The following is a 72089-nucleotide window of genomic DNA, read 5'->3' on the forward strand; positions in this document are numbered from 1 at the left end:
TGATCTAGAATTAGCCTTCATTAGCTTCTCGAGGCTTTCGATCTAATCTCGAGGCCCGTTGTGGAATTTGGCTCATAATGGCCCTTGGTTTTAGGACCCACATTCAAACGTAATGAACTTGTATTAAAAATTTCAATATACCATTATGTTCAGAACATTGAATTTGGTGGGGTAGCATATCTCGTTTGCACGCACGGGGTTTCGAATGAATCTCAAGCACTTCATCGAAGGTTTTGGCATGCTAAGCTTATTTTTACACCAACTTTATCTGGTGCCACTGCTTAAGCAACCCATAGTCGCTAAAGTGAGTGTCGCTTAAGCGGCCAGGAGCTCGCTAAAGTGACCAGCCTTGTTGGGCGAGTATCGCTTAAGCGACATCTCTATCTCTAAAGCGAGGCCCGCCTTTTAGGTAGGTTTCGCTTAAGCGATCCCCGGATGGTCGCTAAAGGGACACCTGAGGGTCATTCTTAAGACTCGATTTTCATATTTTAAGTGAAATTTCAAACTTGGTTTTCTTCTTCAATTCTTGAGCGATTTGGGCGATTCAAAAGGATAACTTGTGTAGATTTTCGAGGGGAATCCATTCATAATTAGGAGTTGAGCCTTCCTTTAAGGTAATTTCCCTATTTTCCTACCTTTCTAAGTTCATAAGCCTTGTAGTTGATCATGAGTGCATTATGATGTGTGGGAATTGTGCTCTCGTGTGGAACATGACCTGGGGTAGTAGTTAGAGCCTATTTTTAGAGTCAAAACCTAGCCTATCTCCAAATTTGATAATTTTAATGTCATAACGACTGTATTAACATTATGATTCTATTATTGTTAGCATGAAAGCATTTGGAGGCAACTCGAAAGGGAAAAGATCTAGTTTTGTGAGTCAGAGCGTGCGTGGTTGGATTTCAAGTAGGGTACAGTTTACCCTTATTAAAATGAGCATGTTTAGGAAATTTTATATAGAATTTTATGAGTTTGGAGGGGTTTGGGTGTGGAGCATTCTAAATTCCTAGATTCCATCCATAGGTGCTTTTTTTTGGGAAATTGTTGGACTGTTTAAGCATGAATCCTGTGGTTGTTGGTTGTTCCTATCCTGTGATGAATATTGTTTCTGTGGTTATACGTTTGGAAGCATGTTGGGCCTTAGTCTAGGATTAGACTAGTGATTTCCATAGATTTTGCTAGTTTGGTACCATTGGGCCTTAGAACTTCTCCGACATCGTTTCAGACAGTTAGCTCCCCGTAGACTGATATAGCAGACTGGAGTCTGATAGTCTGAGCCTTATCTAGGAAGTAACTCAACTTGTGACCTTACCTCCATAATGCCCTATTCTCCTATCGGTCCTGTATCGCTCAATTCTTTATTTTGGAAGTTTCCTCAGCAATTCGGGTTATATTTGGCTTAGGCTAGAGCGGTGCATTGATGACACTCGATTTAGGGGTACTTCCCATGACACATATTTAGTCGCTGATTCTCATTCAAGCCGATCCCTTGGCTATAGATACCCGATCAAATTCCATGGTTTAGCTTACTTGTGTTTGGTTCCTTAGCTACGGATACCTGATCAAAGTTCGTGGTCCAACTTACTTGTGTTCAAGCTTTCTATCTACAGATACCTGGTTAAAGTCCGTGGTATAGCTTACCCGTGCTCGACCTTTGGCTACAGTTAACCAGTTAAAGTCCGTGGTCTAGCCTACTCATGTCGACTAATTAGCAATAGTTACATAATTACAGTCTGTGGTCCATCTTGCACGTGGTTAAATTCCTGATTACCTGATGAATCTTCAGTTTAAGTCGTTATCTACTCTTAGATATGGGTTTAGGTGTTAGAGTTTTGAAATGGTATGGTTCAAGTTCGAGAAATGGTGATATTATTAAAATCCTTTGGTCCCGTTTATTTTTTTAGCTATTCTTGCATCTGTCAGGCTTATGGGAGTCCGTGGAGGTGGTTACTCTTTATTTGTGCACGAGCATACCCGTCGGGTTTATGGGAGCCCGATGGAGTTAGTTAGAATCCTTCTCTTTGTTTGCTAGTATGCTCGTGTATATACCTACATTTACTTCTCGCCTAGTCGTTGGTTGTGATCTTTTAATTGCATTTCAGTTTAGTTTTGCTTATCGTGATCAGTCGGCCTATGATGCCTACTGGATACCTGTTGTTTTGGTACTCATACTACACTTTGAATCTATTTTCATGATGCAGGTCTGAGTGCTAGTTATCGACGTTGATTCGAGCCAGCTACGATCGTGATTGGAGGCAAGGGTGAGCACACAATATTTTGGATTTACCTATCTCCTTCTGTACGTATGATTTTGCCTGTCTTTTGCTTTTTGAGACAACTCTTTTTTGTGGTCCACTTTTGGGACCTATACTCTTTTATTAACAGCTCTGTATATGCGACTTCTAAGTTCTGTGAAGGATCCTTTTATTGTGTGTATATATATATTTAGTTACTTCTACCCGTTCATTGTATGCTTCTATTATTACGTGGCTATTTTAGATTAGGTTGCTAGTCTTCTACCCAAACATCCCATTACTTTTAGTTCTGGAACATAGGTCGGCTTGCCTACTGGTGGGTCATAGTAGGATCCATCATGACCTGAGAAATCGGGTCATGACAGTTCACTCTTATGTATGACTCATGTGGTACTTGTGACTTCTGTTTTGTGATGACTTAACTGGATTTTGGAACTTATTTGAACTGTGTATTATGAACTCTAGGTTGGACTAATTTTCTATGCAGGTTGTAGTTATGGAGGTTTGGCTGGGATAAAAAGTGTTCTCGAATTTTATTAGATTTGCCTAGTGTAACTAGTTGACTTGTTGGGTACCGTGTTGTTGTTACTCACTCCTTGCTTCTAGCCTTGTGTAGTTTTTGGGTCTAAACCGTGAGTTTCAATTATCCCTTATCCTCCAAGGTTTCGAGGTGACTTTGAGAGGTAGATGATTGACGTTCGACGATCTCCCTTGTCCTTTTTCATTTATGCTTTGTTCTATTTGAGATACAAAGACATTTGAGACTTGTATTTATCTTTATTTCATATTTATTAGTATCTTGTATATGTAACAACCAGATGTTGGGGGTTATTCGAGATTATTTAAAACATTCACTTTTGTTTGTTTGATTTATTTAGTATTTCTGCATTATTTTTCATAGTTGTTGGGTTTAGGCTGACTTTCTCTGGTGGGATATGATGAGTGCCATCACATACAGTTTTGGGTCGGGACAGGGGGTAAAAGAAAATTTTATACCAAAATTTAAATTTTGGGCTTAAGAAAATGATAAAGTTAAAGACTTAAGTTAATTAAAATTTAACAAAATATTTATATCTTATTTATGTATAATATATAAATAATTATGAAATTTATATATGTAATTTCTCGATTCGATTTGGTTATTTTTATGGCTTTTTTAGTAAAAGAAAAACCAAAATAAAAAATATCAATTTTAAAAATTTAAAATCAAACCAAACCAAACAAAACCATTCCTATCTTTAACTCTAAAATTACTTTGTCTCCTATTCTAGTAATTTTAATGTTGACCATAATAGTATTGTGTACCAATATTTTGGTAGCGTGGTAGCGTTTAGAGGCCATTCGGAATGGGAAGGCTCTAGTCTAGCTAATTTGGAGAATGCGTGATTGGCTACTACGTAGGCTACATTTTCCCCTCTTTAGAATAAGTTTGAGAATGTGATTGCATTTTTATTAGATGGAATTTGGGTTGGGTAATAGTGAATCATGCTTAGACGTTTAAAAATCATATTTAGACCTTTTTCAGGATTTTATCAGGTACTTGTGAGCATGCTACTTGTCTTGTTGATTGTCCATGCCTTATGGTGTATTCGTATGCTCATTTTATCATCTAATTTAAGCATGTTTGGACTTAGTCTAGGTTTGACTAGAGCTTGCCTTAGAAATGCATGATTCGGATTCGATAGGCCTTAGTTTTGCCCCGATATTATTTTTCCAGCTCAGATCCTTGTAGAGTGGTATAACAAACTTGAGTCTGATAGTTTGGGCCTAAGCTAGGGGATACGCTTTCTCCAATGACCTTCTAACTCTACTTCCCCGAGGGGATTAGATTCACTCTCTTCTAACTGCAGTCGGGTTATTACAAGGCATTCAGTTTTAGGGTGTTATGACTGTGGCAACTTAGATTATTGGTCCCGAGAGTGCTCAAGCAAGGGCGAGGGGATATTGTACCTTTTTCTCTAGCAGCTAGACCAGTGACAACACTGCCTCCTCTAGTTAGAGGCAGAGTTCAGGATTAGGATCGTTGGGGCGGCCGACGGGTGCTAGAGGTGGAGCACGGAGAGGCTGGTTAGGACATAGATCAGATGCTTCAAGCATAGGTGCTTAGGGTCATTTCTATGCGGCTCAAAAAGGGCAGAGGCTGAAGCATCCGATGATGTTATTATAGGTACACTTCTATTATGCCACAAGTTTCCTACATGATTATTTGATACAGGGTCCATTTTTTCATAGGTATTTGTCTATTATGCTCTCCGGTTGGGTATGAGTTCTAAGTCCTTGGCAGAGCCAATTCATGTTTTTACCCCGATTGCTGAGTCTTTAATAGTGGATCAGGTGTTGCGGTCTTGCTTAGTGACCATCCAGGGTTATGATAATAGAGTCGACCTTATTCTGCTAGATATGCTAGATTTTTATGTGATTCTAGGCATGGACTCGTTATCCCCTTAGCATGAAGTCTTGCATTGCTAAGACAAGATCGTTACATTAGCCATGCCTGACATTCCTTTGGTATTGTGGCAGGGTGCTAATGGTGACACAATAACAAGGATTATTTCTTTTATGTTGGCTTGGCGGTTGGTTGCTTCTGGTTGTCTAGTAATTGACCTATGTGCGTGATATTAGTAGAGAGATCCTTTCAGTTGACTTAGTCCCCGTGGTTAGAGATTTTATTGATGTGTTCTCTACGAACCTACATGACCTTCCCCCTAAGGGTGATATTGATTTTTCCATAGATTTTGAGCCAAGCACCCACCTTATTTCTGTTCTGCTTTATCAGATAGCATTTATAGAGCTCCTCAGTGTTTAGCTTGAGGATCTCCTGGGTAAGGGGTTTATCTGTTTGGGAGTGTCTCTATTGGGTGCTCCTATTCTTTTTGTGAAGAATAAGAACATAGCTATGAGGATGTGCATTGATTATAGGCATCTGAATAAGGTGATGGTAAAGAACCGTTATCCTATACCTCACATTGATAACTTGTTTAATCAGCTTTAGGGTGTCGCAACATTTTTTAAGAGAGACTTAAGATTTGTTACCATCAGTTGAGGATTAGGGCAGTGGATATCCCTAAGACCGCATTTGGGACTCATTATGGCCACTATGAGTTCCTTGTGATGTCTTTTAGGTTGACTAATTCCACTATCGCCTTCATAGACTTGATGACTCTAGTGTTCTGGTATTACCTTGATTTATTTGTCATTGTCTTCATTAATGACATATTGGTATACTTGCAGAGCCAGAGTGAGCATGAGAAGTATTTGCAGATACTGCTTCATACTTTAAGAGATTAGTGACTTTTTGCCAAGTTTTCAAAGTGAGAGTTTTGGCTTGAGTTTGTAGAATTCTTAGGGCCCATAGTGTCCATGAAGGGCATTATGGTTGATTTAGCAAAGATTGAGGCTATTCAAGATTGGGAGAGACATACTTCTATTACTGAGTTTAGTAACTTCATCGGATTAGCGAGTTACTATAGACGCCTTATTTAGGGCTTTTCTACTATTGCATCCCTATTGACTGGCTAGGATGTTCTTTTTATATGGTAGGAAGAGTATGAGATGAGCTTATGAAGGCTCAAGGAGTGACTTACCACTGCTCCTATTTTTACCCTTCTAATTGAGGGCGAGGGTTTCACAGTATATAGTGACACATCTGGCATTGGTTTGGATTATGTATTAATGCACCAGGGTTGGGTTATTTCTTATCTATCGAGGCAGCTTAAGATGCATGAGCGTAACTATACCACTCATGACTTAGAGTTTGCAGCGGTAGTTTTTGCACTTAAGAGCTAGAGTCCCAACCTATATGGAGTTCATTATGAGATCTACACTTATCATAGGAGCTTTTAGTACATTATGAGCCAAAAGGACCTTAATCCGAGGAAGCATCGGTGGATTGAGATCTTGAAGGACTATGACATCTCTATTCTCTACCATCCGGGCAAAGTGAATATAATAGCAAATGCCTTTAGCCAAAAGTCAGCGAGTGTGGGTAGTCTAGACTTCTTTCTTCTTTGGAGTGACTATTGGATTTGGACATCCATTCCTTAGCCAGCCTAATTCACCGACCGGTTATCGTGATTTGAGGAAGCACTACTGGTGGAGTATTATGAGGGGAGACATCTCAGACTATGTTTTGCATTGCTTGTGTTGCCTGCTGGTTAAGGCCGAGCATTTGAGTACTAGTGGTAAGTGTTAGAGATTATCCATCTCGGAGTGGAAATGAGAGAATATCACCATGGACTTCATTGTTGGTTTACCTCAGACTTCTAGAGGTGTTGACAGTATTTGGGCATCATGGATCGATTGATCAAGTTAGCACACTTCCTCCCCATTCATACTTTCATCAGTGCATGTTCATGTTTTGACCCCGGTGGGTGAGTCTTTAGTAGAAGATCAGGTGTTGCTGTCTTACTTAGTGACCATCCAGGGTTATTATACTAGAGTCAACCTTATTCTGCTAGATATGCTAGATTTTTATGTTATTCTGGGCATGGACTCATTATCCCCTTACCATGCAGTCTTGCATTGCTAAGCCTAGATTGTTACCTTAGCCATGCCTGGCATTCCTTTGGTGTTTTGGCAGGGTGTTTATGATCACACACTAACAGGGTTCATTTCTTTTATACGGACTCGACGGTTGGTTGCTTCTGGTTGTCTAGCATACTTGTCCTGTGTGCATGATATTAGTAGAAAGGGACCTTCAGTTGAGTCAGTACCTGTTGTAAGATATTTTTAGGATGTGTTCCCTACAGACCTACCTAACCTTTTCCCTTAGTGTGAAATTGATTTTGCCATAGATTTTGAGAGAAACACCTAGCCTATTTCTATTTCAGCTTATCGGATGGCACCTGCAGAGCTTAAGGAGATCAGTGTTAAGGTTGAGGACCTCCTAGGTAAGGGGTTTATCCTTCCAGGTGTGTCTCCATGTATGCTCCTATTCTTTTTATGAAGAAGAAGGATAGGACTATGAAATGTGCATTAATTACAGGCAGCTGAACAAGGTGACAGTGAAGAACTGTTACCCCATTCCTCGCATTGATGACCTCTTTGATTATGTTTAGGGTGTCGTAATGTTTTCTAAGACATACTTCAAATCCGTTTACCATAAGCTGAGAATTAGGGCAGCGGATATCCCTAAGACCGCATGTAGGACTCATTATGACCACTATGAGTTTCTTATGATGTCTTTTGGGTCGACTAATTCCCCCACCACCTTCATAGACTTGATGACTTGAGTTTTTAGTCCATAACTTTATTTATTTATCATTGTCTTCATTGATGACATACTGGTATACTCACGAAGCTGAAGTGAGCATGAGAAGCATTTGCAGATAGTGCTCCATACTTTGATAGATTAGTGGATTTATTCCAAGTTCTTAAAGTGAGGGTTTTGACTTGAGTCAGTTTCATTCCTAGGTCACATGGTGTCGATGAAGGGCATTATGGTTGATCTGGCAAATATTGAGGCTATTCGAGATTGGGACAGGCCTACATCTGTTAATGAGGCTTGTAGCTTCATTTGATTTGCGAGTTACTACAAATACCTTATTGAGGGCTTTTCTATTATTGCATCCCTATTGACTCTCTAGTTTCTTCTTTTTGTGTGCTCGGAGAAGTTTGAGATGAGCTTACAGAGGCTCAAAGAGTAACTTACCACCGCTCTTATATTTACCCTTCCGCTTGAGGATGAGGACTTCATAGCAATTGTGATGTATCCGGCATTGGTATGGGTTATGTATTTATACAGCAGGGCCGGGTTATTTCTTATGTGTCGAGGCAGCTTAAGATACATGAGCGCAAATATCATACTCGTGACTTAGAGTTTGCTGAGGTAGTTTTTGCACATAAGATCTGGAGGCACTATTTGTATGGAGTTTATTGCGAGATCTACGCTGATCACAAGAGCCTTTAGTACATTATTAGCCAGAGGAACCTTAATTTGAGGCTGCATCAGTAAATTGAGATGCTGAAGGACTCCTATTCTCTATCATCCAGGCATGGTGAATATAGTAGCGGATGCCTTAAGATGGAAGGAGGCGAGTATGGGTAGTCTAGCCTTCTTTCTACTTCAGAGCGACCATTGGCTTTAGATATCCAGTCATTTGTGAACTGAATGTTTCAACTTTATATCTTAGATTCCATACTGGTATTAGCCCATGTGGGGGTTCAGTCATCTTTGGTAGATCAGATCTGTGGTCGTTAGAGTGTTGGCAGTTGATGTAGGTCAGGCTACTTTAGATTTAGATGGGGTTTTGAGATTCAACAACCGATTTTTTTTCCAAGAGTTAGGGGTTTACTTCTTCTTATCCTTTACGAGGCCCATGATTCTAGATATTCTATCCATTTTAGCACAACTAAGATGTATCGTGATTTGAGAAAGCACTACTAATAGAGTGGTATGAGGAGAGATATCTCAGACTATGTTTTGCGTTATTTATATTGCCGGCTGGTGAAGGCTGAGCATTTGAGGCCTAGTAGTGAGCTTCAGAGATTACCCATCTCGGAGTTGAAGTGGGAGAGTAGCACCATAGTCTTCATTGTTGGTTTTTCTCGGACTTCCAAAGGCATTGACAGTATTTGGGTATCATAGATCGATTAACCAAGTCAACACACTTCCTACCCATGCATACTTTCTTTAGTGCCGAGAGGTTGAGTTGTATCTACATTCTATAGGTGTTTCATCTTCATGGTGTGCCTGTATCTATTATCTCAGATAGGGGTGCACAGTTCACTTCCAGTTTTTGGAGGGCTTTTCAGGAGGAGTTGGGCACCTATGTTCATCTTAGGAAGACTTTTCACCCACAAACTGATGGCCAACCAGAGCATGATATTTAGGTTATGGAAGATATATTGTGGGCCTATGTTATGAATTTTAGGGTCAGTGGGACAAATTCTTACCCTTGACGGATTTTGCATACAACAACAACTACTACTCTAGCATTCAAATAGCCCCATTTGAGGTCTTGTATGGTAGGCGCTGTCTCTCTCTGATTGGTTAGTTTGGGTTTATGGAGCCTAGGCCGCATGGTATAAACTTGCTTCAAGAGGCTCTAGATCAGGTGAGGGTGATTTAAGATAGGCTCAAGATAACTCAGAGTAGACATCAGAGTTATACGGATCACAAGCGTCGACCATTGATTTTTGTAGTTGGTGGCTAGATATTTCTTCGAGTATCCCCCATAAAGGACGTGATGAGATTTGGGAGGTGGGGAAAACTCAACTCCAGGTATATACGACCTTTTAAGATATTGAAGGCAATTGGTGAGGTTGCCTATGAGTTAGCCCTACCTCTGGCACTATAAGCTATCCAACCAGTCTTTCATATTTCAATGTTGTGCCACTATATTCCACATGAGTCTCATATGCTCTAATGTGATTCAGTTGAGTTGGATGATCGTCTGACCATTGTGGAGGAGCCAGTGACCATTCTAACTAGAGATGTCAGGCAACTGCTATTAAGATCCATTCCTATTGTTAAGTTTTGTTGCTGGCATGATCCAGTTAAGGAGTCTCCATAGGATGCCGATAAGGAGATGCGAGGGCAATTCCCTGGCGTATTTGATCCTTTAAGTACTTCTTGACTCTAATTTTCACGGATAAAAAGTCCATTTACGTAGTGGGTGTTGTAATGACCCTTTAAGTCATTATTTCCTTAATGTCTCCTTTTCGTCATTTAGAGTTTACCTATAGTGACCCCAAGTCATTTATGACTTGCTAGCACTGAATGTTTGGTCGCATGGTCATTCATTTGGCTTTTAGGCCTATTTTTCTGTTTTGGAGCTTTTATAACTTGAAAAGTTGATTTCGGTCATAACATAAGCTAAACGAACTCAGAACGAAGTTCTGACAGCTCTAAAATGGTGAAATTAGGCTAGTAGCATTGTTATCACGAGTATCAAGGCCCTCGGTGCGAGTTTGAGTCCATTTGTCTCTTTGGCCTTTGAAATTTTGCCTAAGGTTGAATTTGGTCAACATTATTGGAAAATAGGCTTAGATGAAAATTTCATCAGCGGGGTTAGTTCTAGAATATTGAGTTTGGTCAAGAATGACCCTTCATTAGCTTTCTGAGACTTTTGATCTAATCTCTAGGCCCATTGTGGAATTTCTCTTAAAATGAAACTTAGGTGGAGGACCCAATTTTCTTTAAAACAACATTGTATGGGAATTTCAAATCTGCCATTGAGTCCGTAACGTCAAATTTAGTGGGATAGCATAGTTTATTTACATGCATGAGATTTTAAAAGAATCCTGAGCACCCCGTCGGAGGTTTCAGAAGGGACAAACTAAGCTGATGCATCAGCCGATGTTGAAGGACTCAGTACCCTTTTCATTTATGGGGCCCTTGGCCGCAATCGTGAGGGTATGGGCTTCTTATCTTCCGCAATTCCGTGGCCTTCCGCCGGCAATTGCAAAGAGGAGTTGACTCACTTTGACCTTTTAGGTCATTGCAATTATGAGGTCCACCCTTCGTGATGCGAGGATCAATTTCTCTGGGTGTTGCGATCGTGACTCCCCCTTCGAGATAACAATGAGCATTCTCTAGTATTTTTTAATTAAGACCAAAGACAAGATCAACTGTTTTCCAAATATTTAGTTGGTATTTTATATCTCATTTCTCAACCATTTTTCATGATACAAAGCTCCAAACGTCCGAAATTGTCGTGGATGTGTGGGTTAGTGTTTGGGAAGTGTCAGAAAGGCTTTGTTTGTGGTAAATTTTGTTAATTACCTGTTGTTCATACTCTAAGTTTAGCTTAATTGGAATATTTGGTGCATCTTGTCATTGGGGCTGATTCGAGCCCTGAATTGTGTTCAATCTTAAAACACTAGTTCAAGGTACTGTTTAGGACCCTTTTACAGTGTTAATTCTATAAGTTTTGTAGTGGGTCCCACATTTTTATTTTTAACTTCAAAATTGGTCCGTCTATGATTTTAGTAATTTTAATGTCAAAACAGCCAGAATAACATTATGTACGTATATTTTGGTTATGTGGCAGCATTCAGAGGCCATTCGAAGGGGAAGGCTCCAGTCTAGTGAATTTTGAGCGGGATCAAATAAGAAAGCTAGTGCCTCATCAGAAAGACTTGGTTCGTAGAGTATTTCCCCAAGATATTGCTTTCTTGCTCCTCTCCGACGTAATTAGCTTGTAGGTAGGCTATGGTTTCCCTCTCATTTGATTGAGTTTGAGAACGTGATTGCATGTTGATTAGTTGGAATTTGGGTTTGGTATTGAATTATGGTTAGACGGTTAGAAATCTTGTTTAGGCCTTTTTTGAGATTTTATTGGGTACTTGTGAGCATGCTACTTGTCTTGTTGATTATCTATGCCTTATGGTGTATTCGTATGCATGTTTTATCATCTAATTGAAGTATGTTTGGCCTTAGTCTAGGTTTGACTAGAGCTTTACTTAGAAAGGCATGATTCAGATTTGATAGGCCTTAGTTTTGCCCTAACATCGTTCGATCGGCTTAGATCCTTGTAGACTAGTGTAGAAGACGAGTCTGATTGTTTGGGACTTATCTAGGATACTCTTTCTCTGATGAACTTCTAACTCAACTTCACCGATTCGGTGGCTTCATGAGTTTCAGCGACGACACTGGGTTCCGTTCTGTGGTTCAAGATTAGTTTGGGGTTCCTCCCTAAGGATTTTATTGATTTAAGTGTGGGTGTTGATCCACGGAGTTTGGCAAATTTTGATCTTTGGGAGTACTTGCAGTAGCTATATTGGGCACCTTTGTTGAACATCCACATTCAAGTTTCGGCCTCGACCGTATTGGCAGTTTTGGCGAGCATTTGATTATAGATCCGGCCTCACACATCCGAAACCTTATAAAGAACATTCAGTTAGAGGTTCAGCCTCAGTTATTTGATACTTGATCAGTTGTTAGATACTTCTGGGGAGCATCCAGTTAGAGGTCCGGCCTCTATGTTTTATAATTCTACTAGTTTGGGTTAGGTTTTGATTTTATATTCTTTGGTCTTGGGTTCTCAATTTTAGTTCTCGATAGTTATAGTTATTTTGTGTACTCGTCGGGTTTTTGGGGGTCCAGTTAGGTGTATTTTAGTTGTAGATTACTTAGTTAGTTCTTTCTATACTCATGTGCATTCCTTTACTTTACTTTAGACTTCCGTTTTTGACCTCTGTTCTATTCTAGTCCCTCTTTTTATATTACCTTTACTTTTCAAGCTAAGTCGGCCTATGATGCTTACTGGGTACTTGTTATCTGGTACATACTACACTTTGCATCTGTTTTGGTGATGCAAGTTCGAGCACCCCTGGCCAGTGTTTATTCGAGCTTAGAATGATCTTATCCGGAGGCGGGGTGAGCACTTGGTGTTTTGTACTATTCTGGTAGTCTTTTACTTTTTGAGACAAGTCTTGTTCTAGTGGTCTACTTTTGGGACTTGTACTTCTTTGTTTAGCTAGCTCTATATCAGTGACTTCCAGGTTCTGGAGAGATCAATTGTTAATATTTACTTTGGTTTGTCTTGCGCTTATCTATCGTGTTATATATTGGAATTACTTATTCTTTCTTAGTTTCTACCCTTAAACTCATTATTAGTTGTTTCAGGTTAGCTTACCTACTGGTGGGTTATAGTAGGCGCCATCATGACTTGAGAAATTGGGTCGTGACAAGTCGTCTCAGTGTGCCTTCAACACTTCTACCCCCCATATATATGCTTTAATAAATACCCATGTAGCACGAGTAGACATGATTTTACCAGAGAATTATAATGAACATGTACAATTCCAATTTGAATGTTCAAGATACAACGACTCTTTGACTTGCACAAATGACTTTTAAACATTGAAAATAATAGATTTCCACAATGGAAAATTCAAAAATATAAAGTAAAATTAATAAAGAATAGGAAAAATAAAAAACAATATAAAACACCATTAAAAAATTACCAATACATGTGGTAACGTTAAAACTAGCAATTGAGTATATTTTGATTTTTAAAATGCGATGTGAAAAATATTAAAAGGTAAAAATAAATAACAAATAAAAGAAAAAATGCATAAAAAATGTTTTAGAATATGAAATATCCTTGGAACTAATGATCAAGTACATATTTTTACAAATAATGTAACATATAAGATGTTAAAATATTGTATAAAGTGTAGAAGTAGTGAAAATCGATAGGCTAACGTGAGGAAAGTGCAAGAAAATGAACCATGTGGATCGAACCCTTTTGGAAACATGGAGACTAGGTGATGGAGAATGGATATTCCCGAAAAAAAAGGCATGTGACGTTATGCATAAAGTGTGGCCTGATGCTTATGCTCATTTGATTTTGGCACGACATCACATGTTGTTCACTCAATGATATGTGTTTTGGTACATGTAACATGGAGGTGTGGTATTGAGGTGCATGTTGCATGTTGCCCAGTTACACCGGTACCATGGTGTCCGGGTGCACTAATGCGCCAGTACCATGGTGCCCGATTGCACTAGTTCTATGCCCTGGTGCACTAGTGCCATGTTGCCCGGGGTCTAGGGTGCCTGGGTGCTCTAGTTCATGGCGCTCGGATACCACAACAAAATACCACCATGGTAGGACACTATAGATGTCAAGTATTTGGGCGATACCTCTGTCTATGTCTCTTGGGTGCGAGGAGTTGCAGAATTCGCATGGGCGATACCATCACCTAGGCGTTGTTTTGTTGGAAAAGCCAGAAACAATAGGCTATCAAGGAGAAGAAAGTCAAATGAAGCAAGTGAATCAATAATAATAATAATAAGAAGAAGAAGAAAGGGAGCAACAGTAATACATATACAAAGAACTACCCCAAGACCTAACATCAGTAAGTAGTTATGTATCTAAACAAATAGGAGTACAAGACTTTCACAAATACAAAATAGATACAAATTGTCCTTGAATACAACATAAAGACTAGCCTAGCCAAAAAAAGATGGAAATCAGCAACTCCGGACGCCAGGAGCTCACCAAATCTCTGAATGTATGTTGCTCCGCACTAAGTCCAAATAATCGGCCATAAATCGTACTATAATCTATAAGGTGCAAAAATGTAGTATGAGTACCAAACGAATGGTACTCAGCAGGCATAGGCCGACTGAGCTCCACAGATTAAGAGAGAATAGCTAACATTTAACAAAGTGAATACATCACAAGTAACTAATTAGGAACTAAAACAATATAGATAGGAAATATGGGTAAAGAGATAGGATATATAGAGAAAAGAGCAGAGTCAAGAAATGCACCTAAAAGAGCAAGCCAAAAACCTATTTATAATGAGTAGGCACTATAGGAGTCAGCTAATCAAGATAGAAATACTGACTGCCACTGCATATCACATAGTCACCTAAGGACTAATCAGACTGAATCTAATAGGAAATACAAATAACAAACTCAGACTAAGACACCCTATCGACCAACTACAAATATAACAGATATAAGTACAGGTATAATCAAACAATAACTGATGGGGCGCTCATACCTTTGAAAGGTTAAAATAGTGACAAACATACCTCCGACCCCTATAAAATTGGAGGACCAAACAACAAACAAGTATACTGGTGATATACGATACTAATGAATGCAACTCTATAGTAAAACTCAGTAACATCAATTATGGCGCTCATAGATCATCACTAATAAGTGTATAGACCTATCCTGGCCCTCATCTTTCCAGGTGGGACCCATGTAGCTCCCTCATCCTGTTATGTGCTACACTGGCTAGAGGGGCCCATGGGGACGTGGAAAGTACTTATAGACTTCCAAGGCCCAAACAGGTCTTATATAAACACACAACATTCTCGTAGTGGTACTGGAGAGTGAGTAGCCAAACTAATGTAGAAAAGGGTGATGATGCTCCAAATAGTCAAGTACAGGCTAAAGGCATCCCGGATGCAGCCAATGTCTAATACTGCCAATATAAAAGAGAGTACGTCCTTAATGCCTCATAAGTCTCATAACTAGTGTCTGAATAATCTAGGTTGTACGATTCTCATTAAAAACCAATTTTGAAAATAGTCAAAGTGTGAGAAAGCCTTCTCAAAAATAGTAGTAAAACTCCATGAATAAACCGGGATCTTACCACAAAATATGTGAAAATGCTCAATCAATGCAAACATGTCATCACCAGCATCCAAACAAAATACAACCCCATAAGTAATATCAAGTCATAACATACTATCAAGGTAAGCGAACTAACTTGAGATCCAATCGCTCCGCAAGTATGGCCTCGGTCCCAACAATAGATAATAGACATATAGGCATCACAAGCCTACCACTAAACATAAACTGAAGTAATCGGGAAATGATTCAAAATCAGATAGAGGGAGAAAATATCTCTAGGATCAGTACTTATCCCAAAATATGCCATTTTAGCTCCCAAAGAGCACACCTAAGCCAAACCTATGACAACGGCGAGCCACTGAGGTCCCAGGCACTAGCACCAGGTACACCATCCAACCTAGCTATGAGTTTGATAAACAACTTCTAAAGAACCTAAGGCTCAAACCTAGCGTAAGACCATCAATATCAATCCTAAAAAGGATAATAATGCTAATTCAATACCACAAATGAGGCCCATATCTTAAACTAAGGATTTCACATGGCCATTCTAGCCTAAAGCTCAAATGACGACCAAGAAAATGGGATGAGAGGAGGAGAACTCTAATCTCGGTGAATACCTGCCTAAATCACATATAATATATACTAAACAGTATCTAATGCAACTTAGTCAAAGTGGGAGACCGTAGCCTATCTCAAAGCCAATCACGCGCGCTCTAAATCCACCAAATTGACGCTTTCCATCTCCTTCTCGCCTCCAATTTCTACAACACTAAAAAAATATTGATCACCTTTTCAATATGGATGTTTGACACTAAAATTGCATTTTTTGGAGATGGACCCAAAATTTGGTCTAAAACAGAATTGTGGGACCCGCATTGGGAATCTTAAAATTGTCTTCGTGAAAAGGTTAACTTGAGATTACTAAATATTTGTGTTCCAAAATACAACAAAATTTGATGCTCGACACTAAGGAAAACTTCCCATGCAATAAAATGGCCATTAAAGCTTTAAAGGAAGAAAAACACAGCATCTAAAACTCGCAAAATACCTCAAATGAAGAGTACCAATAGTCCCCCGTACTCCAATATGTAGCCACAAACTTGCTAAACATGCTGGACTTTGAATGACCAAAAATAGAGTCTCCTAACTCAAATTATCGTATTTTGAAATTTGGAGAAGAAGACTAAAATGGGTTTGGTCTTATTTAAAGGGCCTAAAGAAGTACCATTCACGAACGCGGGTCCCTGACCATGAATGCGAGGGTCAAAAAGGATGGGGCAACTCTAGATCTTCCTCACAAATGCAAAGGCCAAGATACCAGGTATTAGCGAATTTGACATCTAGAGCGTGATCACGAAGCACAAAAAGGCTTACACCAGCCCATATTTGAGATTAGAAAAAGCTCCAACAGGGTGCTCGTGATTCTTTTTGAACCCCATGCACACAAATAAACTATGATATCCCATCAAATTCAATATTCCAAACTCAATAACATAACTAAAATTCTAATCCAAGGTTATCTCGGTGAAAAGTGGGTCCACAACCATGCGTCATTTTGAACCAAAATCCACAAGGGGACTCAGAATGAGACCAGAAGCCTCAGTGTCATGACCCAATTCTTTAGGTCATGATGACACCTACTATAACCCTCTAGTAGGTAAGCCAACCCGTCAATCCGGAACTTCAAGTAATGGGTTTGAGGGCAGAAACTAAATAAGAGTATCGAATTATAAAAGTAAACAAAATGAATAAGCGGAAGTAAACCAAAATATATTTTAAACAACTAAAGATCTCTCCCAGAACCTGGAAGTCACAAGTACAGAGCTGCTACAAAATAAAATACGAGTACAAGTCCCGAAAGTGGACCAAAAATATATATAACAACTGGCTAGTCTCAGAAGGCAAAAAACGGGCCATCCATGCTGAAAAAGACATGAATGATCTAAAAACGTCAAGTACTCACCATAGCCTCCAAAGTTGACTGCAACAGGCTCGATTTATCCACGACGATAGCTGGTGCTCAGTCCTGCATCATGAAAGTAGATGTAGAGTGTAGTATGAGTACCAAGACAACAGGTACCCAGTAAGCATCATAGGCCGACTAAGCAGAAAAGGTAAAAACAATATGAAAAAGAAGAATAGTCTAAATAGGAGTCAACATAAGCATCAAAAGGGAAAAGAGTACTACCTATGAGAACTACAGCTAGTTCTATACCCAACTGGGCCCCCATAAGCCCAACCGGGACACTCATGCGCAAGTTAAATAAAAACTCGGACGAACCCCCATAAGCCCGCCGAGTACACATAATAGCTACAACTACCAAGGCTAGGAACCAAGAATCTGCGATGTTAGGAGCCGAAGTACTATATTATTTCCAAACCCAGAATCTCTAAGAGTCAATCAATCTAGTGGTGACTTAGGGGTCGAGGCTAGGACTGGGACCCAGATGCTCACCCGAATGTTCAAAGTGGTCAAGGCCGGGACTGGGTACCTAGATGCTCGCCGTATTACATCGGTGCAGTCGAGGCTTGGAATGGTACAAGGATGCTCGCTGTAACACATCGATATGATCGAGGCCAAGACTAGATACTCGGATGCTCATCATACTAGCAAGTCGGTGGAGGCCGGGGCTGGGTACCTAAATGCTCCTTGATAATTCAGAATGGAGGTCGGGACTGGGTACCCAGATGCTCACAGATATTTTATCCTATGGTGCTGAATATTCTCCTTTCCAACTAAACAGTATACCGAGAATCTCCTTTCCAATGAGTCAACCAATATACCACCAAAACTGAAACCGGAGCCAAAGTTAATGATCATGAAATCTAGTATTGCCGACGCATCACGAAAGTCACGATTATACCGAGTTATGGATGATGATATTTTTAAGAGCAAGAGTAATGCCTAGCTAAGGCCAAACTACCAGGCACTAGCCTGCTACACCATTCTACAAGGATCTAAGTCTACCGGAGTGACACTGGGACATCTAAAGCAAATTTACATCCTATACTAAGGCAACATACCCTACCGTATCAACAACATGCTTATTCAACTCTGCTTATATTACTAACAAATAACGACAAGATACACATATTTCTAAATATCCAAAAACCCGATAATAAGCCTAAAGCATGATTTCTAACACCTAAGATATACAATCAAACTACCCAACCCAAATTCCAACTATTTCAACATACTTTCACACATTCCATCTCAATCTAAAGAAAGGTAAAACCGTAGCCTACCTATAGGATAAACACGCGAGCTTCAATTCACTATGCTGGAGCTTTTCCCTTTCGAACGGCCTCAGAACGCTTCCAAGTTGTCAAAAATAGAACCACAACGTCGATACGGTCGTTTAGACACAAATGTCATAATTTTTTGAGATGGACCAATTTTGGGTCGAAAATGGGAATTGTGGAACCCACATACGAAATTCTAGATTTGACTCTCAAAAAAGGTTTTAAACGTCAGCCCAAGCTCAAAAATCAAATTTATAACACAATTCGGGGTGGGAAATTATGTAAGAAGATCAAACAATTAAATCCTACATTTTAAAACTAAGAAAACAATATAAGGCAGCCTCTTTACACGTCGATTTCTCAAAAACAAAAATCTGTCAATCAAAACAAATTACACCATGACGTTCCTTGCGAAAAAACCCACAATCTAGCCTCAAGAATCTCAAAACGGAGTTATATTGACCAAGATACACTCTTCCAAAATTCTACAAAATTTTATTCTGAAAATGACTTAATCAGTAACTTAAAATGCATTTTTACCTCGAACGAAGCTTCTTCTCGCGTTTCTGAGATTACCACGAGATTTCTCACAAAATTTTCTTAAATTTAAACCCTTGAATCACCAAAATCGGGTTTATATAGGTCAAGAAATAATTACTCAAAGTTCTTCAAAAACTAAATCCGAAAATGGACACAGCTGCAATTAAAATCACAATTTTTACCTGAATCGAATGCTCCAAATCAGTTTTCAATCTCTCCAATGCATTCTCCACAAAAAAACTCACAATTTTGCATTTTGAATCACCCAATTTGGAGTTATATAACTCAAGTTATGGGGTTTTAAAGTTGGAGAAAACCCCCAAAAATGCCTTGCTACTGCTGCTGCTATGCTGTTGTTGATTTTGGATTTTTCCAAAATCTCCGATGGGTTGCTCGGAATTTGTTCGGAATCAGATATGCTACCCCACTAAATTCGACATTCCGGATTCAATGGCGTATTCAGAATTCCCATAAGAGATTATTTTATTAAAAAGTGAGTCCCACACACAAGAGCCATTTTAAGCCTCATTCCACAACGGGCCTCGATATTAGTCTGGAAGCCAAACAAAATTAATAAAGGGTCGTTCTAGACCAAAATCAATATCTCAGAACTAACCGTGTTGTCAGAATTTTCGTTCGAGCGCATTTTCCAAGAATGTTGACCAAAGTCAACCATTGATTAGGTTTCAAAGTCAAAAGCGCCAAATGGCCCCAAACTCGTATCGATTGCCTCAATAGTCATTCCAACAGTGCTACTAGCCTAATTTGGTCATTCCAGAGCTGATGGAACCATCAAAATTTGAATTCGAGATTTCGTTGACCCAAAACTCGAAAAGTCACAACTAACCAACTTAGGCCTTCAAAATACCAAAACGGACTCGGGACCTCTAAAAATTCAACCAACACTTCTTCTAGACCAAAAACCATCTTCCGAATCCAACAGAGTCATCGGAATTCCATTCCGATCATCGGAACTCCAAAAGTTGACCAAAGTTAAACCTTGGCTTAAAGTTCCTCAAATTCTCAACTCAAGGCCTCAAATCTTCGTTACAACTCCAAAACTGATTCCGTAAAGTCTCCTAAGCCTATTTTGACATTTCAAAGCTGCTGGAATCGACGGAATTCCATTCCGAGACCCGTAGCTCCAATTGACCCCAAATACCACTTTTTAATACTTAAAGCTTATAAAACTCAAAATTTCCAATGACTTAACTTTTTATGAGATTTTCTAAAAAACAACACCCGGTAACAATTAGAAACGACTCGGGGCATCTAAATGGAGGGGTAAAATGGTCATTTTACAAAAATTCTAAAAAAATGACCTTGAGGGTCATTACAATATCCACTACTAAAAGAACTTTCGTCCGCGAAAGTAAGGACAAGAGTATTCCTGGAGGGTCAAATAAGCTGGGGAATTGCTCCCGTATCTCCTGTTCGGTCTCCCATGTAGCCTCCTCGATCGGACGATGGCGCCACTGGACCTTAATCATAGGGATGGACTTAGAACGAAGCTGGAGAACATCTCTGGCTAGAATAGCAACTGGCTCCTCAAGAAAAGTCAAGCGATCATCCAACTCAACAGAGTCATACTAAATCATGTAAGACTCATCTGGAATGTACCGGTGCAGTATAGAAACATGATAAATAGGGTGTATAGCTGAAAATACTGGTGGCAAAACCAACTCATAAGCAACCTCTCCAACTCTCCTCAGAATCTCAAACGACCCGATAAACCTGGGGCTAAGCTTACCCCGCCTGCCGAATCTTATCATGCCCTTCAAGGGCGATACCCGTAAGAACACCCAATCTCCTACCTCGAAGCACAAGGGCCGACGCCTGCGATCAGCATAACTCTGGTGCCTACTCTGAGCTGTCCTCAACCTCTTCTGATTAACCTGAACTTTCGCTATGGCATTCTGAAGAAATCGGTACTGTGTGGCCCAGGTTTTGAAGACTCAACCAACCAACTGGAGTACGACAACGCCTACCATTTAAGGCTTCAAACGAGGCCATCTGAATACTAGAGTGGTAGCTGTTGTTGTACGCAAACTCTACCAAAGCTAAGTACTGCTCCCAATGACCCTTGAACTCTAACACACAAGCTCGCAACATATCCTTCAGAACCTGAATAGTACGCTTTGACTGACCGTCGATTTGTGGATAAAATGTCATACTAAGATCAACCCGGGTGCCCAACTCTCTCTAAAAGGCCTTCCAGAAATGGGAAGTAAATTGAGATCCCTTATCTGATATAATGGATATCGGTACCCCGTGCAGATGGACCACCTCCTGAATATAGATTTGAGCTAGACAATCTGTAGTAAAAGTGGACCATACTGGTAAGAAATGCGCTGACTTGGTCAATCGATCAATGATGACCCAAATACCATCATTACCTCTAGATGATTGAGGCAATCCCATCATGAAGTCCATGGTAATTCATTCCCATTTCCACTCGGGAATGGGTAATCTTTGAAAGACTCCACCAGGCCTCTGATGCTCCACCTTAACCTGCTAGCAATTTAAACAATGGGATACATACTCAGCTATATCTCTCTTCATACCACTCCACCAGTAATGTTATCTCAAATCCCGATACATCTTCACGGTGCCCGGATGGATAGAATATTTAGAATCGTGGGCCTCATGAAAGATCAACTGAATGAAGTATCCAACTCTAGGAACACAAAGACGACCATCGAACAGGAGTATGCCATCCGAATCTATAGAAGCCTGGCCACCCTCGCCTCGCAATACTAACTCTCGAAGCTTTACCAATTCTCCATTCTTAAACTGTCGGCCACAAATCTGGTCCAGTAGAGATGATCGAGCTCCCCAAAAAGTAAATATCGATTCAGAATCTGAGATTTCCAACTTGACCATCTGATTAGCCAAATACTGGATGTCTAAGGCTAGGGGTCGCTCCGCAGCAGACAAGTAAGCTAAACTACCCATACTCCCCGTCTTCCGGCTCAAGGCGTCTGCTACTACATTCGCCTTTCCCGAGTGGTAAAGAATAGAGATGTCATAATCGGCCAGTAGCTCAATCCAATGCCGCTGTCTAGAATTAAGATCTTTTTGACTCATAATGTACTGTAAGTTGTGGTGATTTATATATATCTCGCAATGGACTCTGTATAAGTAGTGCCTCCACATCTTAAGTACGAAAACTACCGCCGCCAATTCCAAGTCATGGGTGGGGTAGTTGCATTCTTGCACTCTCAACTGTCTGGAAGCATAAGCAATAACTCGGCCATGCTACATCAATACACACCCAAGACCTACACCAGAAGCATCACAATATACCAAAAAGATCTCTCCCTCAACTGGTAGAGTCAGAACAGGAGCAGTGGTAAGAAACTCCTTAAGCTTTTGAAAGCTCGACTCACACTCCTCATACCATACAAAAGGAATATCCTGGCAGGTCAAATGGGTCAATGGGGCTCTAATGATAGAGAAACCCTCAATGAATCATCTATAATACCCAACCAATCCAACAAAACTCTGAATCTCCATAACAGATATGGGCCTAGCCCAACCACGAATAGCCTCAATCTTCGTCGGATCCACTCTGATACCCTCTCTGGATACCACGTGTCCCAAAAATGCCACAGACTCCAACCAAAACTCGCACTTTGAGAATTTAGCATAAAGCTGCTGATCTCTCAAAGTCTAGAGCACAACCCTCAAGTATTGCGCATGTTCCTCCCTACTCTGCGAGTATACCAGTATGTCATCGATGAATACAATCATGAAAGAGTCAAGATAAGGCCTGAATACTCAAGTCATAAGGTCCATAAAAGCTGCGGGGGAATTAGTAATCCCAAAAGACATCACAAGGAACTCATAGTGGCCATAGCTAGTCCAAAAAGCAGTCTTAGGAATGTCGGCTGCTCTAATCCGCAACTGGTGGTAGCCAGACCTCAAGTCAAATCTAGAAAATATGGTCGCACCCTAAAGCTGATCGAATAGATCATCGATATGAGGCATGGGGTAATGGTTTTTCACAATCACCTTGTTCAACTGCCTATAATCAACACACATCCGCAAGTCCCATCTTTTTTCTTAACAAATAAGATGGGCGCACCCCACGAAGACACACTTGGGTGAATAAATCCCTTACCTAGAATCCTCAAGATGCATACTGAGCTCCTTGAGCTCTACAGGGGCCATACGATAAGGTGGTATAGAAATAGGCTTAGTTCCCAGCTCTAAATCTATGGCAAAGTCAATATCTCCCTCTAGGGGGTAGACCAGGTAGGTCTGTAGGGAAGACATCAATATACTATCTAACCATAAGAACTGAATCAATAGTAGGGGCCTTGCTGGACACATCACAGACATAAGCTAAGTATGCTAAGCACCCAGATACAACTAGCCGTCGGGCCTGCATAAAGGATATGATCCCAGTCGGTGAGCAACTATAAATACTCTGCCACAAGACTGGGGGAATACTAGGCATGGCTAATGTAACGGTCTTGGCATAACAGTCCAAAACTGCATGATGAGGGAATAGCCAATCCATGCCCAGAATAACATCGAAGTCCAGCATATCAAGTAAAATAAGATCTGCCCGAGTGTCATGCCCTTGAATAGTCACCGCACAGGATCTACAAACCTGATCCACTACTAAAGAATCCCCTACCGGGGTAGAAACATGTAACGGGACCTCAAGTGACTCATAAGGAATACCCAAACATGGAGCAAAATATATAGACACATACGAATACGTGGAACTTGGATCAAATAAAGCGGAAGCAGTCTGCTGACAAATAAGGATAGTACCTGTGATAATATCATCTGATGCCTTAGCCTTTGGGCTCGCCATATAAGTGGCCCTGTCGGCCTCCTCCATGAATATTTACCCTACCACCTGACCTACCTCCCTAGGAACCTCCCTAAATACCCTGCTGACCATCGCTGTGGCCATGAACCCGATCTATACCTCCTAGTGGAGGTGGTTCTACTACCAACGGTCTAGCCTGGCCGAGACACTTCCTAGCCCAGTGCTCCAATGAGCCACAATCGAAACATCCTGAAGCTGAGCGACCCGTGATAACTCATTTATAGTAGGAAGAAAGCGGAACTGATCCCTTCGAGCTCTGCCCTGCGGTGGAACTCCCCAAACGGGGCTGACTACCCTCAACTGCTGGCAGGGCGGCCTGAATCGACTGGCTAGACTGACCCTGCTAGTGCCTATTCTGTTGAAATCACTGGCGGGGCCTGTCATAACTATCATGGCCTCTAGAATGGGACTCACTAAAGCTACCCTGATGCCTGGGTCTCTTATCGCTACCCTCTTGGGCCTGGCAATGAATAATCTCGATCATGCAGGCATGATCCACCATATCCAAAAATGAACGGCCCACAAAAACAAGGTGCTCGGTCCCCAATCTCAAGTAAGGTCTCAATCCACGCACAAAATATCGTACCCGCTCCTCCTCAGTGGGTAGAATCATAGTGACATATCGGGAAAACTGATGAAATCTAGCCTCATACTCTCCAATCATCATGTGGCCCTGCTCCAACTGAGTAAACTGATCCCAAAGTCGGTCCTAAATATTCCTAGGGATGTATCGAGCCAAGTAAACCTCTGAGAACTAGGCCCATGTCAATGGTGTGACCCAGCTAGTCTGGACTGCAAATAAGAACACCACCACTGTCTGGCCGCCCCTCTGAACTGGTGAGCAGTGAAGTCGGCGCCTCTAGACTCCATAAGACCCAAGGAATGGATCTGCTCTTGACAGGTAGTCAAGAACTCTATGGCATTCTCGCCAGTGGCTCTAGAAAATATCGGGGGTGACAGCCTCTGAAATACCCCTAACATCTTCTGCTCTTGTAATGATATCATACCCTTTGGAACTGCTGGCAGGGGTACAACAACTGGTGGAGGCAGTTGAACCTCAGTTGCTGGCTGAACGGGCGGATCCCGCAGTGCTGGTATGCCTGATACTGGGGTCAGGGCCTGTGGTACAACTCTAATAGCCGTGAGGAGCTGCACAATCGCTGCCTGTAGTGCAGGGGTCATAACTGGTGCAGCTAGAGGCTGTGATGGTGGTGGTGGTCCCTCTGGCTAAGTAGAAATAGAAGTGTCCTGATGCTCCTCTACTAGCTCCGGCTTTATCTCCGGGTCGGGAGCTGGTGCTGCTCCTCTACCTGTCCCATGAGGACGACCTCTAGGCATGCTAGGCCTTGGTGCATTATCACGATCGGTGGTACCGCACGTACGAACCATTCCTGTAAAAGAGTGGAACAAATGAGATTTCACGAAATCAATAAGACACAACACTGCACGAAATGATACAATATAGAAAATGTTCCTAATGACATCATGTAGCCTCCCAAAGATAAGTTACGGACGTCTCCACACCCATCCGCAAAACTCTACTAGACGTTAGCTCTGTACAAGTAAGACCAATGAATCTGGGGCTCTGATACCAACTTGTCACGACCCAAATCCTTAGGTCATGATGACGCCTACTATAACCTTCTAGTAGGTAAGCCAATCCGTCAACCTGAAACTTCAAGTAATGGGTTTGAGGGCAGAAACTAAATAAGAGTATCGAATTATAAAAGTAAACAGAATGAATAATCAGAAGTAAATCAAAACATGTTTTAAACAACTAAAGATCACTCCCAGAACCTGGAAGTCACAAGTACAGAGCTGCTACAAAATAAAATATGAGTACAAGTCCCGAAAGTGGACCGAAAATATATATAACAACTGGCTAAACTCAGAAGGTAAAAGATGGGCCATCCATGCTGAAGGAAACAAGAATGATCTAAAAACGTCAAGTACTCACCATAGCCTTCGAAGTTGACCGCAACAAGGTCAATTTATCCATGACGATAGATGGTGCTCGGTCTTGCATCACAAAAGTAGATGCAGAATGTAGTATAAGTACCAAGACAACAGGTACCCAGTAGGCATCATAGGCCGACTGAGCAGAAAAGGTAAAAACAATATGAAAAAGAAGAATAGCCTAAATAGGAGTCAATATAAACATTAAAAGGGAAAAGAGTACTACCTATGAGAACTACAGCTAACTATACCTAACTAGGCCTCCATAAGCCCAATTGGGACACTCGTACGCAATTTAAATAAAAACTCGGACGAACCCCCAAAAGCCCGCTGAGTACACAGAATAGCTACAACTACCAAGGCTAGGAACTAAGAATCTGCGATGTTAGGAGCCGAAGTACTATATCATTTCCAAACCCAGAATCTCTAAGAGTCAATCAATCTAGTGGTGACTTAAGGGTCGAAGTTGGGACTGGGACCCAGATGCTCACCCGAATGTTCAAAGTGGTCAAGACCAGGACTGGTACCCGGATGCTTGCCATAATACATAAGTGCGGTGGAGGCCGGAACTGGATACCTAGATGCTCATCGTATTACAATAGTGCAGTCGAGGCCTGGACTGGTACCAGGATGCTCGCCGTAACACATCTATATGATTGAGGCCAGGACTGGATACCCGGATGCTCATCATACCAGCAAGTCGACGGAGGCTGGGGCTGGGTACCCGGATGCTCCCCGATAATTCAGAATGGAGGCCTGTACTGGGTACCCAGATGCTCAAAGATATTTTATCCTATGGTGCCGAATATTCTCCTTTCCAACTAAACAATAATAGTACCGAGAATCTCCTTCCCAATGAGTCAACCAATATGCCGCCAAAACCAAAACTGGAGCCAAAGTCAACGATCATGAAATTTAGTATTGCCGACGCAACACGAAAGTCACTATTATACCGAGTTATGGATGATGGTATTTTTAAGAGCAAGAGTAATGCCTAGCTAAGGCCAAACTAGCAGACACTAGCCCGCTACACCATTCTATAAGGATCTAAGTCTACCGGAGTGACGCCGGGACATCTAAAGCAAATTTACATCCTATACTAAGGCAACATACCCTACCGTATCAACAACATGCTCATTCAACTCTGTTTATAATACTAACAAATAAGGACAAGATACACATGTTCTAAATATCCAAAAACCCGATAATAAGCCTAAAGCATGATTTCTAACACCTAAGATATACAATCAAACTACCCAACCCAAATTCTAACTATTTCAACATACTTTCACACATTCCAGCTCAATCTAAAGAAAGGTAAAACCGTAGCCTACCTGTGGGCTAAACAGCGAGCTTCAATTCACTGTGCTGGAGCTTTTCCCTTTCGAACGGCCTCGAAACGCTTCCAAGTTGTCAAAAATAGAACCACAACGTCGATACGGTCGTTTAGACACTTATTTCATAATTTTTGGAGATGGACCAATTTTTGGGTCGAAAACGGGAATTGTGGGACCCACATACGAAATTCCGGATTTGACTCTCAAAATAGGTTTTAAACGTCAACCCAAGCTCACAAATCATATTTATAACACAATTCGGGGTGGGAAATTACGTAAGACGATCAAACAATCAATTCCTACATTTTCAAACTAAGAAAACAATATAAGGCAGCCTCTTTACACGTCGATTTCCCAAAAATGAAAATATTTCAATCAAAAAAACTTACACCATGACGTTCCTTGCGAAAACACACACAATCTAGACTCAAGAATCACTCAAAACGGAGTTATATTGACCAAGATACACTTCCAAAATTCCACAAAATTTCATTTCAAAAATGACTAAATCAGTAACTTAAAATGCATTTTTACCTTGAACGAAACTTCTCCTTGCATTTCTGAGATTACCACAAGATTCCGCACGAAATTCTCTTGAATTTAGACCCTTGAATCACCAAAATCGGGTTTATATAGGTCAAGAAACAATTACTCAAAGTTCTTCAAAAATTAAATTCGAAAATGGACACAGCTGCAATTAAAATTGTAATTTTTACCTGAATCGAATACTTCAAATCAGTTTTCAATCTCTCCAATGTGTTCTCCACGAAAAACCTCACAATTTTGCATTTTGAATCACCAAATTTGGAGTTATATAACTCAAGTTATGGGGTTTTAAAGTTGGAGAAAAATCCCAAAAATGCCTTGCTACTGCTGCAGCTATGCTGCTGTTGATTTTTGGATTTTCCAAAATCTCCGACGGGTTGCTCGAAATTCGTTTGGATTCGATAAAAATAAATCAAATATGCTACCCCACTAAATTTGACATTCCGGATTTAATGGCGCATTCAGAATTCCCATAAGAGATTATTTTTTAAAAAAGTGGGTCTCACACACAAGAGTCAGTTTAAGCCTCATTCCACAACGAGCCTCGATATTAGTTCGGAAGCTAAACAAAATAAATGAAGGGTCGTTCTAGACCAAAATCAACATCCCAGAACTAACCGCGCTGTCAAAATTTTCATTCGAGCGCATTTTCCAAGAATGTTGACCAAAGTCAACCATAGACTCTGTTTCAAAGTCAAAAGCGCCAAATGGCCCCAAACTCATATCGATTGCCTCGATAGTCATTCCAACAGTGCTATTAGCCTAATTTGGTCATTCCAGAGCTGATGGAACCATCAGAATTTGAATTCGAGATTTCGTTGACCCAAAACTTGAAAAGTCGCAACTAAACCAACTTAGGCCTTCAAAATATCAAAATGGACTCGGGACCTCTAAAAATTCAACCAACACTTCTTCTAGACCAAAAACCATCTCCCAAATCCAACAGAGTCGTCAAAATTCCATTCCGATCATCGAAACTCCAAAAGTTGACCAAAGTCAAACCTTAGCTTAAAGTTCCTCAAATTCTCAACTCAAGGCCTCAAATCTTCGTTACAACTCCAAAACTGATTCCGTAAAGTCTCCTAAGCCTATTTCGACATTTTGGAGCTGCTGGAATCGACGGAATTCCATTCCGAGACACGTAGCTCCAATTGACCCCAAATACCACTTTTTAATACTTAAAGCTTATAAAACTCAAAATTTCCAAGGACTTAACTTTTCATGATATTTTCTAAAAATCAACACCCGATAATAATTAGAAATGACTCGGGGCATCTAAAGGGAGGGGTAAAATGGTCATTTTACAAAAATTCCAAAAAATGACCTTGAGGGTCATTACACTCAGAAACCACACAGAAGATCGTTTTAGACCAAACTCAACATTTTAGAGGTAACCGTGCAGAATGAAATTTAATCCGAGCTCATTTATAAAGAATGTTGTCCAATGTCAAACTCAGGCTAAAGCTTAAAGGCTAAAACACCTAATGGCTCTAACTCGCACCGAAAGCCTCGAGACTCCAGTCGAACATGCTACTAGCCTAAAATGACCATTCTAAGGCTGATGGAACCATCCCAATTTTAATGTGATGTCATTTTCCTAGAGTTTTGACCAAAGTCAACAATTCAAATTTCTAAAACCAAGCCAAATCAAACAAAAAAAATAGTCGTCAGTTTGGTTATTGTCGATTTGGTTTGGTTTGGTAAGTTTGTTGAGGGCATACGCATCTCGATACACACAAACACTTAATACACGAACAAATCACAGGAAATCTACTGTGGATTTATTTAAGCGACACTAGAATTATTATTAAACAAACAAATTGGTTTAGTTAAGCAATACTTAAGTCATTATACATAAAAGATCAAAAGATCAATTTTTTATAGTAAAAAATAACCCTAAGCTCAACAATTGAGGAACTACTCGGGGAAGGGGTGTAATGACCCTGAAGGTCATTTTTGTATATGTTTTTCTAAAATAACAGTTTTACCTCCCAATAGTTTTTTCGAGTCATATTTGATCAGTTTATGATGTTGGTTTTGGAAATTATTTGAAAAGTTATGATTTTTAGAATGTTTTGAACCTTGAAAAGCTTAAGTTGTGAAATAGTGATTTTTGGTGTCTTTTAGAGTTTTGAGTATTATAGTGGAATTCCATTAATTTCATCAGCTCCGGAATGATGAAATTGTACTAGGGGAGTTGTAGGTTTTAGAATTGGGGTTATATCATGTATTTGAGGTCCTTAGTTAGAAATTATTACATTTTTGGTCTTAGAGTTGAGTTTTGGTCAACATCTAAAGTTTGGAAGCTTAGAACAAATTTTCAAAGATTCCTCTAGATTTGGGAAGTTATTTTAGGCCTAGGTGAGCTCTTGGTTGAATTTTCAGAGGTCCCAAACCTGTTTTGTTTTTTTGGACCTTAAGTTAGATTAATTGCGAATAGATGAGTTCCGTATCAAGAAGACCTCAAATTCAAATTCTGACAGTTCCATTAAGTCTAGATCGTCGAATATAGTGGGTTAGCATAAATGATTTCTGTGCACGGGGTTCCAAATGAATCTCGAGGGTGCATTTCATAATTTTTGTATTTTGTGTGTTTTTCTGTAATTCTTTGATGTTGCAGGCCTCACGATCACGAGAGGCTGACCGCAAAAGTGATCATCACTTAAGAGAGGTCCTAGTGCAAAACCGAGGGTTGACCCTCTCTACAGGGGTCGCGTGAAAGAGGAGGAAATACGCATTCCAGTGTCTCCTAGGAGGCACCGCAAAAGCAACCAGTTGGTCATAGTCGCGATGATTGCGAAAGCGACCTAGGTCATCTTTCGCAAGGGTCAACCCTTTGAAGGGTTTTCTTTAGTGAATAGTTGTCATGATCATGACCTCAGAGGGTGGTTATTGGGACTGATTTTGGGGTTAAACCCCATTTTCACTATTTTCAGTTTCCAGAACACCTTTTGGGGTGATGTTTTAAGAGTATTTTATTGTGAATTGATTAGGTAAGTGTCTTTGACCCTTAAACGTTAATTCTCCTTTATCAAATGTGATTTTAAAATCAAAAATTGATATTTTTTATTGTTAAAATTATAGGTTTTCAAATACAAAATGGTGATTATGAGTTGAATTTAACTCCGTTTTGAAAGAAATTTCTCTAATGGATTCAAAATGCTATAAGGAATGTTTTCATGTAAAAATTTCCAGAATTGAATCCCGTTCTCGGCATCAGAATTTCCATTTAACACTTTTCCCTGAATTTTGTGATTTTGGTGTCATTAGTTCAAGAATCTTATTGAGAATCATTATTTGATTAGATTGTGTTTTTTCAAATACTATTCAGAAAGGGAAGGATCTAGTGGTTGATTAATCGTGACTTGACTAAGGCAAGTGAACTCTTAAAACTTCATTAAATCTTGTAGAATTTTTGAATTTCCTTTCTTGTCGAATGTTAGGGAGTAATGGAAATGTGGTTGTGGGTTGTTTTCTTACATGAATTAACCTAATTTAAAAGATGGGTATTAACAAAAAAGGCAATATATACTAATCTGTGATGTGCAAGTGTGAAATGTCTTGATTTCTTTATGGATATGTATTTGATAAAATACTTTGACCGTTTCATTGTGATTGTGAAATTCTTGAGCTTGTCATTCCTCATTATTGTGTGAACATGCCAATTACTTTTTTTCTTGAATACTTTGATGAGACGGACCTGTTGTGATGCCAAGTTCATTTCCGGTAAGATTGTGATGCCCAAATCATTTCTGGTTAGAGTGTGATATCGAGGTCATTTTTGATAAGAGTGTGATGCCGAAGTCATTGATGACGAAAGCGTGTGATGCCAAGGCCATTTATGGAGAGAGTGTGATACTGAGGTCATTAATGACGAATATAACTGATGCTCAGTTACTGATGGTGTATGAGCATCCTTGCATACTTATGTGGGGTGTGTTCATGTTATGACCCTCCAGGTCATTTTTGAATTTAAAAATTTATTTTATCGTTAGATCATTTTTGTACCGACCCCAAGTCATTTATGAATTGCTGGCACTAAGAGTTCGGTCGCCTAGTCGTTCATTTGAGTTTAAGGCCCATTTCCCTATTTTGGAGCTTTGATAACTTGAAAAGTTGACTTCGGTCATAACTTTAGGGAAACTACCTCAGAATGGAATTCTAATGGTTTTATCAGCTTTGGAATGGCTAAATTAGGCTAATCGCGTGGTCGGCATAAGTACTGAGGTATTTCGTACGAGTTTAGGACCATTTGGCTCTTTTGCCTTTGAAATTTGGTCTATAGTTAACTTTGGTCAACATTTTTGGAAAACGCGCTTGAATGAAAATTCTAACAACATGGTTTCTTTCAAAATATCAATTTTGATCTAGAATTACCCTTTGTTCTCTTCTCGAGGCTTTTGATCTAATCTCGAGGCCCGTTATGGAATTTGTCTTATAATGGCCCTTGGTTTTAGGACCCACATTCAATCGTAATGAACTTGTATTAAAAATTTCAGTATGCTATTGTGTTTAGAATGTTAAATTTGGTGGGGTAGCATATCTCGTTTGCACGCACGGGGTTTCGAATGAATCTCAAGCACTTCGTCGAAGGTTTTGGCATGCTAAGCTTATTTTTACACTAGCTGTATCTAGTGCCACTGCTTAAGCAACCCCTAGTCTCTAAAGCGAGTGTCGCTTAAGCGGCCAGGAGCTCGCTAAAGTGACCAACCTTGTTGGGCGAGTATCGCTTAAGCGACAACTCTGTCTCTAAAGCGAGGCCTACCTTTTAGGTAGGTTTTGCTTAAGCGATCCCCGAGTGGTCGCTAAAGGGACACCTGAGGGTCGTTCTTAAGACTCGATTTTCATATTGTAAGTCAAATTTCAAACTTGGTTTTCTTCTTCAATTCTTGAGCGATTTGGGCGATTCAAAAGGCTAACTTGTGTAGATTTTCGAGGGGAATTCGTTTAGAATTAGGAGTTAAGCCTTCCTTTAAGGTAATTTCCTTGTTTTCCTGCATTTCTAAGTTCATAAGCCTTGTAGTTGATCATGAATGCATGATGATGTGTGGGAATTGTGCTCTTGTATGGAGCATGACCTAGGGTAGTAGTTAGAGCGTATTTTTAGAGTCTAAAACTGGCATGTCTCCAAATTTGATAATTTTAATGTCATAACGACTATATTAACATTATGAGTCTATTATTGTTAAAATGGAAGCATTTGGAGGCAACTCGAAAGGGAAAAGATCTAGTTTTGTGAGTTGGAGTGTACGTGGTTGGATTTCAAGTAGGGTATGGTTTACCCTCATTAAAATAAGCATGTTTAGGCAATTTTATATTGAATTTTATGAGTTTGGAGGGGTTTGGGTGTGGAGCATTCTAAATTCCTAGATTCCATGCCATAGGTGCTTTTTTAGGGAAATTGTTGGACTGTTTAAGCATGAATCATGTGGTTGTTGGTTGTTCCTATCCTGTGATGAATATTGTTCTTGTAGTTATATGTTTGGAAGTATGTTGGGCCTTAGTCTAGGCTTAGACTAGTGATTTCCCTAGACTTGTGCTAGTTTGATGTCGTTGGGCCTTAGAACTTCTCCGACGTCGTTACAGACAATTTTCTCAACAATTCGGGTTATATTTGGTTTGGGCTAGAGCAGTGCATTGATGACACTCAATTTGGGGGTACTCCCCATGACGCACAGTTGGTCGCTAATTCTCATTCGGTCCGATCCTTTGGCTATAGATACCCGGTCAAAGTCCGTGGTCTAGCTTACTTGTGTTCGGTTTCTTAGCTATGGATACCCGATCAATGTCCGTGGTCCAAATTACTTGTGTTCAGGCTTCCTATCTACAGATACCTGGTTAAAGTCCATGGTATAGCTTACCCGTGCTCGACCTTTGGCTACAGTTAGCCGATTAAAGTCCGTGGTCTAGCCTACTCATGTCGACTAATTAGCAATAGTTACAAGATTACAGTTCGTAGTCCATCTTGCACGTGGTTAAATTCCTGATTACCTGATGAATCTTCAGTTTAAGTCGTTATCTATTCTTTTTTTTTTTTTTTTTTTTTTTTTATGGGAACAGACCCTACACGAGGCTCCCACCTCTCGTGCACAGTCAGGGGTTAAGCAACACCCCCAAGCCTTAACATAAATAATCAAAATAAAAATACAAGGAGGGGGACATAAACCTTACCTCCGATCCTATGGTGGTTCATAAGTCGGCTAACCTATTAAGGTCGGCTAACTCATCCCCGATACAAAAAAGAGACTAACTATAACTAGAAAGCAGTAAACCTGTGAGAGGACTCCTCCCGGTACAATTCAACTATGAAAGCATAAATGAGGGAGACTCTCCCCTTCCATGAGAAACCAGGAAAGTAACCTACACTAGTCCTATTCAACTATGCTATGTATCAGACATAGCTACATTGAAGAAGAACAAGTATACGAAACTTCTATCTCGCATGGGATGGGAAAATTCTTTTCATCTTTGCTCTTTTTAGTCTTGTCGTACTAAGAAAATCCAGGTGAAATGTGCCATTGCATCAGTATCATGATTATCAGCTATGGGGGCTGAAAGGAGAGGAAATATATGGATCTATAGTATCCAACATCCTTGGAGTTGTGGAGAATTAGGTTCAGTAGTAGATCCCTCTTTTGGTACCTGCACAGGCAAACAACACCAGAAAAACACACAAGCAAACTATTGTGTGCTGCATATGCTGTATACTGCTGCTGCTGTGCTGCATATGGTAGGTACAGATGGTGGGTGATGATGATGGCTGCAGTATCCTTGTGAAGCCAAGAATTCTCAATTTTGAAGTTGTAGCAGGTGTGCATCAGTGAACCTGCATTAGCAATTAACAAAGGGGCAAGCAATTGTGGTAAGAGAAAAGGCTGATGCATGTTTTTGTGCAACTCCTTGTTGCTGCCATTGTAGTTAGGCTGCTTGTTGGTCTTTGTTTTGAGGTGGTTAAGCTTCTTGGAGTACCTGCACAGACAAAAAAAAACAACAAACCACACAACCAAAGAAATCTGGAAGCTGCTGTAACCATGTTTCTTGTGTGCTGCAAGTTGTTGGAATTGTTGCTGCAAGGGGCTCCAAAAATTTTGGTGTTGCTGCAGGTAGTGAAAATTGTTGGAGGGTGCTGGAGAGTTCCTGGTATGTGGACATAGACATACAAAACCAGAAGAGTACAGAAACAAGCAACTGTGCATCTCCTTGGTGCTTCCTTTGTGCTTTGGCTGCATGTTGGTGTCAATTATACAAGAAGGGAGGTCCTTTGTTGTGATCAGGTTCAGCTTCTTGGAGTACCTGCACAGACAAACAAAACCAACAAGCCACACAACTAAAGAAATCTGCATGCTGCTGTAGATAGCTTGTATTTGTTCCTTGTGTGCTGTAGGTTGGTGGAGTTGTTGCTGGGGTGTGTTGATAATAGAGAGTGTGGTTGGCAAGCTGAGTGTGCTTCTCCATAGAAGCCCCAGGTTACTGCAGCCCTCATAGCATTGCCAAAGAGATTCTAAACAAAAACTGTCAACCAAAGACAAGCAACAAAGCAAGCAGGTGTTGAGCTGCTGCAGGTGTTGCAGGTGTTGAGCTGCTGCAGGTGTTGAGTTGCTGCAGGTGTTGTCCTCTATGTATTTGTTCTTAAAGCATGTTGGTGTATATCTCCAACAACCTGCAAATACACAACAAATAACCAGGAACAAGCAAAGACCTGTACATGTTAATAGAGAAGAATGGGTCTCAAAGAGAATTTTGGAGCCTGTGAGCATTTTCCATGTCGCTCGACTAACGTCTCCACTTATCCGTTTGAGCTGAAACTTTCTGAAGTTTGCATATATATCCTTTCCTTTAGCCATGAAAAGTTTGAAGGCTTGTTTCCCAAGTTGGAGCTTCCATTTAGCAAAATTATTCCTTTTTAAGCTTAAGACAGCTGATTGTTTCAAGCTCGCTCGCCTAATGTCTCCAATTATCCGTTTGGGCTGAAATTTCTTGGGCCTTGTCAAAATAATATATGTTGCAATCCTGCAAAGTTTGGGGGCCTTTGGACAGGTCCACAAGTGACTCCTCACCTTGCACCTGCTGATCAGGATCAGCTCCTTAAGGTAGTTGTTGAGGAAGGTAGGAAGCAATCTGAATTTGCAGTACAAAGGATTCCTTATGCAGGATCCTGTTGCTGCTGTAGTGTAGCATATGCAAGAGATGTTGCTGAGATGCTGCAAGTCTATGGTAGGTTGTTGGTCTAAGAATTCCAATCTCAGCTGCTGAAACTCCAATACTAGGCTCAAAGCCTTATGATACCTGCACCAGATAAATAAACAAAAGGAAACTTCCCTTTGCTGATTCCTGTGCTGCATCTCTACAACATTCTTGCAGCTCCAAGGCCATCTCCAAGTTATCCATTGGTTCATTTTGCAGCTGCTGTGCCAAGAAGCAAACCTCACCTGGCTTGCATTTGTTTGTTCCCTTTTTCCAAATCTGCTGGTACCTACACAATGAAGCATGAAAAGAAAAAAGAAAATATCTACTCTAATCCTTACCTCTAGGGGTAGGTTGATTGCTCTAGGAAGGCAATAAACAAGGGAGACTCTCCCCTTTACAAAACTCCTAACTATGAATTTATACATAGGGAGTTATGTAATACTATTAATGGTATACAATTCAAGGAGGTTGTTTGATCCTCTTCAGTTTTGTCCTCCTAAAATTTGGCATCCCCATTTTGTCTAGGATGTAGTATCCTCTTGTTTCCTTAGGAAGCTGTTGAGGATTGTAGAATTGAATCATGCTGTCTACACTGTGGCTATGCTTGGAAAGTGTATCTGCAACAAAATTAGCTTCCCTATAGATGTGCTTGCATTGAAAGAAATCCAGCATTATGATCAGTTCCTGCAGGTCTGTGATGTAATTCCTGATAGTCCAGGGTGGTGTAATCTCTTGTTTTAGCCATTTCACAAGTAATTCAGAGTCAACCTCCAGTAGGACCCTGCTGTAGCCATGTTGAATGCACCAAGTGATGCCCAGAAGTGCAGCCTGTACCTCAGCTTGGTTGTTAGAACCAATTCCAAGTGGTGCAGCAAATGCATAAAGGAGGTTTCCTTTGTGGTCTCTTAGGATGCCCCCAGCTCCAATTTTCCCAGGATTATTCAAAGCACTTCCATCAGTGTTAAATTTAACCACATTGTAAGTTGGTTTGTGCCAACTAACCTGGGTTATTTTCAGCTCCTGACTGCAGATTTCCACCATAATTATTAGCTCCTTCCAGTCACTTGGCCAGCTAAGGTAAGGGAAAGCTGTGAAGATCAGCATGTAAAGTTCTTTGATAACTGAGAACTTCACTCTAGTACTGCTTGACTTTTTTCCTCCATATTTGCTAGCACATCTGTTCTTCCATAGATTCCAACAGATGAATATGGGGGTAGCTTGCATTAATAGTTTATGGACTTCATTATTTGGTTTAACCAACCACCATTTCATCAGAGTGTTCCTCATGGGGCTACTGCTGTGATGTATACCCCAACAATCAGAGAAATAATTCCATATATGTCTAGCCATGTGTCCTGAGATGAATATATGATCTATATTATCCCAACCTGACCTGTAGCAACAAGAGCACTGAACAGGTGCATGACCAAATTTCTCAATACTTTCATTAGTGGGCAACTTGCTTCTGAGAGTTCTCCAAACTAGAAAGGATATCTTAAAAGGTATATTCTTATGCCATACATAAGTGTCAGTCATGGTTTTGTTCCTTTTTGGCCTGATCTTGTTCCAAGCTGAAGCACAAGTGAAGTTTCCATCTGAGGTCAGCTTCCAGTAAGCTGTATCTAGGATGTTAGGTTGATACTTGAAGGAAAAACTAAGAATCTTCTGTATCAGATGCTGTGGTGCATATTGCCTCACCTTCTCTTCATCCCATTCTCCATTCTTCAGGAACTTGGAGACAGTGGTATTGTTAAGTCTAGGTAGACAGTCTTTGTGATAAGCTAGGGGGCCAATTCCTAACCAATCATCCCACCAAAAGCTGCAAGAGCCTGAGTTAAGGTTCCACTGTATATGAGGCTCAATCTCAGCTTTGTTTGTCATCATGTGTTTCCACATAATTGATTGACCAGTGTCCCATTTCTTGATTACTGGATTTGCCCTTTGGCAATACTTGGCCCTCAAAAAGCTCCCCCATAGAGTCTTCTTAGACCTAAAAATCCACCATTGTTTATATTGCATTGCTAGGCAGACATCTTTCAGATTTTTCATGCCAACACCTCCTTCATCTGTTGGGTAGCTGAGGGTCTCCCATGATGCCCAATGGTATTTTCTTTTTTCTTTGCCCCATCCCCAAAAAAAATCTGCTATTAGGGACTTTATTTGTTTGAGTGTAGTGGAAGTTGGAATCACAGCAGATAAGAGATGAATTGGGAGGGACTGCAACACATACTTCACAAGAGCAGCTCTCCCCCCATAACTGAGAATTTTGGTATGCCATCCTCTAATTCTGGATGTTACTTTGGACACCATACTAGTAAAGTATATGATCCTTTGACCTCCAATATATAAGGGGCAACCCAAGTAGGTAATAGGGCCATGAGTTGTTTTGAAACCAGTGGTAGAAGTGACCCTTTCAGTGATCTCAGGATCAGTATTCAGAGGGATCATGCACTGACTCTTTTGTGTGTTAATAAGCTGGCCTGAAGTCTGTTCATACACTTCCAGTGTCTTCATGATCAGCTTGAGAGAGTTACTACATGTTGAAGTGAAAATGATTATATCATCAGCAAAGCTCAAATGATTAATCAATGGACCTTTCTTCTCCATGTGGAAACCTTTGTACAAATGGTGTTGATGAAGATTATTGAGCATTCTTGATAGTACCTCAGCACCTAAAATAAATAGGGCTGGGGATAATGGATCTCACTGTTTGAGGCCTCTTGTAGAGTGGAAGAAACCATGCCTACCTCCATTCACAATAACTGAATACCAGTTATTAGCCATAAGTCTCCAAACCATGTCAATAAATCCTTCTCCAAATCCAAACCTTCTCATGACTAGACATATAAATGACCAGGACACCCTGTCATAGGCTTTGGCCATGTCTAATTTGATCACAACATTATCTCCCAGCTTTGGTTTTTTAATGCTATGAGTGATTTCCTGTGCCAACATTATGTTTTCAGCTATACTTCTTCCCTTAACAAAACCTGACTGATTTTCAGAGATCAGTTGAGGAAGAATAGGAGCAAGTCTGAGACATAGGATCTTTGAAATAACTTTATTGGTGAAGTTACTTAGTGATATAGGCCTGAAATCTGATAACTTATTAGGATGATCTACTTTTGGGAGTAGGACCAAACAAGCATGTGAGATGAACTTGGGAATAGAATGCCCACAAAAAAAGTATTTCACCAAATTGAATAAGTCTTCACTGATGATATCCCAGCAAGTTTGGAAGAATAGTCGTTATCTATTCTCAAATGTGGGTTTAGGTGTTAGAGTTTGGAAGTGGTTCAAGTTCGAGAAATGGTGATATTATTAAAATCCTTTGGTCTCGTTCATTTTCTTTTAGCTATTCTTGCATCTGTCAGGCTTATGGGAGTCTGTGCAGGTGGTTACTCTTTATTTGTGCACGAGCATACCCGTTGGGTTTACTAGAGCCCAATAGAGTTAGTTAGAATCCTTCTCTTTATTTGCTAGTATGCTCGTGTATATACCTACATTTACTTCTCGCCCAGTCGTTGGTTGTGATATTTTAATCGCATTTCAGTTTAGTTTTTCTTATCGTGATCAGTCGTCCTATGATGCCTACTGGATACCTGTTGTTTTGGTACTCATACTACACTTTGAATCTAGTTTTGTGATACAGGTCTAAGTGCTAGATATCGACGTTGATTCGAGCCAGCTGCGGTTGTGATTGAAGGCGAGGGTGAGCACACAATATTTTAGATTTACCCGTCTTCTTCTATACGTATAATTTTGCCTGTCTTTTGCTTTTTGAGACAACTCTTTTTCGTGGTCCACTTTTGGGACCTGTACTCTTTTATTAACAGCTTTGTATATGTGACTTCCAAGTTCTGGGAGAGATCCTTTTATTGTGTATATATATATTTAGTTGCTTCTACCCGTTCATTATATGCTTCTATTGTTACATTACTATTTTAGATTAGATTGCTGGTCTTGTAACCTAACATCCCATTACTTATAGTTCTAGAATATGGGTCGGCTTGCCTACTGGTGGGTCATTGTAGGCTCCATCATGACTTGAGAAATCGGGTCGTGACAGTTCACTCTTATGTATGACTCATGTGGTACGTATGACTTTTGTTTTGTGATGACTTAACTGGGACTGTGGAACTTATTTGAATTGTGTATTATGAACTCTAGGTTGGACTGATTTTCTATGCAGGTTGTAGTTATGGAGGTTCAGTTGGGATGAAAGGAGTTCTCGAATTTTATTAGATTTGCCTAGTGTAACTAGTGGACTTGTTGGGTACCGTGTTGTTGGTACTCACTCCTTGCTTCTAGCCTTGTAGGTTTTGAGTCCGAACCGTGAGTTTCAATTATCTCTTATCCTCCGAGGCTTCGAGGTGACTTTGAGAGGTAGATGATTGACACTCAGTGATCTCCCTTGTTCCTTTTTATTTATGCTTTGTTCTATTTGAGATACAAAGACATTTGAGACTTGTATTTATCTTTATTTTATATTTATTAGTATCTTGTATATGTGACAACCAGATGTTGGGGGTTATTCGAGATTATTTAAAACATTCACTTTTGTTTATTTGATTTATTTAGTATTTCTGCATCATTTTTCATAGTTGTTGGGTTTAGGCTAACTTTTCCTGGTGGGATATGATGATTTCCATCACATACAGTTTTGGGTCGGGACAGGGGGTAAACAAAAATTCTATACCAAAATTTAAATTTTGGGCTTAAGAAAATGGTAAAGTTAAAGACTTAAGTTAATTAAAATTTAACAAAATATTTATATCTTATTTATGTATAATATATAAATAATTATGAAATTTATATATGTAATTTCTCGATTCGATTTGGTTATTTTTAAGGCTTTTTTAGTAAAAGTAAAACCAAAATAAAAAATATCAATTTTAAAAATTTAAAATCAAACCAAACAAAACCAAACCAAATCAAACCAAATATCAATTTATTTAAAATTGGTTTCATTCGGATTGTGGTTAGATTTAATTTTTTAACCATAACCAGGAATAACCCTATCTACCCCTCTTATATATGCTTAAAAAAAATTGAAGTGGTAGGAGTAAACATGATTTTTCCATAAAATCGTAATGAACATGTACAATTCCAATTTGAACGTTCAAGTTACAATAACACTTTGGCTTCCACAAATGACTTTTAAACATTGAAAATAATAGTTTCCAACTAAATTTTTTTTGGGGAAAATTCAAAAAAATAATTAATAAATTAATAAAAAATAGGAAAAATATTAAAGGATATAAAAACACCACCAAAATATTGTCAATACATGTACTAACCTTAAAGCTAACAATTGAGTATCTTTTGTTTTTTAAATTGCAACGTGAAAAATATAAAAAAACTAAAAATAAATAATAAATTAAAGGAAAATGTTTTAAAATATTTTAAAATATGAAATAGCATTGGAACTAATGATCGGGTACACACTTGTGTAAATATTGTACACACAAGATGTTTAAATATTGTATAAATCATAGAAGTAGTGAAAATCGATATGCTAACGTGAGGAAAATGCAATAACTTGAACCATGTCGGATCGAACCTTTGCAGGAGCATGGATAATAGATGATGGAGAATAGATTGTGGATTGTGACGTTAAGCATGAACCATGGCCTCATGTTTATGTTCTTTTGATTTTTCCACAACGTCGCACGTTGTCGACTCTACGGCATGTGTATTGGTACATGGGGTGTGTAGGCATGGTGTTGTGGTGCATGTCGCATGGTGCCCGGGTATGCCAATTCCATGATGCAATAGTGCCCTAGTTCCATGGTGTCTGGGTGCGCTAGTGCCATGGTGCCTTGGTTCCTGGGTGCATTGGTGCAATGTTGCCTTGGTGCATCGATGCCATGGTATCTTGTTGCTCGCGTGAATTTGTGCCATCAGCCAAATACAGTCGTGTAATGACCCTTGAGGTCATATTTGCCTTAATGCCTTCTTTTTTTTCTTTAGAGTATTCTTGTAGCGACCCCAAGTCATTTATTACTTGCTGGTACTTTCTATTCAGTCACCTAATCATTTGCAATAGCGATGAGCATTCTTTGGTCTTTTTAATTATGACTAGAGACGGGATTAGCTATTTTCCAAATATTCAGTTGGTTTTTTCTCTCTCATTTCTTAACAATGTTTTGTGATTCAAAGCTCAAAATGTCTAGAATTGTCGTGGTTGTGTGGGTTAGTGTTTGGGAAGCATCTAAAAGGCTTCATTTGAGGTAAATTTTGTGAATTACCTATTGTCCATAATTTAAGTTTAGCTTAATTGGAGATTTTAGTACATGTTTCTCTGGGGCTGATTCGAGCCCCGAATTGTTTTCCATTTTGGAACACAAGTTCGGGGTACTATTTAGGACCCTTTTACAGAGTTAATTTCAAAATTTCTAGAGTGGGTCACACATTCCTATCTTTGACTCCGAAATTGGCTTATCTCCTATTCTAGTAATTTTAATGTCGACCATAATAATATTGTGTACCCATATTTTTGTAGCGTGGTAGCATTTAGAGGCCATTCGGAATGGAAAGGCTCTAGTCTAGCAAATTTGGAGCGTGCGTGATTGGCTACTAGGTAGTCTACATTTTCCTCTCTTTTGAATAAGTTTGAGAATGTGATTGCATTTTTATTAGATGGAATTTGGGTTGGGTGATATTGAATCATGCTTAGACATTTAAAAATCATATTTAGACCTTTTTCAAGATTTTATCAGGTACTTGTGAGCATGCTACTTGTCTTGTTGATTGTCCATGCCTTATGGTGTGTTTGTATGCTTGTTTTATCATCTAATTGAAGCATGTTTGGACTTAGTCTAGGTTTGACTGGAGCTTGCCTTAGAAATGCATGATTCAGATTCAATAGGCCTTAGTTTTGCCCCGATATTGTTTTTCCAGCTCAGATCCTTGTAGAGTGGTATAGCAAACTTGAGTCTAATAGTTTGGGCCTAAGCTAGGGGATACACTTTCTCTGATGACCTTCTAACTCTACTTCCCCGAGGGGAATAGATTCTCTCTCTTCCAACTGCGGTTGGGTTATTACAGGGCATTTAGTTTTAGGGTGTTATGACTGTGGCAACTTAGATCATTGGTCCCGAGAGTGCCCAAGCAAGGGCGATGGGATATTGTACCTTCTTCTCTAGCAGCTAGACCAGTGATAACACTACCTCCTCCAGTTAGAGGCAGATTTCAGGATTAGGATAGTTAGGGCAGCCGACGGGTGCTAGAGGTTGAGCACAGGGAGGCTGGTTAGGACATAGGTCAGATTTTTTGCGCAAATGTGCTCAGGTTCATTTCTATGCAGCTCAGCAAGGGCAGAGGCTGAAGCATCCGATGATGTCATTATAGGTACACTTCAATTATGCCACAAGTTTACTACATGATTATTTGATACAGGGTCCATTTTTTCATAGGTATCTGTCTATTATGCTCTCCGATTGGGTATGAGTTCTAAGTCCTTAGTAGAGACAATTCATGTTTTTACCCCGATTGGTGAGTCTTTAGTAGTGGATCAGGTATTGCAGTCTTTCTTAGTGACCATCTAGGGTTATGATAATAGAGTCGACCTTATTCTCCTAGATATGCTAGATTTTTATGTGATTTTGGGCATGGACTCATTATCCCCTTAGCATGCAGTCTTGCATTGCTAAGACAAGATCGTTATATTAGCCATGCCTAACATTCCTCCGGTATTGTGGTAGGGTGCTAATGGTCACACAACAACAGGGATTATTTCTTTTATGCGGGCTTAGTGGTTGGTTGCTTTTGGTTGTCTAGTACTTGGCCTATGTGCGTGATATTAGTAGAGAGGTCCTTTCAATTGACTTAGTCCCCATGGTTAGAGATTTTATGGATGTGTTCTCTATGAACCTACATGACCTTCCCCCTAAGGGTGATATTGATTTTGCCATAGATTTTGAGCCAAACACCCATCTTATTTCTGTTCTGCATTATCAGATAGCACCTATATAGCTCCTTAGTGTTTTGCTTGAGGATCTCCCAGGTAAGGGGTTTATCCATTTGGGAGTGTCTCCATTAGGTGCTCTTATTCTTTTTGTGAAGAAGAAAAACATGACTATGAGGATGTGTATTGATTACAGGTATTTGAACAAGGTGATGGTAAAGAACCGTTACCCCATACCTCACATTAATAACCTATTTATTCAGCTTTAGGGTGTCACAGTATTTTCTAAGAGAGACTTAAGATCTGGTTACCATTAGTTGAGGATTAGGGTAGTGGATATCCCTAAGACCGCATTTGGGACTCGTTATGGCCACTATGAGTTCCTTGTGATATCTTTTAGGTTGACTAATTCCACTATCGCCTTCATAGACTTGATGACTCGAGTGTTCTGGTCTTACCATGATTCATTTGTCATTGTCTTCATTGATGACATACTGGTATACTTGTAGAGCCAGAGTGAGCATGAGAAGCATTTGTGGATAGTGCTTCATACTTTGAGAGATCAGTGACTTTTTGCCAAGTTTTCAAAGTGAGAGTTTTAGCTTGAGTCTATAGAATTCTTAGGGCCCATGGTGTCCATAGAGGGCATTATGGTTGATCTATCAAAGATTGAGGCTATTTGAGATTGGGACAGACATACTTCTATTACTGAGGTTAGTAACTTCATCAGATTAGCAAGTTACTACATATGCCTTATTGAGGGTTTTTCTACTATTGCATCCCTATTGACTAGCCAGGATGTTCTTTTTATATGGTAGAAAGATTATGAGATGAGCTTACAGAGGCTCAAGGAGTGACTTACCACTGCTACTATTTTTACCCTTCCAATTGAGGGCGAGGGCTTCACAGTATATAGTGACACATCCGGCATTGGTTTGGGTTATGTATTAATGCACCAAGGCTGGGTTATTTCTTATGTATCGAGGCAGCTTAAGATGCATGAGCGTAACTATCCCACTTATGACTTAGAGTTTGCAGCAGTATTTTTTACGCTTAAGAGCTAGAGGCCCAACCTTTATGGAGTTCATTGTGAGATCTACACTGATCATATGAGCTTTTTGTACATTATGAGCCAAAAAGACCATAATCCGAGGTAGCATCGGTGGATTGAAATCCTGAAGGACTATGACATCTCTATTCTCTACCATCTAGGCAAGGTGAATATAGTAGCAGATACCTTGATCCGAAAGTCGGCGAGTGTGGGTAGTCCAGACTTCTTTCTACTTTGGAGTGACTGTTGGATTTGGACATCCCTTCCTTAGCCAACCGAATAATTCGACTTGATATCTCAGATTTTAGATTTGTATTGGCCCATATGGGGGGTTAGTCTTCTTTTCTTCATAGGATGTATGATCGTCAATTTGAGGTTGATACCTTGGTATCACTCAGAGATAGAGTGTTATAAGGTGATGGTGGTCAGGCTACTGTAGATTCATATGGGGATTTTAGATTCACCGATCGATTGTGTGTTCTTAGAGTTGGGGGCTATTCATCTTATCCTTCACGAGGCCATGATTTTAGATATTCCATCCATCCTGGTACAACTAAGATGTATGGAGATTTGAGGAAGCACTACTGGTAGAGTGTTATGAGGGAAGTCATCTCAGACTATGTTTTGTATTGCTTGTATTGCCTGCTGGTAAAGGCCGGGCATTTGAGTCCTGGTGGTAAGTTTTAGAGATTATCCATCTCAGAGTAGAAGTGAGAGCATATCATCATGACTTCATTATTGGTTTGGCTCGGACTTCTAGAGGTGTTGACAGTATTTGGGCATCATAGATCTATTAATCAAGTTAGCACACTTCCTACCCATTCATACTTTCATCAGTGCATGTTCATGTTTTGACCCCGGTGGGTGAGTCTTTAGTGGAAGATCAGGTGTTGCGGTCTTGCTTAGTGACCATCCAGGGTTATTATACTAGAGTCAACCTTATTCTACTAGATATGCTAGATTTTTATGTGATTCTGGGCATGGACTCATTATCCCCTTACCATGCAGTCTTGCATTGCTAAGCCAAGATTGTTACCTTAGCCATGCCTGACATTCCTCCGGTGTTGTGGCAGGGTGTTTATGATCACATATTAACAGATTTTATTTCTTTTATGTGGACTCGATGGTTGGTTGCTTCTGGTTGTCTAGCATACTTGTCTTGTGTGCATGATATTAGTAGAGAGGGACCTTTAGTTGACTCAGTACCTGTTGTAAGATATTTTTTGGATGTGTTCCCTACGGACCTACCTAACTTTTTCCCTTAGTGTGAAATTGATTTTGACATAGATTTTGAGAGAAACACCTAGCCTATTGCTATTTTAGCTTATCGGATGGCACCTTCAGAGCTTAAGAAGATCAGTGTTAAGGTTGAGGACCTCTTAGGTAAGGGGTTTATCCTTCTAGGTGTGTCTCCATGTGTTCTCCTATTCTTTTTGTGAAGAAGAAGGATAGGACTATGAAATATGCATTAATTACAGGCATCTGAACAAGGTGACAGTGAAGAACCGTTACCCCATACCTCACATTGATGACCTCTTTGATTATCTTTAGGGTGTCGTAATGTTTTCTAAGACATACTTCAGATCTGGTTACCATAAGCTGAGAATTAGGGCAGCGGATATCCCTAAGACCGCATGTAGGACTTATTATGACCACTATGAGTTCCTTATGATGTCTTTTAGGTCGACTAATTCCCCCACCACCTTCATAGACTTGATGACTCAAGTTTTTAGTCCATAACTTTATTTATTTGTCATTGTCTTCATTGATGACATACTAGTATACTCACAAAGCTGAAGTGAGCATGAGAAGCATTTGCAGATAGTGCTCCATACTTTGAGAGATTAGTGGATTTATTCCATGTTCTTAAAGTGAGGGTTTTGGCTTGAGTCAGTTTCATTCTTAGGGCACATGGTGTCGATGGAGGGCATTATGGTTGATCTGACAAATATTGAGGCTATTCGAAATTGGGATAGGCCTACATCTGTTAATGAGGCTTATAGCTTCATTCGATTTGCGAGTTACTACAGACACCTTATTGAGGGCTTTTCTACTATTGCATCCCTATTGACTCGCTAGTTTCTTCTTTTTGTGTGCTAGGAGAAGTTTGAGATGAGCTTACAGAGGCTCAAGGAGTAACTTACCACCGCTCTTATATTTACCCTTCCACTTGAGGATGAGGACTTTATAGCAATTGTGATGTATTCGGCGTTGGTATGGGTTATTTATTTATGCAGCATAGTCGGGTTATTTCTTATGTGTCGAGGCAGCTTAAGATGCATGAGCGCAAATATCATACTCATGACTTAGAGTTTGCTGAGGTAGTTTTTGCACATAAGATTTGGAGGCACTATTTGTATGGAGTTCATTGCGAGATCTACGCTGATCACGGGAGCCTTTAGTACATTATTAGCCAGAGAAACCTTAATTTGAGGCTGCGTTAGTGGATTGAGATACTGAAGGACTCCTATTCTCTATCATCTGGGCATGGTGAATATAGTAGCGGATGCCTTAAGATGGAAGGAGGCAAGTATGGGTAGTCTAGCCTTCTTTCTACTTCGGAGCGACCGTTGGCTTTGGACATCCAGTCATTTGCCAACTGAATGATTCAACTTTATATCTAATATTCCATACTGGTATTAGCCCATGTGAGGGTTCAGTCATATTTAGTAGATCAGATCTGTGGTCGTTAGAGTGTTGGCAGTTGATGTGGGTCAGGCTACTTTAGATTTAGATAGGGTTTTGAGATTCAACAACCGATTGTGATTTCCAAGAGTTGGGGGTTTACTTCATCTTATCCTTCATGAGGCCCATGATTCCGGATATTCTATCCATCATGGCACAACTAAGATGTATCGTGATTTGAGAAAACACTACTAATGGAGTGGTATGAAGAGAGATATCTCAGACTATGTTTTGTGTTGTTTATATTGCCAGCTGGTGAAGGCTGAGCATTTGAGGCCTGGTAGTGAGTTTCAGAGATTACCCATCTCAGAGTTGAAGTGGGAGAGTATCACCTTAGTCTTCATTATTGGTTTTTCTCAGACTTTCAGAGGCGTTGACAGTATTTGGGTATCATGGATCAATTAACCAAGTCAACACACTTCCTACCCATGCATACTTTCTTTAGTGCTGAGAGGTTGACTCGTATCTACATTATATAGGTGTTTCATCTTCATGGTGTGCCTGTATATATTATCTTAGATAGGGGTGCACAGTTCACTTCCAGCTTTTAGTGGGCTTTTCAGGAGGAGTTGGGCACCTATATTCATCTTAGGACAACTTTTCACCCACAAATTGATGGCCAACCAGAGCACGCTATTTAGGTCTTAGAAGACATGTTGTGGGCCTATGTTATAAATTTTATGTTCAGTGGGACAAGTTCTTACCCTTGGCGGATTTTGCATACAACAACAGCTACCACTCTAGCATTCTAATAGCCCCATTTGAGGTCTTGTATGGTAGGCGTTGTCAATCTTCGATTGGTTAGTTTGGGTTTATGGAGCCTAGGCCGCGTGGTATAAACTTGCTTCAAGAGGCTCTAGATCAGGTGAGGATGATTCAAGATAGGCTCAAGATAACTCAAAGTAGACATCAGAGTTATGCTGATCACAGGCGTCGACCATTGAGTTTTGCAGTTGATGGCTAGGTATTTCTCTGAGTATCGCCCATGAAGGTCTTGATGAGATTTGGGAGGTGGGGAAAACTCTGCCTCAGGTATATAGGGCCTTTTGAGATATTGAAGACAGTTAGTGAGGTTGCCTATGAGTTATCCCTACCTCTGGCATTATAAGCTATCTAACTAGTCTTTCATGTTTCAATGTTGTGCCATTATGTTCCACATGAGTCTCATGTGCTCTAGTATGATTCAGTTGAATTGGATGATTGTCTAACCTTTGTGGAGGAGCCATTGACCATTCTAGCTAGAGATGTTAGGCAACTCCTATTGAGAGCCATTCCTATTGTTAAGTTTGGTTGCTGGCACGGTCCAGTCAAGGAGGCTCCATAGGATGCCGATCAGGAGATGCAAGGGCAATTCCCTGGCGTATTTGATCCTTTAAGTACTTCTTGACTTTTATTTCCACAGACAAAAGTCCATTTTCATAGTGGGTGTTATAATGACCCTTCAAGTCATTATTTCCTTAATGCCTCCTTTTCGTCATTTAGAGTTTACCTATAGTGACCCCAAGTCATTTATGACTTGCTGGCACTGAATGTTTGGTCGCATGGTCATTCATTTGGGTTTTATGCCTATTTTTCTATTTTGGAGCTTTTATAACTTGAAAAGTTGATTTTGGTCATTACTTAAGCTAAACAACCTCAGAACGGAGTTCTGATAGCTCCATCAGCTCTAAAATAGTGAAATTAGGCTGGTAGCATTGTTATCACGAGTATCGAGGCCCTCGGTATGAGTTTGAGTCCATTTGTCTCTTTGGCCTTCGAAATTTTGCCTAAGGTTGACTTTGGTCAACATTATTGGAAAATGGGCTTGGATAAAAATTTCATCAGCGGGATTAGTTCTAGAATATTGAGTTTGGTCAAGAATGAACCTTCATTAGCTTTCTGAGACTTCCGCTCTAATCCCGAGGCCCATTGTGGAATTTCTCTTAAAATGAAACTTAGGTGGAGGACCCACTTTTCTTTAAAAAAACATTATATGGGAATTTCAAATCCGTCATTGAATCTGTAATGTCGAATTTAGTGGGATAGCATAGTTTATTTGCGTGCATGATATTTTAAAAGAATCTCGAGCACCCCATTAGAGATTTAGGAAGGGACAAACTAAGTTGATGCATCAACTGATGTTGCAGGACTCAGTACCCTTTTCATTTATGAGGCCCTTTGTCGCGATTGTGAGGGTCTGGGCTGCTTGTCTTTCACAATTCTGTGGCCTTCCGCCGGCCATCGCAAAGAGGAGTTGACTCACGTTGACCTTTTTGGTCATTGCGATTGTGAGGTCCAGCCTTCATGATATGAGGATCAATTTATCTGGGTGTTGCGATCATGACTCCCCCTTCGCGATAACAATGAGCATTCTCTAATATTTTTAATTGAGACCAAAGACATGATCAACTGTTTTCCAAATATTTAGTTGGTATTTTAGATCTCATTTCTCAACCATTTTTCATGATACAAAGCTCCAAATGTTCGAAATTGTCGTGGATATATGGGTTAGTGTTTGGGAAGTGTCAGAAAGGCTTTGTTTGTGGTAAATTTTGTTAATTACCTGTTGTTCATACTCTAAGTTTAGCTTAATTGGAATTATTGGTGCATCTTGTCATTGGGGCTGATTCGAGCCCTGAATTGTGTTCAATCTTAAAACACTAGTTCAAGGTACTGTTTAGGACCCTTTTACAGAGTTAATTCCAGAAGTTTTGTAGTGGGTCCCATATTTTTATTTTTTACTTCACAATTGGTCTGTCTACGATTTTAGTAATTTTAATATCAAAACAGCCAGAATAACATTGTGTACGTATATTTTGGTTGTGTGGCAGCATTCAGAGGCCATTCGGAAGGGGAAGGATCCAGTCTAGTGAATTTTGAGCGGGATCAATAAGAAAGCTAGTGCCTCATCAAAAAGATTTGGTTCATAGAGTATTTCCCTAAGATATTGCTTTCTTGGTCCTTTCCAATGTAATTAGATTATAGGTAGGCTATGGTTTCCCTCTCATTTGATTGAGTTTGAGAACGTGATTGCATGTTGATTAGTTGGAATTTGGGTTTGGTAGTATTGAATCATGGTTAGACATTTAGAAATCTTGTTTAGGCCTTTTTTGAGATTTTATTGGGTACTTGAGAGCATGCTACTTGTCTTGTTGATTATCCATGCCTTATGGTATATTCGTATGCATGCTTTATCATCTAATTGAAGCATGTTTGGCCTTAGTCTAGGTTTGACTGGAGCTTTTCTTAGAAAGGCATGATTCAGATCTGATAGGCCTTAGTTTTGTCCTAACATCGTTCGGTCGGCTTAGATCCTTGTAGACTAGTGTAGAGGACGAGTCTGATTGTTTGGGACTTATCTAGGCTACTTTTTCTCTGATGACCTTGTAACTCAACTTCACCGATTCGACAGCTTTATGAGTTTCAGCGACGACACTAGGTTCCGTTGTGTGGTTCAAGATTAGTTTGGGGTTCCTCCCTAAGGATTTTATTGATTTAAGTGTGGGTGTTGATCCACGGAGTTTGGCAAATATTGATCTTTGGGAGTACTTGCAGTAGCTATATTGGGCACCTTTGTCGAACATCCACATTCAAGTTTTGGCCTCGACCGTATTGGCACTTTTGGCGAGCATTTGATTATAGATCCGGCCTCAGACATCCGAATACTTGTAAAGAGCATTCATTTAGAGGTTCAGCCTCAGTTATTTGATACTTGATTAGTTCTTAGATACTTCTGGGGAGCATCCAGTTAGAGGTCCGGCCTCTATGTTTTCAAATTCTACTAGTTTGGGTTAGGTTTTGATTTTATATTCTCTAGTCTTGGGTTCTCAATTTTAGTTCTCGATAGTTATAGTTATTTTGTGTACTCGCTGGGTTTATGGGGGTCCAGTTAGGTGTAGTTTAGTTGTAGATTACTTTGTTAGTTTTTTCTACACTCATGTGTATTCCTTTACTTTACTTTAGACTTCCATTTTTGACCTCTGTTCTGTTCTAGTCCCTCTTTTTATATTACCTTTACTTTTCAAGCTCATTCGGCCTACGATGCTTACTGGGTACTTGTTATTTGGTACATACTACACTTTGCATCTGTTTTGGTGATGTAAGTTCGAGCACCCCTGACCAGTGTTTGTTCGAGCTTAGAGCGATCTTATCCGGAGGCTGGGTGAGCACTTGGTGTTTTGTACTATTCTAGTAGTCTTTTACTTTTTGAGACAGGTCTTGTTCTAGTGGTCCACTTTTGGGACTTGTACTTCTTTGTTTAGCTAGCTCTATACTAGTGACTTCCAGGTTCTTGAGGGATCGGTTGTTTATATTTACTTTGGTTTGTCTAGCGCTTATCTATCGTGTTATATATTGTAATTACTTATTCTTGCTTAGTTTCTACCTTAAACCCATTATTAGTTGTTCCGGATTGGCTTAACTACTGGTGGGTTATAGTAAGTGCCATCATGACGTGAGAAATTGGGTCGTGACAAGTCGTCTCAGTGTGCCTTCAACACTTCTACCCCCCATATATATGCTTTAATAAATACCCAAGTAGCACGAGTAGACATGATTTTACCAGAGAATTATAATAAACATGTACAATTCCAATTTGAATGTTCAAGATACAACGGCTCTTTGACTTGCACAAATGACTTTTAAACATTGAAAATAATAGATTTCCACAATAGAAAATTCAAAAATATAATTAAAAAAATTAATAAAGAATAGGAAAAATATAAAAACAATATAAAACACCATTAAAAAATTACCAATACATGTGGTAACGTTAAAACTAGCAATTGAGTATATTTTGATTTTTAAAATGCGATGTGAAAAATATTAAAAGGTAAAAATAAATAACAAATAAAAGAAAAAATGCATAAAAAATGTTTTAGAATATGAAATATCCTTGGAACTAATGATCAAGTACATATTTTTACAAATAATGTAACATATAAGATGTTAAAATATTGTATAAACTGTATAAGTAGTGAAAATCGATATGCTAACGTGAGGAAAGTGCAAGAAAATGAACCATGTGGATCGAACCCTTTCGGAAACATGGAGACTAGATGATGGAGAATGGATATTACCGAACAAAAGGCATGTGATGTTATGTATAAAGTGTGGCCTGATGCTTACGCTCAATTGATTTTGGCACGACGTCAGATGTTGTTCACTCGATAATATGTGTTTTGGTACATGAAACATGGAGGTGTGGCATTGGGGTGCACATTGCATGTTGCCTAGTTACACTGGTACCATAGTGTCCGGGTGCACTAATGCGCCAGTACCATGGTTCCCGATTGCACTAGTTCCATACCCTGGTGCAATAGTGCCATGTTGCCCGGGGTCCAGGGTGCCTGGAGGCACCAGTTCCATGGTTCCTGGGTGCTCTAGTTCATGGTGCTCGGATACCACAACAAAAGACCACCATGGTAGGACACTATAGATGTCAAGTATTTGGGCGATACCTCTGTCTATGTCTCTTGGGTGCGAGGAGTTGCAGATGTCGCATGGGCGATACCAACGTCACCTAGGCGTTGTTTTGTTGGAAAAGAATGGTTTAAAAATTGATTTTAGAAATAAATAAATTTAAAAGAGTAGCCACTTAATTTTTAAAGAAAAATCAAGAAACCTTTATATTTAATTTCAAAAAGACGTAAAACAGAAAAATCTCTTCAAAATTACAAAGAATAGGCACTGTCACGACCAATTTCCTGCACCATGATGGCATCTACTTCAACCCAGTAGTAGTTAAGCCTAATCCATAGCCTGGAGCCAGAAACAATGGCTATCAAGGAGAAGAAAGTCAAATGAAGCAAGTGAATCAATAATAATAATAATAATAATAATAATAATAATAATAATAATAATAATAATAATAATAAGAAGAAGAAGAAGAAGAAAGGGAGCAACAGTAATACATATACAAAGAACTACCCTAAGACCTAACATCAGTAAGTAGTCATGTATCTAAACAAAATAGGAGTACAAGACTTTCATAAATACAAAATAGATACAAACTATCTTTGAATAAAACATAAAGACTAGCCTAGCCGAAAAAAGATGAAAATCAGCAACTCCAGATGCCAGGAGCTCACCAAATCTCTGAATCCATGTTGCTCTGCACTAAGTCCAAATCATCAGTGATAAATCATACTATGATCTATAAGGTGCAAAAGTGTAGTAAGAGTACCAAACGAATGGTACTCAACAGGCATAGGCCGACTGAGCTCCACAGATTAAGCAAGAATAGCTAACATTTAACAAAGTGAATACATCACAAGTAACTAATTAGGAACTAAAACAATATAGATAGGAAATAAGGGTAAAAAGATAGGATATATAGAGAAAAGAGCAGAGTCAAGAAATGCACCTGAAAGAGCAAGCCAAAAACCTATTTATAATGAGAAGGCACTATAGGAGTCAGCTAATCAAGACAGAAATACTGACTGCCACCGCATATCACATAGTCACCTAAGGACTAATCAAACTGAATCTAATAGGAAATACAAACAACAAACTCAGACTAAGACACCCTATTGACCAACTACAAATATAATAGAGATACGTACAGGTATAATCAAACAATAACCGATGGGGCGCTCATACCTTCAAAAGGTTAAAACAATGACAAACATACCTCCGGCCCCTATAAAATTAGAGGACCAAAAAAACAAACAAGTATACTAGTGATATACGATACTAATGAATGCAACTCTATAGTAAAACTAAGTAACATCATTAGTGGCGCTCATAGATCATCACTAATAAGTGTATAGACCTATCCCGACCCTCATCCTTCTAGGTGGGACCCATGTAGCTCCCTCATCCTATTATGCGGTGCACTGGCTAGAGGGGCCCATGGGGATGTGGAAAGTACTTATAGACTTCCAAGGCCCAAACAGGTCTTATATAAACACACAACATTCTCGTAGTGGTACTGGAGAGTGAGTAGCCAAACTAATATAGAAAAAGGTGACGACGCTCCAAATAGTCAAGTACAGGCTAAAGGCATCTCGGATGCAGCCAATGTCTAATACTGCCAATATAAAAGAGAGTATGTCCTCAATGCCTCATAAGTCTCATAACCAGTGTCTGAATAATCTAGGTTGTACGATTCGCATTAAAAACCAGTTTTGAAAATAGTCAAAGTGTGAGAAAGCCTTCTCAAAAATAGTAGTAAAACTCCATGAATAAATAGGGATCTTACCATAAAACATGTGAAAATGCTCAATCAATGCAATCATGTCATCACCAGCATCCAAACAAAATACAACCCGATAAGTAATATCAAGTCATACCATACTATCAAGGTAAGAGTACTATCTTGAGATCCAATCACTCCTCAAGTATGGCCTCGGTCCCAATAATAGATAATAGACATATAGGCATCACAAGCCTACCACTAAACATAAACCGAAGTAATTGGGAAATGATTCAAAATCAGATAAAGGGAGAAAATATCTCTAGGATCAGTACTTACCCCAAAATATGCCATTTCAGCTCCCAAAGAGCAGACCTAAGCCAAACCTATGACAACAATGAGCCACTGAGGTCCCAGGCACTAGGACTAGGTACACCATCCAACCTAGCTATGAGTTTGATAAACATCTTCTAAAGAACATAAGGCTCAAACCTAGCGTAAGGCCATCAATATCAATCCTAAAAAGGATAATAATGCTAATTCAATACCACAAATGAGGCCCATATCTTAAACTAAGGATTTTACATGGCCATTCTAGCCTAAGGCTCAAACGGTGACCAAGAAAATGGTATGAGAGGAGGAGAACTCTAATCTCGGTGAATACCTGCCTAAATCACATGCAATATATACTAAACAATATATAATGCAGCTTAGTCAAAGTGGGAGACTATAGACTATCTCGAAGCTAATCACGCGCGCTCTAAATCTACCAAATTGATGCTTTCCACCTCCTTCTCGCCTCTAATTTCTGCAATGCTAAAAAAATATTGATCACCTTGTCAATATGGATGTTTTACACTAAAATTGCATTTTTTGGAGATGGACCCAAAATTTGGTCTAAAATAGAATTGTGGGACACGCATTGGGAATCTTGAAATGGTCTCCGTGAAAAGGTTAACTTGAGATTACTAAATATTTGTGTTCCAAAATACAACACAATTTGATGCTCGACACTAAGGAAAACTTCCCATGCAATAAAATGGCCATTAAAGCTTTAAAGGAAGAAAAACACAGCAGCTAAAACTCGCAAAATACCTCAAATGAGGAGTACTAATATTCCCCCGTACTCCAATATGTAGTCACGAACTTGCTAAATATGCTGGACTTCAAATCACCAAAAACAGAATCTCCTAACTCAAGTTATCATATTTTAAAATTTGGAGAAGAAGACTAAAATGAGTTTGGTCTTATTTAAAGGGCCTAGAGAAGTACCATTAGCGAATGCGGGTCCCTGACCGTGAATGCGAGGGTCAACGAGGATGGGGAAACTCTAGATCTTCCTCACAAATGCGAAGGCCAAGATACCAGGTCTTCGCAAATGCGATATCTAGGGCGTGATCATGAAGCACAAAAGGGCTTACACCAGCCCATATTTGAGATTAGAAAAAGCTCCGATAGGGTGCTCGTGATTCATTTTGAACCCCGTTCACACAAATGAACTATGCTATCCCATAAAATTCGACATTCCAAACTCAATGACATAATTGAAATTCTAATCCAAGGTCATCTTGGTGAAAAGTGGGTCTACAACCATGCGTCATTTTGAACCAAAATCCATAAGAGGGCTCAGAATGAGACCAGAAGCCTCAGAAACCACACAGAAGGTCGTTTTAGACCAAACTCAACATTTTAGAGGTAACCATGCAAAATGAAATTCAATCCGAGCTCGTTTATAAAGAATGTTGTCCAAAGTAGAACTCAGGCTAAAGCTTAAAGGCTAAAATGCCTAATGGCTCTAACTCACACCGAAAGCCTTGAGACTCCAGCCGAACATGCTACTAGCCTAAAATGACCATTCTAAGGTTGATGGAACCATACCAATTTTAATATGATGTCATTTTCCTAGAGTTTTGACCAAATTCAACAATTCAAACTCTAAGAGCTCCAAAATAGAGAAACGGGCATAAAAAATCAAAAGACTGACCAGGCGACCGAATTGTCAGTCCTAACAAGTCATAAATGACTTAGGATCACTACAGAAAATCTCTAAATACTGAAAAGATCAAAAAATTGAGGAAATAACCTGGAGGTTCATTACAACATGCATAACTAAAAGAACTTTTAACTGCGAAAGTAGAAGGATAGTTATAGCCTTAAGGCATAAAAAGACAAGGTTACCAGGCCTGCACACTCTGCTTGACCCTTATATACCCTCTTAGTTCAAATAATACTATCATAGAATTTAGGCTGAGAGGAAAATCCTCAAACAACACCGAACCCATAAATATGAAAAATACAGGACCATGGTAGATGCAACTCACCTCAAAATTCAAAATACTTGCCTTATGCTCTAAATCCATCTCCTTCTAGACACCAAGGGCATTCTACTAGTCCTTGGAGATCTTGAACATTTCCAACACTGTTGCTACCAAAGCACACACAAGTGTATGCGATCTCACAAAGAGTAAAGTGACTCTTTTCAGAGCGAGATTATCGAATCCAAAGGACTTTATTAAGGCACGTACTAGCTTCTCAAAGTACTAACTCATGGATCTTAAAGAGTTGAGTTTTGTTATGTCTAATTCAAACTTATTAAAAATAATATTAAAAGTGATTTAATAATTATGAAGAGTTTAATAAAATTACTAATTAATTTTAGGGTTGTAGTACATATAGATTTCAGGCATAATACTCTCTACTTCGGTATCCAATGGGTCTTCTAACTACTGATCTATAGAGTTGATATTACAATCATGGTCTCCCGACTTATAATTGCCTACATTTGTTGACAGTCTAACTACATCGTTGAGTGAGGATAAGCATGAACCAATAAATATGCATTAATCCTATCATCGTATCTAATAACCAAACATGGTGGATAGGTATGTGTCACGGGCACTCCATACACGAATTATCCTAGGCAACTGTAGAACAAACATGTTCCCTATATTCTTGTGTTCTATCTCCTGTTCATCTTTCGAGTTCCAGATAGATAACAAATGTATTCTAATAGTGATCAAGCATTAAAATAGTAGAAGTAAGAATATAGGAGTAATCATATACAAGAACCCATGTCCAACCAAATAAAATCATATTAAACCATAATCTTATGGCTACAACCCTAGAATAGCGGAATTTAGCCACTCAGTCTTGAATACAATCATAGAAATAATAAATGGCATTAAAAAGTAGACTAAAATTAAAGAGAAGGAGAGAAGTAACCCTGGAGAAGTTCTTCTTTCGCTCCTGTGTTGTCAAAACTTTGAATAAAAATTGAATGTTTAATAAAAAGTACAAGTGCACTATTATAACCTCGAAAAATATGAAGATTAATTAACTGAGCTGAAGTTTACAATGCTTACTTATTTCTGTATTATATAATTTCTCATTTTTCTCTTCTTGGCGAAATCTCTTGTAGCATTGGTCAGGTCCACGATATGACCTAGTGCGAACTCGTCTACCTTTCCAAATAATTAATTCCAAGTCCAAGCATTAATCCCTCAAGCAAAGTGTGTGACATGGAGGTGCTTCTTCACATCATATTTTCTTCACTTGCGATCCCAACTTTATCCTTAAGCTCCACTTTCATTACAATACCCTTTTTAAGGTCCATTTCTCTTTGTTTAGCCCTGAAAGTGTCTAATCATGTTGATTAGCTATAATAACACACAAATACTCTAAAAGTGAACCAAACTTTAAGAATTCATCCTCAAACTTAACTATAAATATGGGTTATATTGGCTATTGGGCACATAAATTCACCCAAGATGTCACGCCCCAAACTCAGGGGGCACAACTGGCATCTAATGCCAAGAATCAGGCCCAAGCAGACCATACTGAACCATTTTCTACTAGCGCATGAAAGCTATATGCAATCAAGAAAAAAGTATATCTCAACTTAAAATTAAGCCCTCGACCGGCAAGGCTCCTGTCAATAGATCTATAGAAGAAATAACTACTCCTAACAGTTCATATAAAGTAATAGCAACATAGAACACAAGTCCTAATTGGGACGTCGAGACCATCATGATGTCTATACCAAAATTGAAAGCAAGTATATATCAAAAGAATACATCAAATAGGAAACAAGCCTCAAAAACCCAACAAGCTAGACCAACATGGCCATAACGTAGCTATACAACCCACACACTAGTCTACAAGCCTCTAAGAGTAGTAAAGCTTAGCGGAACAGGCCCAGACTACCCAAAAAAATATAGATAACACAAGCTAACAAACCTCCAAACTCTGCCAGCCCTGGAAGAAAGAGGCTAGCCAACCTGATAGAAGTCAGCCCTGCTGCTGAGGAGATCTATCTGGTTGTCTGTATGGACCTGCAGGCAGGAATGGAGTGCCCCGAAGTAATGGGGCATCAATACAAAATAATGTACCAAGTATGAAAGGCGATAGACTATGAGCACGTATCATAATATACTGAGAGTAATCAGATAAATGAATCAAGATGAAGATAAGCATACTAAACTGCTCCTAAATATAAACACATCAAAAATCATAAAACAACAACCTAACCAATACCTCATAAGCTTGGCAGGTACAAACAACAAAAAAGACTACCTGCCTAGACTCCTATAAGCCTAGAAGGTGCCAATTCAGTATATATACCCTTATCGACAGTCCTCTAGCCCCATAGGCAATCACATAGCCCTCTGAGGCAATAATATATCCCCATATGTAGAACATATCCGTATAAGGCATCAGTATAACCTCATAGTTAATTCATAGCCCTCTTGGCAACAACAAAGACCCATAGGTAATACATAGCCTTCTTAGGCTATGTATTTAGCCCCGTAGGCAACTCATAGCCCTCTTAAGCAACACCATAGCTCTGTAGGCAGCTCATAGCCTTCTTAGACACCAATATATCCCAATAGGCAACACATAGCCATCTTAGGCACATTCACATTCCTGCAGCTAACCACAATAGCCCCATGAGCTATAATAATAATTCAATAGGCTAAAGACGAGCAATATAGCTATAAGCAACCTATACGAATAACTTCTAAGTTTTTCCCAACATAGGCCTGCTACCAACAGAATATGAATCCCGATAAGGGAGTATTACAACAACTCAGTCTGCCAATAACCAACAATCTTGGCTAAATTATAACAATGATAAATATAACCTTCTTGTTGCTCCTAAGAGTTATGGAAATACGACTAAAAAGGAAATAACCTTAACATACCTTTTTCAATGACTTCACATGTCCTATTAACTTCTTTCCAAATCCCTACCTAATACTATAACATGACATGTTTACAATCAGCCCACAAATACAAGGTACCACAAAAATTCAAAAAAAGATATGGATTTCTCTTGCAAATTACTATTTGTGGCTTATAGAGGCTAAAATCAATGAAAGGAGGGTACTACCTTGATCTTAAGCTCATAATATAGGCTGAAACCTTAAAATATAGTCAAACCCCAGCTGCTTCAATCAAAATGGAGACACGTTACAACATCGACGGAACAAAGTATACCACGATGATAAGCTTAATGCGTAGAATAACTTCTGTCAAGAGCTTAGGTCAAGAAAATTGGTAAATTAGAGTGATTTGGGGTCAAAATATGCTGGGTTTATTTCCCAAAACCTTTTTTTGCAGAAAAATGGTGAAGATGATCTTAAATAAAAGTTCCACTGACTTGGGCCCACTTGACGTTCCTGCTTGGGTCATCTCCCAAAAACACAAATATATCTCTTTTCTGAAGTCGTATTGATGAATGGTTTGATACATTGGAAACTAGACTCGTGGACCTTTGATTTGATAGGTTCTGGGCCCTATAACTCTCTATGTATTAGGAGAAAATGTCCAAGATATTTGACCCAAATTTCAGAGAATTCTTTATAAAGGAACTTACGATAATTTTTGCCATCTTTTATTTTGCACCCTACTAAAGTTCAAAACTTAAAATATGAATCTTGAAAACTTAAAATGTCACATACCACATAATTTTTAATTTATTAATCACTCTCTTTCTTATCGCGAAGGTACGAGCAAATTTAGACATTTGGAAAAGTCGGGGTGTTACCTCCTTCTCACCTTAGAAACATTCCTCCTCAAATGAAAAGTCTGAGTGAAGAGGTTAAGTCCTTAGGAGTTTCCAACATTTCAATAGAGTATCCTTTGTAAATGTGACTATCCATGAAAAAAATGAAGTAATTGCACCGTAGGTGTCTCATAGGATGACATAAATAGCTAAGCACATGGCTCCACAATAACGGTGTGAGCAAAAGTACAATATCAACAACCATAATAATAAGCAACAATATAAAGACTAAATAGGCATCTTACTTTATTACACTACTATAAGCTGAGATGCCATCACCATGGGGTATGAAACAAGTGAGGATATTTGGACCTCATGTCATCCTCAGCTTCCCAGGCTACCTTCTCTATTTCTACTTCTCCATAATACTTTTACCAAACCCACATCTTTGGTCCTCAAATTTCAGACCCGTTGATCCAATATGGCAACTAGAGTTTTCTCATAAGACAAATCCTCTATGATTTGAACATCCTAAATTGGGACAACCCGAGAAGGGTCTCCTATGCACTTTCATACCATCAATACATGGAAAATCATATGAATGATTCTAGGCCCCAAGGAAATTCTACATCATAAGTCACTCATCCTACCCTCCGTAGGATTTGGTATGGCCCAATGAATCTTGGGCTAAGCTTTCCTCTCTTACAAAATCTCATAATACCCTTTATTGGTGAGACCTTCAAGAATACCCGGTCATAGACACAAAACTCTAAGTCCCTTCGCCGCACACATGAGTATGAATTCTATCGGCTTTGAGCTATCCACAATCGCTTTCAAATAAGCTTAAACTTCTCTATTATTCACTGTACTAAGTATGGTCCAATCAACCCTAACTCACCTACCTCAAACCATCCAATGGTAGATCTACATTTTTACTGATACAAATCCTCATAAGGTACCATTATAATGCTGGAATGATAACTATTATTGAACGCAAATTCAATATGAGATAAGCGGTCATCCCAACTTCCCTTAAAATCAAGCACACATACCTATAATATATCCTCGAATGTCATAATTATGCGCTCAGCCTGACCATTTGCCTGAGGGTGAAAGGTTGTACTTAGATTAACTTATATCCCAAGTCCTTTCTGGAAAGAATTCCAAAAATTAGCGGTAAATTATGCTCCTCCATCAGAGATTATAGATAATGGACACCATATAGCCTAACAATCTCTTTAATATAAATCCATGCATAGTCTTTGGCTATAAAAATGTTTTGACTGGTAAAAAGTAAGCCAATTTTGTTAGCCTATCAATAATTATCCAAATAGAATCAAACTAATGATGTGACCAGGGTAACCCTGTAATAAAATCCATATTAATTCCTTTCCACTTTCACAAAGGAATGGGTATCTGCTGGACTAGACCAGTGGCCTTTTGATACTCCACCTTCACCTGCTGGCAGTTAGGACAATGTGCCATAAACTCGACAATGTCCTTCTTCATCTGTACCACCAATAGATCTCCTTAATATCATGGTACATCTTTGTTGAACCTGGGTGAATATAATAATAGGAATAATGTGTATCTGCTATAATTTAATGTCAAAGCCCTACAACATTCAGAACACATAATCGACCTCTATATCTGAGGACTCCATCTCCTTCTATATAAAAGTCTAAAGACTTTTTGTCTTGAGCCTAGGCTCTCAGTTGTTCCAAGATATGATCGTTATGTTGTCGTGCCTTTATCTCCACAACTAGAGATCATATGGCTCTGTCTTGAATTGTGACCCTACTATCATCTGCAGCTAGTAATCTGACTCCCAATCTAGCTAACTGATGAAGTTCTTGAGCTAACTCACACCTCTCAACACCTAAATAGGATAAAATACCTATAGATCTGCAATTAAGGGCATCAGCTACAACATTCGTCTTCCTTGGATAATATAAAATATCTACGTCATAGTCTTTTAGTAAATCAACCAATCGACGCTGTCCTAGATATAACTCCTTCTGTCTAATGATATACTGAAGAATCTTATGATCTATGAAGATATCAATATAAACGCCACACAAATAGAGTCTCCAAATCATTAATGCATGCACAACTACCACCAACTCTAAATCATGGGTCAGATATTTCTTCTCATGCTTCTTCAATTGCCTTGAAGCATATTAGATCACCTTACCATGTTACATTAGAACACATCCCAACCCAACACCAGAAGCTTCAGAGTACACTACATAGCCTTGTGAACCTTCGGGCAAGGCTAGAACTAGTACTCATTGTCAACTTGTCCTTAAGCTCTTGGAAACTATGCATCCAAGCCTCTGTCCATTGAAACTTAGTTGCTTTCTTATTCAGCATTGTCATTGCTGCTGATAGTGAAGAAAACCCCTCCACATAGCTTTTGTAGTACCCAACTAACCCTAGGAAACTACGAACTTCTATCGGATTCATGGGACTAGGCCAAGTTTTCATTGCCTCAATCTTCTATGTATCTACCATAATGCCTTCATATGATACAATATGGCCTAAGAAATCCACAAATTTCAACCAAAACTCATACTTAGATATTTTTGCATAAAGTTCCCGATCTTGAAGAACCTAAAGGACTGCTTGCAAATGATCTGCATGCTCAACTTTTGAACGTGAATATACCAAAATATTATCAATGAATACAATCATAAACAGATCTAGATACTACCTGAATATGCCATTCATAAGGTCCATGAACACTGTTTGGGCATTAGTCAATCTAAAAGACATTACCAAGAACTCAAAATGTTCATATCTGGTCCTGAAAGCTATCTTTGGAATGTATTTCTCCCGAGCTCATACCCAATGGTACCTTGATCTCAAATTAATCTTTGAGAAACACTTAGCACCTTGCAACTGATCAAAGAAGTCATCGATCCTTGGAAGGGGATACTTATTCTTTATAGTCACCTTATTCAACTATCGGTAATCGATACACATTCTTAGTGAGCCATCTTTCTTTCTCATAAATAATAGTGGCTTACCCCATAATGAAGTACTAGGCCTGATAAAGCCTTTATGCAGCAAGTCTTTCAGTTGATCCTTCAACTCTTTTAGCTTAGCAGAAGCAATTCTAAAAGGAGTGATAGATATGGCTTATGTACCTAGTAGTATATCAATAGCAAAATCAATTTCCTATTTTGGGGGAATACCAGGAAGCTCATCTAGAAACTCATTAACCACCGAAATAGATTGGAGAGTTGGTGGTTTTGCATCTATATCCTAAACGCGCACAAAATGATTAAGACAGCCCTATAAATCATCCTCCTTGCCTTAAGATGGGAAATAAGCCTACCTTTTGGCATTGTTGTACTACCTTTCTATTCTAGAACTGCCTCTCTTGGAAAGTGGAATCTAACTATCTTTGTCCTACACTTAACATTAGCATAACAAGATGCTAACCAGTCCATACGTATGATGACATCGAAATTGACCATCTCTAACTCTATTGGTTCTACTTAAGTCTGACGATCGATGATTTCTACTGTGTAACTTTGATAGACTCTCTAGGTAGTAATAGACTCACCAACTGGTGTAGACACAATAAATGGCCGATTTAATGAGTCTGCTACTACACCTAACTTCCCCACAAAAAATGGAGTAATGTTGGATAGAGTATATCCGGGATATATCAAAGCATAAAGATAATGGGAGCAGACAATCAATGTACCTATCATAATATTTGGTGATGATTCTAAGTCTTGTCGGTCAAAATGTGCATATGTATGGTTCTGGCCACTACCAGAACTAGATGCTCCCTCTCTACCTCTACTTCTGCCTCTACCCACTGATATTTAGGGTCCAAGCCCTCTAGACTGTGCTGATGAAGAGGAACCTACTGCTAACCATGTTGGCTGACCCATACCACTCTGACCTATGGTCGGGCAGTTCTTGTTATGCCCCATTTTTATCGAGGTTAGATAAAGAACAACTTATAGACTCTAAAAAGATTAATTATTGTATAGAGTTGCCACCTAATTTATTAATAAAAATAAGAAAAACCTATTTGATGCATGACATGTATGACTCACATTTTATCTGCAAAAAGTCAGTTTAGATTCTAGGTAAGGGTTTATATTATTCCAAAGGGAAGGTGTTAAGCAACCTTTAAAATTCACAAAATATGGTATTCGGCTAGACTTAATTTATCAAAGAAGGAAGGGATAAAATTATTATTTGCAATTATAACATATATATAAAATATGTACTAAAATTATATAAAAATATATGTATAAAAGAGTATATATCAAGTAAATAGTATATATTATTATCAAATATGTGTATAAAAATGTGTGAAAGATGATATAAATGTATATATAAAAAAGTACTTTTTATGCAATATTAAAAGAACTTCTCTTTATTATTATGAAATGAAAGAAACTCTTTCACCATATGAAAACACGAAAAAAAAACACTTTTTTTTTGTAATTTGTGAAAAAAATTACTTCTTTTATAGAAAGGAAAAAATATATTCTCAAATTAAAGTTTAAGCTTACAATATCAATGAGAGAATAAATTATATAAAAAATAAAAAAAAATTAAAGGAAAAGATTATTTAATATTTTCTAAAAATGTGAATTATTTGATTAAATAATTAAATTAATTTTTTTTCATTAAGGGAACAGACCCTACACGAGGCTCCCACCTCTCGTGCACAGTCAGGGGTTGAGCAGCACCCCCAAGCCTTAACATAAATAAACAAAATAAAAATACAAGGAGGGGGACATAAACCTTACCTCCGATCCTATGTTGGTTCATAAGTCGGCTAACCTATTAAGGTCAGCTAACTCATCCCCGATACAAAAGAGAGGCTAACTATAACTAGAAAGTAGTAAACCTATGAGAGGACTCCTCTCGGTACAAATCGACTAGGAAAGCATAAATGAGGGAGACTCTCCCCTTCCATGAGAAAAAAGAGATTAACCTACACTATTTCTATTCAACTATGCTACGTATCAGACATAGCTAAATTGAAGAAGAAAAAAGTATATAAAACTTCTATCTCGCATGGGATGGGAAAATTCTTTTCATCTTTGCCCTTTTTAGTCTTGTCATAACAAGTAAGTCCAAGGAAATATGCAACAACATCAATATAAGGATGAGTAGTTAAGGAGGATAAAAGGATAGGAAGTAAATGGAGCTATAGCAGCCAGTAGCCTTGGGGTTGTTGTTGAGGATCATGAAAGATAGAGTAGTTGTGTCTCTATAACTTGAGCAGCTGATTGGATGTGCACCATTGTGTGCCTTGCATTTTGCATAGTTCCAGTGTTGTCGAAGCTGATCAGGGGTGTACCTTCACATCCACACATGAACTAAGAAGGAGTTCTAAGAGTCTTGAATGTAAGGGAGCTGTTACAGGTGTTGAAAGAATGCATCTGGTATGCATGGAGAGGTGATGGGAGTAGGTAAGGCCCTTGCTTGTATGGATGTTGTCTCCTTTGTCTAAGACTTTGTGTACCTGCACAACCAAGCAACCAAAGAGACAAACAAGTATGGGAGGTGTGATGGTTGTTGCAAACCTGCAGGCAGCTTCTTGATACAAATAGCCAAGGAAGGTTGCTACATTCCTATAACCAGCTCCTTATTGCCTCTCCAAACAAGCAAATCTGGAAGCTGATGTATGAAGTAGTAATGACTGGTAGTTGCTCATTGAGTGCTGCAAATTATTGGTACAGATGTTGGATGCTGATGGCTGCTGGTGCTCTGATAACCCAAGCATTCTCAACTTTGAAGTTGTAGCTGGGGTGCACAAAAGCTGTTGCAGGTATTGAGACTAGGAACCTAGTATGTAGTAGTGTTGCTGTGATGATGAGGTCCAAGTAAGCCAAGTAGTTGTCTCCTTTAGTGTGAGGATTTATGGACTTCAGGTGTTGCAGTGAGGGAATTGGCTTGAGTAGAGAGCTGATGTATTGGTGAAGTCCTAGATTGTAAGGTTGCTGTCTCTATATTCATGCCTTTTATTTGCCAAGGTGCCCCATCAGGTGTTGTACTTACATAAAAAACATCAAAGAAAAATGAACAGCCAACTAGATAGAAAAACCAGGATGGGCCTTATGTAACAGTCTTGGAGTTTCTATTTGATTTGGTGGTTGTATCTTTGATGTCCTCCATGTAGTTGTTGTTAATGCATGTTGATGTATCACTCCAGCAACCTGCAACAATACAACAAACAAACAAAAGCAAGAAAGAACTTGCACAAGCTAGCAAAAAGGAAAGGACCTCTAATAGTGTTTTGGAGCCTGTTTGCTTTTTCAAGGTCGCTCGCCTAACGTCTCTAATTATCCGATTGAGCTGAAACTCCTTGAGACTTGCACAAACATACTTTTCTTTTGTCCTGCAAGATTTTGAGGCATTTTGCACAGGTTGGAACTTCCAAATAGCAAAATGCTCCCTCTTTAGGCTTAAGACAACTGACTTTTTCAAGGTCGCTCGCCTAACGTCTCCAATTATCTGTTTGAGATGAGACTTCTTGGGTCTTGCTCCTATAGTATTTGATGCAGTTCTGCAAATTTTGGAGACCTTGGTGCAGGTCCACATGGTCCAAATCACTCTGCACATCATACCCTGCTATATTTTGGTCATAGTCTGCTGCAGGTCCTTGGGTATCTCCATGTTACTTCCATAATAGAGGGGGTTAAGATGCTTGTTGTTGCAAGATACTCCCAAGAGGAGACCCTTCCTTATGATCAGGATCAGCTCTTCAGAGTACCTGCACAAGATAGACAAACAAAAGGAGAAATCCCATTGCTGATTCCTGTGCTGCATCTCTACAGCATTCTTATGTTGTTGTTGCTGTATCTCTGTAATGTAGTTGCTGCTACTGTACCATCTATATGTGATGTTGTTGATATGCTGGTGCAAGAACATCAAACTCAGCTGTTGCAACTCCAACCCCAGGCTCAAAGTAGCATTAAACCTGCACAATGAGACACACAACAGAAAACAATAATAAAACCAGAGTTTTCTTTTTGATTGCTGTTGAATGGAGTTCCATGTGGTGGATGTTGTGTTGCTGGTTTGGATAGTTATTGCTGTGGATTGTTGTATGCTATTGTATTGCTGGTTGACATTTTCCATGTCTGCAACTACCTGCATAAACAAAAGGACAAGAGAAGAGAAGATAGCTACTCTATCCCTTATCTCTAGTGGTATGGTAATTATTCTAGGAAAGTAGTAAACTAGGGAGACTCTCCCTTTTACAATGGTCTTGGATATCATTATATATATCAGCTAGTATTAAAAAAGTGTGAATAAATATACTTGAATGGTAACTAACACTAGAGCATGATTAGTGATATCCTTCAAGGTGGTTGGTGGATCTTCTTCATCTTTGTTCTCCTAAAGCTAGCCATGCTAGCTTTGTCCATTTTGTAATATCCCTTGGTCTCTCTTGGAAGCTGTTGAAAACTGTAGTAGTGTTGTGTATGGTCCTTCATGTGGCTTTCTTTTGAGAGTGTATATGCAGGGAAATTAGCTTCCCTAAAGATATGTCTGCAGTGGAAGCTTTCCATCTTGCTAATCAATAACTACAGCTCAGTGAGATAGGTGTGAATATTCCATGGTGGTTTCATCTCCTATTTGAGCCACTTGATCAGTAGCTCAGAGTCTACTTCCAGGGCTACCCTACTGTGGCTATGTTGTAGACACCATTGAATACCAATAAGAGCTGCTTGTACTTCAGCTTGGTTATTAGAACCAAAGCCTAGTGGAGATGCAAAGGCATATATTAGCACTCCATTATGGTCCCTAATAGAGTGCTACAGCCTAAGTATTGCCTAAGTGTGTAGGTCGAGGAGCATGCGTGAAGGGGTGTATGTATATGGGTGTAGATGGGTATGTTGTTGAGGCTGTGGGAATTAAGGACGGTGAGTTGAAATGGAAATGGTAATTGGAATTGAGTTTTGTTGAAAAAATAAATTGATAATGTTGTGTATTGTAGTGAATGGGTTTGGGTGAATTGGGTATGTAGATATTGAGGTGTAGGTTAGTTTGAAAAGTAATAATATATAGGTGTTAAAAAATTGGTAGTGAATAGGTGTTGAAAAGTAATAGTGCATAGATGTTGGAAAATTGGTAGGCTAGTTGCCATATGTTATTATCTGCAATGGTTGTTGTTGTTATTGGGTAGTGGACGTGTAGGTTGTAGGAAATAAGAAAGGTGGGCCAGTTGGGTTAGAAATTGTTAAGTGTAGAAAATTTGGAATTGGGTAGGAAAATCGGCTAGGATTGCAAATAGATGATACTTTCTCCTGTCGCCCTAAAAGTAAAGTTTTGACTATGTTTTATTTTTTACGATTGTAAGATTAAGATATAAACATAGAATTCAAGCTTCTTTTGAATAACATTTTTGGAAGACATCTCTGAGTTCCTGTACAAACACTTGGTAAAAGTGTTAGTAATGGATAAATATGAACCAAAATAAATGAAAGAAATAATAACTTAAATAAAGCCCGTCTTATTAACATGGAAAGGCCTTGAAAACCGATAGAGAGATTTTTTCATTAGCCAGGTTTTAGCTTGATTTTCAAACACAAAAATCATATAAAATCAATAACATGTAATAACAATAGCAGCAACATACCGACAAAAACCATTTGAAGTTAACATGAACAATATAAAGCCATATGCAATACTAATTGATATAATAAAATTACAAAATAATCAAATGATAAAGACTAGCAACATATACTGGTTGAATAATTTATTTTGAAAAAGCATGTAATTAATTTCAACAAACAAAGTGGAGTCATATACAAACAAAAATAAAAAGCAAGATGCCTAAAGCAAAAAGCAGAATGCCTAAAGGAAATAAACAAAATAAATACAATATGGATGAAATTGCAGTAAAGCAAAATTAAATTTAACTTAACAAGTAAAACATAATAAGCTTACAAACACAAATTTCTACTTGTAATATATAATATATAATGTAAACTTAAACTAAAATTTTCCATCTTTTAAAATGGGAGGCCTCAAAATTCGATGGAGAGATTTCTTCATTGGCCACTTTAATTTGTATATTATCAATATAATACTGTATCATGAAGAGAAGAAAAAAATATCATTCAAAAATATATCTCAAAACAATGATAGAACGATGGTGTCCGAACAAATAATGAAATTCACAAACAACACCCAATCAATACAATGAAAGTCTAGCATATCAGCCACAATAATAACAAAACCACAATAATAAAGAAATAAACAACAAACTAAAGGCATCCACAAAGCAGCAACAATAATAAACAAACCAATAATAATTGATGAAATAATAAATAAATAATAAACTAAAGGAAGACACAAAACAACAACAAAAATGATTAAAGAAATGCAAAGTAACAAAATCCAAAATCAAAGTAGTAACAAATATTTTCCAATTGAATATATTCTCACTTATTCTCAAAACAACAAGAGTATGCATACACATATATATATAATGTAAAGAAGGGAAAGGATTGTCATCGGAAGAGCTAACCCATTTCGCCGGAATGAGGAGAACGTAGGGAACGCTGTTGTTGTTCGTCGGAGCTTAGAGGTCCACAAGTTTTGTGTTGTTGTTGTTGCTGGTTCGTGGAGGCCGTGCGATAGTTTGGGTAACTGAGTTTGAGTCAGTTGTGCAAGCTTTAGAGCTCGCTAGCTCGTCAAAGATGGTGGAGAGTGATGAAATAGATCTGAAAGCTAGTCAGAAATGGAGTATTTCCTCTACACCTGGACGAAAAAGGGAAAGATGGGTCTCTTTTGAGCTGGACAGTGATGGGAGGAGAAATAGGTATTGGTCTAATGGTAGATGGGGTGAGGCGGCTAGGTGGGGTTTGGGTATGATTTCAAATGGAGGCAAGGAGGGAGGAGATAACTTTTTTGAGTTTGCCATTAATGGCGTTGTTGTTGTTTCTTTGTTGGTGGTGTTGCTATTTGGAGAAGAAGGGTGAAATGGGTGTAGGGTGTTGGAGGCAGCTTGTTCTCTCAAGGAAAAAGAGAAACAATTTAGCGTTCTGTCCCTTTCCCCCCAATAAATATAAAGCCTCCTCTTCTTGTCTCTTCAATGCATATATTAATCTTTAGGTTAGTAACTATTGAATTTTCCCTTTTATTAACCAAAATATAAAGACTCTTTAACCAAAGGATAAAAATTCCAACCTATCATTTCAAATGTCAACTTTTTTAAAAGGTGAAGAGACCTTGACTTGATTGAATTGTTGCCCTGTATTTAAGAGTAATTTCTCCGACTTTCTATATCTTCGGACTGTGCTAAAGGTATAATTAATGTGAAAATAATATATGTATCGTTATGTAACACAAAAAAATAAAAAATAAAATGTAATCGATATTTTGGAAGATATACTATGTTGTAAAGAATAAATTACAATGCTATGCTGTGTACGTTTGTTGATAACTGTAAAAATAGTGTGACTATTAAAAATTTACAATGACAATAAATGTATAAGAATCTTATTATTTATGAAACTAAGAATTCATATCCATAAATTATTAAAAGGGAAAAGATGAGAATAAATTCATGAAAATCATAAAATAAGGATAATTATTAATAATTTTTTTAAACACTAAAAATATATAAAAGAAATTATATTTTGTGTTCTTTAACTATCAAGAAATCTGAAAACGTTAATTTTTTAGCACAGAGAGCCAAAATTGGATGTCAACAGCTTGCCCCTTTTTGACTGAAGATGACAAAGAAGTCTTCGGAAAATGTTGACAAGCAGCCAATTTTGCTCGACAAAAGATTATTTTTTATAATAAATAAATAAATAAATTGATTACACTCTGATTAAGAGTTACCTACATACCTCGAGCTACATGAGGATTGGGTCATGTATAGTTTGAAAGTTGAGGCAGATAGCCTCTTGTCTTATTGTTTGGAGTTGACGACTCTGGTCCTATTGAAAGGTTTCATATGTTCCCGATGTCTCTTCCAAAACTATCCCACTATTGATATCACACTCCGAGAGGGTACCCTAGGTGTGGTCGGTACTCAATGACCATTGCTAGCCCCCAAGCAAACAACTTGGTCTGATCACTCATTTAATTACTTAGCGGAAGACTCGACTCAATAGACAATTAACAAAAGTGGGCATTTAGAAAATGTCACCATCAAAAAATAAATAATCTATTAAAAATACTTAAAGTATAATGTAACTAATGTAACTCAATGTCATAAACTCAATAATGAAATTATGGTTTTAAAACAGACTGAAAGAATCCCTCTACTCAACTCTACTCTGTCTATGAAGCCTCTAACTAACTCATAAGAAAGTGCCGAGAAAAGTCCATGGATACCTCAAAGAATTATTAAATAATAAAGGAATGATTGGA

The sequence above is a fragment of the Solanum dulcamara genome, chromosome 1, assembly GCF_947179165.1.
Source record: "Solanum dulcamara chromosome 1, daSolDulc1.2, whole genome shotgun sequence".
Taxonomy (NCBI): Eukaryota; Viridiplantae; Streptophyta; class Magnoliopsida; order Solanales; family Solanaceae; genus Solanum; species Solanum dulcamara.